Genomic DNA, 72089 nt, shown 5'->3' on the forward strand with positions numbered 1-72089 from the left:
ATTCAACAAGTTTGGATTGTTCGACAGATCATTGTAAAATTCATCAGTTTGAATATAGTACACCAATGAATGTAAAATAATAAATTAAATTAATAAAAGTATACCAATGAAACTAAAATAATAAATTAATAATAATAATAATTTACCTGTATCTGTATACATGAGCTCAATTTTATCATCATAATGTTTCTGCATTACGTTATAGTGATAGTCATACATTAAATACTTGGAAATTTCCAGCACTGCAAAACCTGATAAAAAATTTAAAATATTAATATAATAATAAAAAATTTAAAATAAATGTAATTTACCTAAAGGTTAGGTTTACCTAAAGGCTTACAAAAATCAATGATTTTGTTTTCTAATGCAACTGCATTTAGAGTTTCATTGTATGTAGTACAGTGTTTGAATGTTGACTGATTTATCAGTTTTTGTAAACGACGATCACTAGACACCAGTTCCATTTTTATTCTTTTCCGCATAGACTCCATGGTTTTCCCAAAAACCGCATTATTTAAAAGTTTGAAAAAGTCTTTCTCAAAGTCATTTGCTGCTTTTTTTCGCATCTCTGTGTTTAGTGCTATGTATGGAGCCAGCCATGGCGATTGATTAAACTGAAGTACTCTATGAACCTATAATAAAAAATAATTATATTATAAATGTAAAATAAAAACATTTATACATTTACTTTTTCAACTATGAGTCCATTGTCTATAGCTTGTTGGAGGTTTCGGTAATGAATAATATAGTTTTTTTTCGACTGAAGTATTGCCATGAGTTTTTTAACTTTTGAACCAGCTGGGATACCGTTTTGTGGTAGGAAAGGTAAGTCGTTGTGTTGATCGTGGAGTTCTTTCGGATAAGTAATGTCAACTTCATATATCCGTCCGATGGGTGATGTATCGTTCAAATCATTCAGCCCTTCTAGTTTAGGTTCAACCACTTAAAACCACCATAGGGCATGTGTTGTGACATTGCCCAACCGTACAGATTATTACCTAAAAAAAATAATTAATATTAAAAAATAATTAAAATATATGTATATGTATACTTACAATCTTGATAAATTAACCATGATTTGGGCTTTGTTGGATCATAATCTGGGATCTTTTCATTATTAGCTTTAGCATACCTCATACTTGCTTGTGTCAAACCGCCTCGAATACCTATAAAAAATGTATATATTATATATATGTACATTTTTATATATAATTATTATAATTACCCTTTTCAATCATCAACAGCATATCATACTCTGTGAGTAACTCTAATTTGACTCTGGTATATTTTAACATACAATCAAAGGAGAATCCTGGTGCTGTATAGTAAAAAGATGGGTCCAAACAGTATGTGGTTAAACATAGGTCTCTGAAGTTCTCAAACACGTAAGCCAGCAATAAAACATCAATTTTCAGATATAGATCACTGTATTCACCCAAAGTCTTGCATCCAAAGTGACTCCAAACAGTTTTTGCATGTTCATAATTTTCTTCTTGTATATTTGATTCTGTTAGTGTACTGTAGAAATCTGCTTTATCTGGTAAATTGGTTTGCTCCAGCTTGTTCCAACCATCCGTATACTCATAAGGGTAAACACCTTTACGAGTAACGAGTGGCAAGTCTGCGGTATTAAAATAAAACTTTTCGAACCCTGGTGTTAATAAATTTTCCGAGAGTGTTGATAAACTTGAAGCCATAAATCTTAATGTGTCGATGAACCGTATTGAAAAGTTGTTGGAAACGTGTTTTGAAAATGAAATGAATTTTTCTTCACTGTTTGGTATTACAGAAATTCTTTTCACATCGATACCGAGTTCAGTTACAATAAAATGTACATCATAATTCGATAAATTGTGAAAAAAACATGGTACAAAATTGGTGTTTGAAGCTTGAGGTTGCAGGTATTACACAATGTTTGTCGAATTTACCCGATAAGTGACAGTGATCAGCAACTTTATGGTTTCCCACAGAGAAACCGTTTTTACATTAATTACAAGTCTTACATAAATTATGTGCTTGTTGTTGTTCTGTAGTAAAGGTTATTGGTATGTTGGTTTGTAGTAATTTTTCAATGTTTTCAACTATTTCAACGATACTCTTCACAAAATGTTCACCCACATTCTGATTATCTTCATTGCCACAAAAAATTATAGGTGAAGTTGGAATATTAAATTGTTCAAGCAGTTCTGCGGAAACGTCGTTATTTGCTTTAACCATAAAACCATAAATCATGGCCTCGCGTTTTTGAATAGCTTTTGTATTGTTCCCACATTTTTCATCGGATTTTCTTAGTAGTGCTTCAAAATCAGCATATATAACTATCGGATGTCGTTGAGTTTTTTTCCATGCGTCGAATTCTAACATCGATCCGGGGGTAGGCATTCGAGGTAAAATTGGTTTGTGTGTTCCGCATATTAACTTGTGTTTCTCAAATCGTATGCGTTCATTTAATTCATATTTATTAATATTTAGAGGTTCGAACGATGTAAAGCACCGTTTACAAAATACAGCACGTCCATTATGTCGGGTTTTCTGTGATCGCACAAGTCGGGAAAAATTAGAGATGTAGGTAAAATGAGAATTTTCATCATCGGTTATTAGTAACAAGTCGAAATGATCTGTTTTTTCTTCATCTACCACCTTCAGTGGAAACACTTCATATTTTGGAAATTTTTGCGGTGGTTGAAAATGTTTTTCGAGTCCGTAAACATTGACAGTTACGTTAGGATTATTTTTTTCGAAAATGTTAACCTGATGTAATTTTGTCGGGAACGTGAGACCGGAAAAATTATATTTTTCTTCGTGCGTTGTATAATTTTCTATACGTTGTTTATTTGAACCTGTAACGTGTTTTGCTAATATAGCCCATTTGAAGCACTGTTGGTCTGAGTTTTGCGGGTTGATTATAGCTTTTTTCTTTTCGATGAAGTCCGGTAACGGAATATAAGATGAAGCGCTCATAGGCGTATATTGATAAACTCCTAATAATATTCCGTCAATACACTGTAGCGTATAACCACTTCCCTTGCTAGAATATTCGTCTTGTTCAGCCATTAGTTTTATAATACCTTCTTCAACAATTTCCCGTACACCAGTTTCGGAAAAAATTGGTCTAGCTGAGGTCTTAAATGAACGGTTCTCTATTGAATTATCAACATTCGGAATATTGTATGTAGCTTCCAGCTTTAAATTAAACTAATTAAAAAATTCAATATAGTTTTGAATGTTTTCGATATTTTTTGCGTAATACTATACGACTTTTCTATTTGCAGAAGACGAAATTTCTATAAAGCCGGGAGACTGTACAAGAAGTAAACGTGCTTTTTTAGCATTTGCTGCTTCGTTTGAATTTTCCTTATGATATGAGCGCTTATGACCATTGCGAGATTGAACTGAAAAAAAAATACTATTGTATTGCTAAAAACTATGGAAATGCATGTAACAGTTTGAAAATCTATAAAGTTTTTAATGAGAAAGAAAAGATAAATTGTTGTTAGAAATATAAACGTTTTTAGTAAAAATACCTGAAGAAAAATAAAGAATTTAAAAATAAAATATTGGTGATGTGTTTATCATATGGAAAATACGATTTTTAAAAATATACATAAATAAAATGAAGTAGGTAGTAATATAGGCTGGTGTTCGTAATGGTTTATTAAGATCTTTAGATAAATAGTATGCCTATTTATGTTTTTATTGGTATTATATATTAAATGTGTATATGTTTTTCATAAAAATAAGGTATTCATGTTTTATTATTATATATTATGTATAATATGATCAAATATATTTATTAAAATATCTGTTTATACTTAAAAGTATAATAAATTAAAATTATTTATGTATGTTTTAATAGCGTTATGATAATAATCGTATGGAAATATTATCAATTAATATATTACTGCATGAATTTATCAAAATTATTGAACAATTTTATGAACATTTTCAACATATATACATATATATATATATCATCTTAACGAGATTAACTATAATTATGGGATTTATCAGGATTTTATCTAAATTATTATATGTTTTCCATGATTTTATACAACTTTGTATATTTTATTAATTGTTCTATTTTTTTAAAATAAAAAATAAGAACCTATGTTATATATATTATAAAGTTATGAATAATATATTTACCATCATAATCGTAAATTTGTTCAGCTGGTTTAAAAAAAATCTTGAATTTCTCGCTTGGTTATGATTGGTTGTTGTTGGATTATAATATCTGAACCTGAAAATAGTATTATTTATTATTAATTTGATTATGAATATTTTATCTAATAAATTTGTAAATTTTTATTGTGAAAAAAAATTCTTATGATGTTTTTCTTTTTTACATATGATGAGGTTATCTCTTCGCGTGAATATTTCTGAGCAAATACTGCATACGATTTTAGTGGGTGATTCGTGTAACTTGGCATGTCTATGTAGATTTTTGATCAATGTAAAGGCTTTATCGCATACACTACACGAAATCATGATTATGTTTAAAACTGAAGAGCACTAGTCGAACTCGCGAAACAAGACTGTACCCTTCAACGAATATATGGGTAATGAATTATAGAAATTGTACTTTAAATAACAGTATGAAATAGTTAGGAACTTAGGAACTCTGAATTAACACGATTTGACACTTGAAGGGTAGTACATGGACTGATTTCATTTTGCTTCATGCACTACTTTTTTATTCACCGACAATACTCGAATATGACTGCAGGTCTGTACAGGTTTGTTTTTGGAACGGACTTGGTGACAGGGATACCACATCCTTCATTATGGGTTTGTTATGGACAATGTATGTTTGAAAAGGTTTAATGTATGTGAAGCTGTTATGTGTGTGTGAAACATTCCTATACATAACGTATGATTTAGCTAGGTGCTTATTCGTAAATGAATAAAATAGGTATCGATATGTTAACTATATATAATATGTTTGGTTGTTGTGTATGTACATATGTATGACGTATGTGTGCGTGTGTGTGTGTGATGTAAGATTACTTATGTAATATGTGTGTGTACTGCGTTTAGTATGTATGTAATGGTAAATATGTTATGTGTGTGTGTAAATAAAAGGGGAAGAAATATAATTGATTGGGAAGGGGAAAAATATTTGATGGTCAGGTGTTATATTTAGTCGAAATCAGAATATTATATATATTATTTTTCTTCAAAAGGTAGGGGGTTTGAAGGAGAAGGTATAAAATATATGCCGGTTACGTGTAGGATCTGGTGATGGTGTTGGGTTTATGCGTGTTGCAGGTTGCCTATATTGAGTAATTAATACAAGTTTGGGAGGAGCTGTGTAGTTGTTGCCTATACAGGCCATGCCTATCCTTTTACATGTAAATTTAAGGGGGAAGAGGTCTAGAACTCTCATTTTACACCTACTACTAATAATATTTAAATATAATAATAAATCACATAAGACTGAGCCCAATACACGTTCTAAATTATCAGTAGAAACAGAAGCTATAATATAGCTTTAATAAAGCATAACATTTATAGGTAATTCCTAAATTACATAGGTACAGGTTGGAGTGGCTCGCATGACAACCGGAACAATGCTTGGTGTTTAGTTCTGGTGTAATGAAAATAATTATAATATATTTTGCTAGTTTGATTGACTATAGTAATAACAAACACAAAACAAAAATGGATGGTGTGAACACGAATTATAAATAGTAAATACGCGATGTCACCATATTATTATCATATTTCTTACGTAATTTAGAGCTCTTGTACACTAGACACTTTGTCGCCGGCGACTATTGTCTGTAAAGAATTGGGCGATTAAAAATATATATAGATATTTATAGAAGCGTTCGCACGAGACACACAGATAAGGAATCAGTGTCCCGTCGTCTTTTCCCATCTAGTAACTGGACACTTAGGGCCAGTATTACAATCATGAGTTATACTCTGATCAGTGTTTAACGGTCTGTAAGATGAAATAACCAGTATTACAAATTCCGGTCCACTCTGTAATTGACCGTCAGTTACCGGTTACGCTTACCAAACGATATCGGCTGGTTACAAAATGTGATGAACCGTTAAAGTATCTGATTGGTTGTTAATTTTTGTTTTTTTGTGATTATTTTGATATCATTATCATTCTTGATTATTTTTCAAAAAAACCATCTACACTGTGCCGCGAACAAAATTATTTAATTTTGTTTTCGGTTTTCTTGTCTATGGTTTTCGATATAATATTATATATTTTACATATTACTTTTTTTTAACTATGGATGGCGGATGCACAAGACTATATGGATTTTGATGACGACTATTCCGATACCGAAGAAAGTGATGAAGCAATCGATGATTTTGAGCATTTAGCGGAACTTGTAGCTTTCCCTAGGCGTGCTAAAATTATTCGTAAGCGACCTGATCATTTTAAAGTATGGAGAGATGATGAGTTTTTGAATAGGTTTCGTTTGAACAAAGATACTGTCAAGTTTATTCTACGTATAATAGAATCAAAAATCGTATCACAAACCAGTAGGTAAGTGTGTATTAAAATAGTATATTATTTAGGTTTGATCTATTTTAAAAAAAAGTATAGTGTTGTAGGGAAAGAGTAGGGTATGCTGTTTCTATATAATTATTACTTATTAGTTATACCCTTTTTTTCTAATTATTATTATAATTTATAGGTATTACATTTATTACTCCATTACAAATAAGTGTCGATAAAATTTGTTTAACTAATACTTGAAAATGTAATACAAAGTTCCTCATAAGTTATTCTTATAGTGATTAAAAAATTATAAGAATACATAGGCACAATTTTTTTTTATTAGCATTTGAAGTTCAAATTTTGACGAAAATTCGTCAAAATTATGAATATTTGCGTAGTATTTATGAAAGTTTAAAATTCAAAATATTCTATAATGACTACGAGTTTAATGAAAAATGGTATAGCTCTATGCCATCTTGCTAAAAGCTCTGTATTCTAAATAACATATGTAACAAATAATTAAATAAGAAAATTATTATTCATAAATAAAGTTAAGATATTTTGTTTTTTTTTTTACTTAACTAAACTTTTATTTTTTAATTCAATTGATTTTTGTTGTTTGACATCTAAAGCATAACCATTATACACCCTGGTACTTAAACAGCACTTAACCATTTTTAATGTTTAGGTAAAAAAAATAAAAAATACAAATTACTCTGGTTTTATGTATAATTATTATATTTAAATAACCAAACAAATACAAAATAATAATACAAATTATTTGAAACCTTATCATTGTATATATTGTCTATTTATAAATTTAATATTTTGATGAATTCAATAATAAATAATCATATGGAAATCATCTATGTCCATGTGTTTAATAGCTAATTATAATAATACATTTGTTTTTTATTATTGAACCAATTTTAACCAATAGGATCCCCCTAATTCTGTATATATGTTTTAGATCTGATCTAAATCATAAAGTAATAAATTATTTGCAAGGAATAATAAATCATGTTTAATTCGAAAAACATACATAATTCCTATCATATATAGTATAATAATACTACATGTCTACATGCTATAATTGTAAAATGTAGCCCTCTAATCTAACGACGTGCTCCTGGTGGCAGAATAACCGTGCGACTTTTGTCGGGCCACTTTATAAACGGGCGGCTCATAGGAGTTTGGTCTCCTTATCTCTAATCTTCATGGTTTGAACATTATAATCTATACAGTGGTACCAATATGTAATTTAAAATTTTCGAAAATAATGTTATATTATTATACATTTATAGTTTATACATTATAGGTAGGTACGTGATATTTGAATATTTCACTGACAGTCGCTATGCTCAAATTATTTATATAGTGTACCTACATTGTGATTATCAAAAATCAAAAAATTTAGTTAATTGTAATGGTATAGACTTATAATATTATATTATATTTATATAATAACCTATAATACCTCTCATTTCGTCAAGGTATGTTTACTTTTTAAATTTAAATTTGTTTAATAGTGGTTTCTGGTAATCTGGTTGTGAATGGAATATTAATTGTAGCCTGCATGTGTGATTTTTTTATTTTATTATTATTATTTTTTTTTCATTGAAATTGTTTTGTCGAAATAAAATATATTTTGGCCAATAAATTATAAATGTCCAACTCCAACTGATGTGATTATGGGCAACTTTACTATGGACTAGATATTTCAATGCAATAATTGAAATAGCACAATGTATAGATAAGTATTATTAACAATGTTATACACTTTTCGGTGAGAACTTTATTGGTATACATTGAGAGTTACAATTTTTGACACATTTGTCTTTGACTTACTAATTAACATAATTCACCTACATTTTTAGGTCCTATAACCCTGAGGAAGCAGATTTAAAAAAGTGTACTTATTTATTGGTGCATGTCTGCATACGTGATGCTGGCTAACATATCTGCCTGCTTCAACCAGAAACTCATTCACAACCAACTAGTCAACGTATAATAAGAACAGGTACTATAACATTTTGTAATTTTTATAGGTAGAATTTTTTTTTTTTTTAATGATCCATGATGAATGTAGATAGATAGGTAGGATGTAAAAAAAACTAAAACGATTTTTTTTTTTTTTTTTTTATTCAAAACTTATTAGTTGACGGTCCTCCTCCACCTCCATTTGATTGTCTGCTTTGTTCTACAACAGAATTAGATAACATTTTGTATTTACTATAGTTTTATGAATAGTGTTTATATGATAGGCATATAGTCAAATCAGGCATTTTATTAAATTACATTTTTATATAATTTCACTACCATCACTAATGGTTTTTTTTTATATAAAATATAAATTAATTATAGTCGGGAGCACGAAAAATGAGCGATGGCCCCCGCGACCCGTTGTTAGTACCCACTGCTGTAGGCATTGGTTCTCAGCATTGTACTATCACGCTGCGCTGTCGGGCTAACCTAGCCGGGTTTAATAGTTTGATAACCACTTTACAAAAACTGCCGCTTGGAACATGACGGGCAGCGCTCATTTTTCGTGCTCCCGACTGTAGTACCTAATAATTAATAGAAAATATCGTTGTATTTTTTAATTTCTTAAAATAATTTAACTAAATGTCTAGACTGGTAGTGAAATTGAATAAATAAAAAAAAAAGATGGGCAAGTGGGTACCGTTCTGCTGTACATTAGGGGGTGGGGTTGATTTCGGATTAGGGTAGGTTAAATTTGAATGCAATGATAGGTATCATTGTATACGAAAAACGATTCTGAACGAAGATGATTTGACAAAGCTGACAGCCTAGGATATAATTTCCAGTGGTTAATGAAAAAGGTGGTTTATGTTTTAATGGCCTGAATACACCAAAATTTAAGTTCTTTTATAATTATTGTAAGCTTAACTTATAAAAAATCTTGTATTTAATTTTCAACTCTTAGCTACTTATACAAACATTTTTATGAATTATACCTACAAAATAATTTGCAAATATTCATAATTTTGACGAATTTTCGTCAAAATTTGAACTTCAAATGCTAATAAAAAAAAATTGTGCCTATGTATTCTTATAATTTTTTAATCACTATAAGAATAACATATGAGGAACTTTATATAAAATTTTCAAGTATTTTGATATGGCCAAAAAAATTTTATCGACACATAAAAAAACAATTTTCAGAAAACTTGAAAATTTCAGTTGTCTATAAATAGCTCAAAAAAAGTCAAAATATTTTGAAAATTAAATCACGTAAAGAAAACGCGAATCTTAATAACTGGTAAAATTTTCAAGTATCTATGACTTATACTTTTTGAATAATAACAAATATTTAAAATCGTTTGGGATAAATCGTTGTCGTTACGCTATTTCGTAAAAATTTCAAATTCAAACGCACATAAAATTTTTCCTATAATGATGTTATGAATTTTTTCTATAGCTACTTGAAGGAAAACTTATGGAAAACTTAGTGTTATAATTTTAATCCTTAGTTATGAACACAAAAAACTTTATGATTTTTCAACTTCAAAATTACTTGCAAATTTTCCCGTTTTCGACAGATTTCGTAAAAATTTGAACTTATAAAACTTATAAAAAAAATTGTAACTAACGATTTTTAATTTTTTTTAGCTACAATAAAAACAACTCATAAGGAACCTTGTATTAAATTTCAAAACTTTGGTCGTCCAACAATTTTTTATCGACACTTTAAAAAAAATTTCTCAAAAAAATCGAAAAATCCTATTTTTTTTTTTTTTTTTATGAACATCAGTGATATTCGGAATTTTTTTGGGAGAGAGGGTGGTTGTTTAGTTACATTACAAAAAAAATCCTTAATAAATACACATTTAATGTTTGGTTGCAAATATTTGAGAGTCTGAATGTAGTGGAATGTATTTTGATATTGTGTGGTTATGAAAACCAAAAGTGAGCCATTTTAGTTATTTCAATCATGGGCGTCCATAGGTAACATTTTAGGGGGGGGGGGGGTGTCAAAATAAAAAAATTCTCAAATGTCAGTTAATAAAGATAATAATAATATTATGGTAATATTTATTGAGCTACAAGTCCATAATATTTTTTGACCAGGTGGGCAAGTGCCCTATCTTGCCCCCCCAATGGGCGCCCATGATTTCAATTAAATTGCAATATCAATAATTGCACTATCATATACCTATTATTTAATTAACTATAGAGTAATTTAATATTTCCTAAAGTTTGAACTTTTCTCTTGGATATTCCACTGATAAAAAAATTAATTGAAGACATTGGTTTGATTATAATTAACAGAACTTAGTATAAATATTATTATATTTAAATATTCGATATGTGCATAGTGATATTTAAGTATTAAAAAAAAACTTACTAATTTGCTCTTGCGTTTATTGAGGACCTCTCTCAGGTCCTTTGTTGTAGTTTTCTAAAATTTAAAAAATTGTATTATTAAAATAATCATATTCAAATTGCACCTAGTCAGAAAATTGTTTTATTGAATTCAATAATTACCGGCTTGCGTATTTTGCAAATGTAGGTACACTCAGAACCGGGTTCCTCTGATTGGTCCAATTTGAATTGCCGCTATTATTATTATTATTATTAATTATTATTTTATTATCACCATTAATGATATTATTTACGAACTAACTTCCAAAACTCAGCGTTGTTCAATCAAAATGATAATATGCGTTCCAAAACACAACAATTGAAAAATGTTTTATAGTTGGATCTTGTTCCAAAATTCAGCGTTACCAACAAGATTTCAATCGGATCCAATGTAAAATTTTATTGATTTCTCTGATTGATATTTATTATCAGTAGACAGTATTATGATAACAGAATATTTTTTTTCAGTCGATCTCTTAAGGATTTGTTTTATTTTTGAATTTGTATTTTATAGTATTGTTGTCAATTAATTAAATTATTAACTAATAACTATAAATTTACTATTGATTAATAATAAACTACGTAATTAATTTTATTTATATCATATCTGAAAATGCTGAAATTCATTGGTTTCGTTCAATATGAAGGAGTTGGACGTGTGTGGTCTGCAGATAAGCTCAAAATACTGTGTAATGTAGAAAATGGCAAGTATACTTTTTCATGTTCTTACAATCTTACATCAATAAATATATTTATGAATTCAAATTTATATAGCTTTTAATATTTTATTAGATGATGGTATCCAACAAAATATTATGATGGATGTTAACATTTTAATTAGTAATGGGATCAATGTTGAAGAAAGTCCAGTAAGGTGTACTAATTCACCAAGCATTGTCCAGGACGACGAACATTCTTTTGTCGATAACACTAAAGGTAAATTAAAATCACTAATATCACTTATAAGCACTTAAAACCTCACAGTTTATTATACCATTGATTGTTTTTAGCTTTAGAATGAGATATACATAGTTGATAATAAATTATAAAAATTAAAAGACTTTCAGCTCCTTAATAAGCATAGCCTCCATAAGCGCAATTTTAAATTAGATGGGGAGGGGGGGGGGTTGAATATATTAAAGGCAAGCAGATCCTTACAAATTACAATAATATTGCATTTTAAAATTGTATGTCCTAGATTTCTGGTTGGGATAAGCCCTCCTTAGCCCCTCCCCTATTTGCCCCAATGATAGTCTGTTATGAGGGGTTGTATGTAAGTTTAGTTAAAAAACAATTTAAGAATTGAATAAATTAATGACAAAGATACTCATTATAGTATTATATGATTAATTATAAATTGATTGTTATAAAATTAACATTTTTTTATATATAATTTTAGAACATTTACATTATTTATAAATATTATAAATATTAATGTTAAGTTATCTACTTAGTTTTAATACTTAATTCCACTATGGCATTTATCTTAATATATAAACCAAAGTTGGCGTACAGATATAGCATATTATTACCTCAGAAAGGTATTAAACTTACAAAAATAAATATCCTAATTTATTTTTCAGATGCATTTATATGGAACAAAAATCTTGTGACTTTGCTCATTGAAACACGAATTGAAATGGACACTTCCTTTCAAGGGAACAAATTCAAAAAAAATGTATTATGGACGAAAGTTGCTGAAAAGTTAAATACATCTTTTCCAAACTATGCACCTGTCAGTGCCGATAAATGTGATTCCAAATGGAGAAATCTCTGGGTTACCTACAAAGCTAACGTAAAGAAATCACATTTATCAGGAAGAGACAGTGTCACCTGGGAATACTATGATGTTCTTGATGAACAATTTGGAAAAAAACCAAATGTACGGCCTCCTCCAAGTACCTTAATTAGTACACTAAATTCATCTTATACTTCTAATGAAGATGATCACCATTTAGAATCCCTTGATAATACACTTGATAAATCTCCTGGTCAATCTGATAATATAACAAATAATAATATTACAGTTAGAGAAACTAGGCAAGAAAATTATAAAAGATTAAAGACTGGGTATGGTATGGCTGATTATATAAATTTGAAGAAGAAAGAAATTGAATATCAAAACGAAATTCAAAAAAAACTATTGCACCTCAAAGAAAGAGAGGTAGATGCATTGTGCACAATGTCTCAAGCTCTCAATACTATGGCTGATAAAGCAAGCAACATATGATTTTCTTAGTTTGAACAATTACCCTATTAGTTATTGTATATATTTTATTTTTATTTAAATTTTCTAAATCATAAGTCTGATTTATAAAGTAGTAAACGTGTATTTTAATTTTTATTTAGATTATCTAAATCAAAAGTCTGATTCACAAGATCTCAATTCTATTATTATTATGTTGATTCATACTAATCTCAATTATGTTTTTAATATATATAATTTTAGAAATGATATTAATTACCCTAACAGTTATATGATGTATTTTATTTTTATTTAGTTTTTAATAAATCTAAGTCTGATTTATAAAGCAGTAAACGTTAGTTATTCTAATATTATTATATTCATTCATACTAATCTCAATTATGTTTTTAATATATATAATTTTAGAAATGATATTAATTACCCTAACAGTTATATGATGTATTTTATTTTTATTTAGTTTTTAATAAATCTAAGTCTGATTTATAAAGCAGTAAACGTTAGTTATTCTAATATTATTATATTCATTCATAAAAATCTCAATTATGTTTTTAATACTTATAATTTTAGAAATGATATTAATTACCCTATCAGTTATATTATGTATTTTATTTTTATTTAGTTTTTAATAAATCTAAGTCTGATTTATAAAGCAGTAAACGTTAGTTATTCTAATATTATTATATTCATTCATAAAAATCTCAATTATGTTTTTAATACTTATAATTTTAGAAATTTCATTTTAACATTTTATTTTATTTTTAATTTTACCCATAAACCCTTAAAAAAAAGGAATCATTGAAAAATCAATAAATACATCACTACACAGGGAATTTAAAAGGTATAATGTAAATAGTAAATCACATATGATTTTAGTTTTTACTAATATACTGCAATATAATTAATTTTATAGCTTATTTATTTAATTTGTAAATAATCAGTTTAAATTATAAAAAAACATTTTATTCAAACAATTAAAACAACAAAAATGTATAGAACAATATAAGTTTCATTATAAATTCCAAACTAAATATCTTCATATTACTACCAACAATGAGACCATTCTGTTAGTTGATTATTCATAATGTAGTTATCTTTGAACGACTACTCCACCATAAATTCTACGTTTTGACAATGTCTCAATGGTCCAAGTGTTGGTGATTGGGTTGTAGCTACAGAATACCAAACTCCATCACTTGGTCTATGAACCTCAAGACTTTTAATATGCACTGTTCCATCATAGCCGCCAATAGCATACATAACACCGTCCATGACTCCTACATCAACACCATTGCGACATACAGACATTTCTGAAACTGGTCTCCATGTGTCAAGAACAAGATCATAACATTCCACAGATTTAAACTGTAATGAACAATCCAGACCTCCTACCTATAACTCAATTAAATTATATGTATTACAAATTTCAAATGAATTAATAGTATATTTATAAATGATTATTGAGTACACCAACACCCAAACCATTAAATAATTTAGAATATTTATTTTTAACAGTGGAATTTGTTTCTTTCAAATTTACCAACTATGTAATTTCATAATAAAATAATTGAGAAAAATAATTAAAACCGATTCTTAATAATATTAAAATTAAATTGTATTATATAAACTTCTACATATATCATCACGACACGTTTCTTCTTCTATTTGATTATAATCAACAGCTTCTCGTTCATTTGAATCATAACAATCTTCGACTTCAACATATTCTTCAATATCCTCCCCTAAAAAAACCATGATTGACCAACCAAGCTGACAGTACATATAATATTTTACCTTGTTTAACGCATAAGTTGTGTAGAATACAACATGCCACTGTAGTTTTAGAAACTAATGTAATATCAGTTGATTCAATTCCTTTCAAACGTCTAAAACGTCCTTTTAAACCTCCAAATGCTTGCTCAATACAAGTTCTTGAAGAAGAAAGAACTGTATTAAAAAACTTTTGTTCTGGTGGCATTAGTATAGAACGACGATAGGGTTTCATCAAATACTTTGTAAGTGGATATGCAGAATCACCTAATATATAATGCTCATTAGGTAAAAGTAATCTAGGGTTGTCTTCTAAAGCCTGATATAATGGACTATTTGAAAACACATATGCATCATGACAGGATCCAGGGAATCCTACAAAAGCATCAATAAACATTCCTAGAACAGAAAAAAAGACTATTTAGGGACCTTCTTACAATGTCCAGTTAAAGTTAACCGACCGAATTCTGCCGGTAATAAAATTTGCAATCAGTTTGTTAGCGTTAACCGGACATTGTAAAAACAGCCCTTAAACTAAACTAAATTATAATTATTATTATTATTATTATTATAATTATAATTATATTATAATATATATCATGAATAATCCTATTATTAGATTCCAAACTTAATGAGAAATGTACTGATTTTACAATCAGTCACAGGCACTGCAATTTTTCCATAAAATATATCTTTACCTGACTTCAAATGTTGTATTCTTTTAATTAATAGTTACCTTCAAAATTACAAACTGCTTGTAGATTTACACTATGGTATCTATTCCGATTAAGATAGCTATTATCTTTTATATTACCACTGATACGAATATGAGTGCAATTAATTGCAGCAAAAGCACCAGGAAAAGGAATATTTCTCAAATTTTGAAACCCTAGGGAATTACGCACTCTTTCACCTCCTAAAAATATTAATATTATGTAGTTTGGTGAGTTATGGGAGAGTTCAATTAAAATTAGATTAGAGTGTAATTGACATAATGTACCTTGAGGCCAAACTATGTATTTGTGACGAATATTGTGAATAGCATCAACGGTTGAAGTGAAAATTCTGTGAGCGCTTGATTCACTTACCCCAAACCGTTCAGCCACTGATCTAAAAGTCTCTTTTTCATTGGCTAAAACCCATAATGTTAAGAGCAAACGACGATCATTCGCAATAGGGGTTCGCCCTAAAAATGTTTCAGCTGGTGGTAATTGCATTAGCAAAAACTAATATAATAAAAATGAATAAAAAATTAGATACATTAAGTTAGAGAGTAAATATTAGGTAGGTACTTACTTCAAATGTTGATGGTAACAAGCGAAAGTGAAACTTAAATTCTGCTGGAGTCTGTCTGTAAACAGTTGCCACATAATTTTTAATTTTTTGCCTCTCCTTAAAATCACTGAGTGCTCTAGTTTTATGAAACTTTGAGAGACATTTTAGGATAAATAGTTCATCTACTTCCGACGACTTTGTTAGTATATTCGACTCAATGTTCACTCTTCTCAAACTCATAACGCATTGTATGCTCCCACAAATAATTGAGTCATTAAAACTCATACTTTAATTATTAATTAAATAATTATAATTATGAATTGTCAAACATAAATAAATTCAATTTAAATTGACTAATGATTTATAAAGCGAAATGCCGAAATGTATTAGAATATATATATTTAAAATATTTTATCAATATTGATAAGATGATAACACGGCAAAAATGTTGCAATCACATTATCATGTTCCGTAATTCAACGCAATCTAGATATTTCGGTATCCAACTACCACCAAACAGCGTTTCCATCATTGATGAATTTTGGAAGTACCCCTAATTAACTTATACCTATTATAATAATAACAATAATAATAATAATTTTAATTATTTATAAGATATATTTAGATTACTTTTATCTACACGATTAATGATAATAAGTACGTCTTACTCACAGATATATCTGTGGTCTTACTAGGTACTTTTTAACGTTACGCTTTTTTTCTTATATATTGTAATTAATTTGTAATTAATACTTATTATTACCTATTTGTTATACAACATTACAAACTATTTTATATAGGTAGTTAGTATTTATAAATAACGAAGAATCCTACAAATTGTTAAACTAGTAATAATGGTAATTCAAATATTTTACTACCTAAATGTATAAATGTATAATTGTCATACTGTCATATTATGTATTGAATAGGACATATTATACACAAAATCATTATTAGAGTATTTTGAAGGCTCCACATTTATGTTAATTGTCTCGGAATGTCTATCTTCTAAAAATGTATTGACATTACGTACATATATGGATGATAAAGATGATGCTAAAAGTTTTATTAGGGAATTTGGAAAATTTGATGATAGTTATTGGATACAAGGTAATAGGTTGAATAAAGGAAATAAAATTCAGTAAGTATATTTTATTTATGAAATTAAAAGTATAATTTATTTCAATTCAATTGAAGTTGTTAATTTTTATTACCTAGTAATTAGTATATAGTTAAGTAAGGATATAACCAATTTGAGTGTTGAAATTAATTTATTTCCTATAAGTACCTAATACCTATAGGTAAAAAAAAAATCACTATAATATTAAATTATTCATCCTGAGTGGAATGATGAATGAATATTATTTTTAAATTATATTTTTTTTTTTGTTTGTCATCATCTTTGGAGTAGTGAAATTACTTCAAAAGTCAAATCTTTCACTTTTCTAAACTATTTTTCTTATTTTGTCTAATGGGATATGAAAATCTAATTTGAAGGGCTAAAAGTAAAAAATTCATAGTGCCTAATTTTTTTATTTTATGTCATCATACATTATACAATGTATTGACTTTTATAGGTTTGTAATGCATAACAAATGGGTGTGCAGTTTTAGTTCACATAGAAAAGTGGAAAACAGTAAAAAAAACCAAAAATGTGATGCATTTATTGATATTTTGATAAAAATTGTGACAAAAGGATCTAAGAAAAATGATAAATACTTAAAAAGAGACCCTCCTCTAAACACTGTTATTAAAATTAATCCTTTTCATAGCCATAACTGTGGTAGTACTGATGCTTTAAAGCGATTATTTATTGATCCAGAAGTAAAATCTGTTTTTCTAAAATATTTTGCTGATGGACTTTCTCCTAGTCAAGCAATGAAACAGAATATATCTAGACTTCGTACTCTTCCAAATTATGTAGTTTCATTGGCTAATGGTGCATTGAACCCAAGACCTTGGACTATATATAGACTGTGGCATAAATATTTGGAAGAAAACTATGGAAGTTTTAAGGAACCTTTTGAGAGATTAGAAGAAAAAATCCCAGATTATTTAAACCAAGGTACCTATTATTCTTGAATATATAAAAATGGCTCAGTATCATAACTAGATAGTATAATAACATTGTCTCACATTATTTATTTATAACATATTTTGAAAATGTATTTTACATATTATAATATATTTAATATTTATATACTATAATATGTAACGTGTAATAGGTTTAATCTTATTTTATTTGGTATTTAAATAAGGAATTTAAACACATGGAAATATTATTATTAGATTAATGGTTCTTTTTTAAATTATATTTTTTAAGTCAGTTTCTATGAAAAAAATTGTCCATAAATGATTTGTATACTTTTATATTTTATAAATAGTACCTGAAGAGATTATTACTCAATATTTTTTTTCAAATGCGTTGCATTTTTAATACTATCTGTAGATAATATTATTATTAATATAAAAAAATATTAATTTACAATACATGTTTAAAAAGTACCTACTAAACTACTTTGAAACATACAAATATATTGAACATTTTCATTACAAGACTAATGAAACATATTTTTTTATAATATAATGTCGACTGTTTAATATATTTAATTCATTAGTGTTGTTCAAATAATAAAAAAATAAGATAATAATACTACTTAAGGTAATATTATATACTAGGCATTTTATGAATTAATAATTCATCAAACTTAAGTAGTTTATACTTTCTAATTTCTTGTCAATATTTATAAACTTTATAGGCATACATGTTGTAATAGATAAAACAGATCCATGGGTAGTCCTTGTTGTAACACCATTAAACGAAAGAGCACAACAACTGAAAAATAGTTCTGAAATCATATTTATGGATTCAACTTCTAGCTGTGATGTGTCCATGGCATCTATTACTGTTCTCTTAACAGCTACAAAGGGAGGTGCAGTGCCAATTGGGGTTTTAGTTCATAAGCGACAAACGGCTATGGCCTATGAAAAGGGATTTAAAATGCTAATGGATAATTTTCCCTTATGTTTCAATGGATTAACGGTAATTAATTATTTATTGTATATTCTAAGCAACATTATTTATTTTATACATATTTATTCTAATATGTACATATTTATACTAAATAATACCAGTTATAGTTATTATACACTTATCTCAATTTTTTTATTCCACTTAATCATTTATTTTAATAGGCATATAAATTATAAAATATGTTTAAAAAATTAAAAAATCTTATATTTGTTGTTATAATCTAAATTTATAAATTATAAATTATAATTGAGTACATTATTCAACAATAAATAAATTGAAAATAACATATTATGTATTAATGTATAATGAATTTAATAATATATCTTCAATCAGATTTTATCATATTTAAAAACACTTATAGCATGATAACTAAAAGGTAGAGAATAAAAACTAACTCTTTAACTAGGTAGGTACAAGGTACCTATATAATATTATAACAAAAAACTTTTTTTCTCAAAATATTATTCTATGGTTTAACTTTAACTAATTCTTTAAAACTATATTAGTGAAGAAAAAAGTTATTTATATACTTAAAAGATTAGCCCTTATTGATATCACTCATGGGGTAGGTTACTAATTTTTAATTATGATTTATAGTAGGTTTAAAAAACAATGAATAAAATCATTAAATATTAAAAATGTTGTCATAATTTTTTTTTATACACACCTACTGAACATTTTATCTTCTTACATAATTTAGTTTCCAAAAATTATGATGACAGACGATTCCATGGCTGAAAAAAAGGCAATTCAAGAAATTTGGCCTCAAACCACTCAGATTCTCTGTATATTTCATTTTTTACAAGCCGAATGGCGATGGTTGATGTCTTCTAGTAGTAACTAACTTTTTAGAAAAGTATTTAATAATTATTTATAATTTATATTTATATTAAAGAATTCAATTTTTAGGCTGTATATGCTAAGAACCATGAAGATTTTCAAAATGTAGTTAATGAAATTAATCATTTAGAAGGAAATCAATTATTCAAAGATCGCTTTAATGAAAATTTAAAAGAAGTCAGGAATGGTCAATGAGTTATAGAAATGAAAATCTTATAACTCGTAATAATCAAACCAACAATTATTCAGAGGCAACAATTAGAATTCTGAAAGAAATTATTTTAGAACGTACTAAAGCATACAATGTTGTTGCGTTGGTTGAGTTTATTTCAATAATTTGGGATAAATACTTTATTAATCGTTTGTTAGATTTTGCTTACAATAGGAAGAATCAAAGAGACTATGAATTACAACTGACAAAAATGAAATCAGTTGACCCGAATCCTATATTACAGATAGATGAATTTTTATACAAAGTTCCAAGCTCTAAAGATAGCAAAAAGACTTATGATGTAAATACCATTATTGGATGGTGTAGTTGTTACAGTGGCAAACAGGGAGGGTTTATTATGATATTGAATTTCCAAATAGCCCAGTAACTGATTCAAATGAAAGGTACAAACTTGCCTTTTAGCTCTGGGAATCAAAGATTGCCCTCCAAAACAATTTTTTGAGGTACTTCATTTTATATTTTTAATTTATTTTAAATATTAATTTTTTTCAAACACTACTTTATAGGATCTGAATGAGTTGCCAACACCACAAACTTCCATTATGGAAAAAAAAAATTTGAAGACAACTACAGAAAAAATAAACTTGCAGTTATGTTACAATAATTTTTCAAATAACTTACAAGATGATGATATTGAAAACGATCCAAATATTAGACTTTCAATATCTCAAAATAATAATAATCAGTCATTAAATGACAAATTCACAGAGAAATGGGAAGATTTTACTAATTCAATTAATAGACTTGGTGAATTACTACAACAAGATGTATCTGAAACATCAATAAAATATTTATCAGCTTTTACAAAAAAAATAAAAACATTGATACAACATCTCAAGCTGTAGATTTTATAATAAATAATTCTTCAAGGTAAGATTAATGTTTTTATGAAAAAATTATATAGTATGTTAGGTAATTGTTTGGTAAAATTATTAGTTCTAAATGAGGAAGAAATATTCGAGTACAACCAACATCTGTGGCTAGAAGAAAAGTAACATATAAAGGTAATCATCGGATTGGTGCTGGTAGACCACCTACAGAAAAGAGTACTGCAGGAAGAAATTCTCTTTTGAATAAAAATAAAAAAAAAGTGGTAAACGCAAACATAACTTAGTACAAAGTATTACTAATAATCAAGCAAACGGTAAATGCCATTAGACAAACAAATTTAATAAATATTCAATATATATTACGTATGTGAAGTTAGCCCCCCCACCACCCTAAAAAACATTCAAAATAATTGTAACCTGACTTTTTCAATTTGTAACTGTTTGTAACCACCTTTTTAAAATTTGTAACTTCATTGTTCAGAAGTTATAATTGGTTTCTCAATGAGGGGCCAACTTCACGCTGGCCCCCCCAATTTAACCAAATCGATTGAAATTAATTTTAAAATTTACCTTTTAATTTGTAACTATTTGTAACCGACTTTATAAAATTTGTAACCTCACTGTATCAGAGTTATAATTAATTTCTCAAAGAGGGGCTAGCCCCCCCAATCAACTTAATCAACTCCAAAATATTTGTAACTCGTTAAGCTTAATTTGTAACTATTTGTAACCGACTTTTTTAAATTTGTAACCTCACCGTATCAGAGTTATACCCTTTCCAAAATAAGGGGCTAGCCCCCCCAATCAACTTAATCGACTCCAAAATATTTGTAACTCGTTGAGCTTAATTTGTAACCATTTGTAACCGACTTTTTTAAATTTGTAACCTCACCGTATCAGAGTTATAACTAGTTTCTCAAAGAGGGGCTAGCCCCCCCAATCAACTTAATCGACTCCAAAATATTTGTAACTCGTTAAGCTTAATTTGTAACTATTTGTAACCGACTTTTTTTAATTTGTAACCTCACCGTATCAGAGTTATACCCTTTCCAGACTTATGCCTCCTAACCATAGAAAATTGCTTTTGACCCTCGTATTAAGTTGGAAAATATCTATAATATACAACGGTATCATAAACTTATTAATTGGAAATTGTTCGAATAATATTAAATTTGATTGGACATTATTTTAGTGGGAATGACATTTTAAAGTTCTGCTATATTCAAACAGTAAAAACATTCAGGAGCAAAATTGGGGAGTGCTCCAAAAATTCCAAAAAAAAAGGATAAACTTTTATTTACAACAAACTAATAAAATACAATTTTGTCACAAACTAGTTTAGTTTTCGATGACGAACGATGTGATGGATAATTATACGTACCTCTTTCCATCCAGTAATCGATAAAGTGAAAATCTAAGAGCATTCACTTGTGAACACTGAACAGAGTTACTATATAATAGAATCATTACAATTTACAGTATTATATTATTAGTATGTACATTTAAGTTAATAATTAGTTATTTTTTTAATAATTTTAAAATAGGTAGGTAAATACTTAATAATATATACCAAGTTATAGTTGTATGAAATTGGTGTTTGTATTATTATTATTTAATTATTATTTAAATAAAAAACAGTAAAGCATATTCTCAACATTGGCAATATTGTGTGCATTAAAATTCATAACAATACCTATATTGGTATATAATTGCAACATACGCAGCTACAAAATAGTTATAATCTGTGAATCTGGAAAAAACTTTTTTTTTTAAATGGTATTCGTATGTATTATTAGCTAGAGGGTACTCATGTAATTTTTGAATAAATAGTAAAAATTGTAGTCATATCTAAATACCCAACGCCGCTGTGATATGAATTGTACCAGTAATGAATAACGATATTCTTCCAATTTATTTATCTTTGTGGTTTATTTTTATTGTTACTGGCAAACAAACAATTCGATAACGACTCTTTAGTTTTCATAAATAAATACATAAACAAAATAATTAATTATGACATAGAATTTTAATATGTATTGAACGGGTTATATAAGTAATCAATTGAGTTTTTTGTTATCAACGTTCCTACATTTTTTGATCTTCGTATACTCTCGATTAATCTGAAATGAGAGGTCCCTCATAAATTTATAATCATTTGTAACTGAATTTAAAACATATTTAACCAAATCCTATTTAATATTATGAAGTTGGAATACACTACAGTGACTACACTATTATGCACTAAAGTATTGTAAAGGTATGACTGTTAGGACGTTAGGTGATATTATAAATAAGACAAAGTGTCAAAGTTAATTATTTAATCCTTTTGTATAAACATAAAAATCCTTTTAGAACCCTTCTCTAAAAGCTAAAACAAAATTATGAGCATTTATAAAAACTAAATTTTATAAAATTCTATGTTCTGTCTAATACATAAAACAGTATATGGGGTTTTACATGTTTCGATTGGGGATTTATTCTTTGCTTGTTTTTGTATAAATTATTATGACATTCCCAATGCCTTTTAATCCTTTTGCAGAATGTGACATAATGACCGACCGAATTTATTGAGCTGCTTCCAATGTAATTAATAACTGCTACAAGCTTATATCTAAAACAAACGACAATTGATAAATGAAGATTAGTGATACTATATAATGGTAATCAATGATTAAATAATGTTATACGTTTCAGAAAAACTTAATTTTTTTCTATATTGATAAAGAAATTATTTTTATATAATTTTTAAAAATTATAGCTGATAAGAATAAGAATTATATTTATTGTGGTATAAAAAAAAATGTTGGCAAGGTAAGGTGTTAATCACTCCACCGCACATTAGGGTTCAAGAGGATCATTATAATAAATGAGTTAAATTTGAATTAAAGTATATAAAATTGTTGTATACGAAATATGATTTTTATTTGAGACTGTCATTCATCTTTTATTTTTTTTTTTTTTTTTGATATTTTAGTATGAACTACTTATGACGAACCTTATTTTAAAATTTCAATATTTAGTAATAAAATTTAAAATTGTGTACATTTTTAACTAGCAAATTAAAGTTTTACGTGTTTGACGAATTTTGTCAACCAGATGCTCATAAAAATTCATCGTGAATTTAGGTTGAACTTTTTTTAAATTATTCAAAATTATATTTTAGTTTTTCAAAAAATTAAAAATTATTTAGACAATTGTTAAAAAAAGAAGCTTTTCATGCTTTAAAATTAATAAAAATATATTTGATAAAATGTTTGTGAAAATAACCCAGGCAAATTTAATACAATAAACTTTTATGTATATAAAAAAAACACATTAAAAATAATAATAAATACCTGAAGTTCTGACTTATAATCTCCATTGGAATATCAATAAGCTTATATTCATTAATATCGTTTTCAAACCAGAAATCCGTTTCAATAAGAATGTGGTCATTTAGTTTTCTTGTAGTAACAAATGAATTTCTCTTGCATATTTTACATTTCTTTGTCTTTGTGTCAGTGTATGTTGTTATTAAATCATTTAATTTGGTCAAATCAAGTTTTTTTCCAGGTTCCATAATCACCGTTGGGTTATTAAATTGTTTTTTTACATTACATTTTACACATATTTTAGTTTGAACGCTACTTGGGACGTTTGATAGTAAATTGTTGCTTAAGCCAACTACATTTGCTATGCAATTTAGCATAGATGTTCCTTGCTGTATTTCAGTATATTCGCATACCCCACTACCCATCAATATTTCTGCTCTTGTCTTATACGTTGATACACTACTACCATGTAGAGCAACGTCTCTACACAAATTTAAAAATTTGTTATCCATAACCAAGCCATCCATATACCGTCTAAAATGATCAAAATCCACATAACCGACTGTTAGTGCTACAAGTAAACTGTCAAACGCACAAGTGTTACTCACTAACAGTCTTTGTCTTTGGACTTTTACTGCTGCAAGTAAATTACCATTCATGATGATGGCTTTATTGGTAGATCTTAATCTCGATGAGTTGAGAATTTTTTGTATATCAGCACATCCATCTTTATACTTAGTCAAACGTTTACCTTTGGCTTTTATGGTACTGTTAAAATATGGAGCTTCTCCTTTGTTTTTCCAATTTTCCGTAGCTCTTATATTCTCATTTAAATATTCACTGACTTCGCTTTCGCTACTTTCTATTTCATTTTTTTCACTACTTTCTCCAAATATATCATCATCATTATACACACTTAAATCACCATTGTTATCATACAAATCGTCATCAAATTTATCAACATCATTCAGTCCACTTAAATCACAATTATTGCTATGAAAATCATCTTCACATTTATCAACATCATTCAGTCCACTTAAATCACCATTGTTATCATACAAATCGTCATCAAATTTATCAACATCATTCAGTCCACTTAAATCACCATTATTGCTATGAAAATCATCTTCACATTTATCAACATCTTTCAGTCCACTTAAATCACCATTGTTATCATAAAAATCGTCATCAAATTTATCAACATCATTCAGTCCACTTAAATCACCATTATTGCTATGAAAATCATCTTCACATTTATCAACATCATTCAGTCCACTTAAATCACCATTATTGCTATGAAAATCATCTTCACATTTATCAACATCATTCAGTCCACTTAAATCACCATTGTTATCATACAAATCGTCATCAAATTTATCAACATCATTCAGTCCACTTAAATCACCATTGTTACTATGAAAATCATCTTCACATTGATTGACATCACCAAAACTCTTTTCACGATTACTATTGTCAAAATTACATTTATCAATGCTAAGGTTAAAAACATTATTTTTTGTCTTGATTATTCTATTGCTTTTTGCAATTTTTATTGTTCCTTCAATCGAATTCAAATGAGATGCAACAAAACGGTCCACAGACATTAAAGACTGACCTTTTCTTAACTCGTTTTTCAAATCAGCGAAATATCCTTCCACTGGGGCAGATGTTGCTGTATCAAAATCTGTATTGTAATAGTTCTTCATCACATTGCTCCAAAGAGGAAAATCCTTACAAATACGTAGAAGAGGTGTACTCAGTTGAGGAAAGTGATACGCATTCAACCTAAAAAAATAATGATTTATTAGTTTTAACTCTAGATATTTTAGAATTATAACCACCTAACCTAACCTAACCACCTATGTTAGTAATTATTTATAACTTTAAGCCGCTAAATAAAAATGCATTAAACAAATTAAAAAATAAGTTAAATATACGTTTTTTATAAATCTAAAAAATAATATTTTAGTATACGATTATTTTTGTAAAATAATGAACACCACAATTTATCATCAAAATAATAATACGAGAAATCAATAATAATATATTTAAAAATTACATGAAACAACAAAAGCTTTATTTTGTAGTGAAATATTAATTAAGCTATAACAGTAAATATAAAATTAAATTTTATTCTGAGTATATTTGCTTGTTGCGAGGCTTCGTAATAAAAACAAATTTTAAAAAGCGAACTTAAGATCTTTAAATTACATATTATGTATTTAATCAGAATTATCCCCGCACTTCAATGTTACAATCAGCAATTCCTAAAGTGTTAATCCGACTAACTAGCAATCTCTACTCGCGGACCACCACAGTTTATAAAACGTTGCTACAAGATGTTAAAATGAAATATATAATTATTACGAAAATTACCTGTCTCCTTGAGAAATGTGATCTTCTGCCTTATTTTTTATTTCGTTGATAAACATATCTATTTCACTCAAAAATTCAGATTGGGACATTACATCATACTCTTCTTCATTTGTATTTTCACTGTAGTCGTTGAATTCAATAGATTGTCTGTTATAATCTAGATCGTTCTCTATAATACAACATAAATCATTTCTGAATATTTCAGCGTTAGTGTTTGTAGATGTCCCTCTTATGTTTCCATCTGTTTCTGATGTAGAAATGACAATAATTTTCATTAAAATTTGAGCAAACTGTTCTAAGGTCTGTGCTTTAGTGAGAAGAACAATTCCTCTGACATACAATTCTTTAACCTTATTATTTCTGTTTTCTTTAAAACATTTCCACTGGCAAATCATTTTTATAAAATGTGCTATGTCTAAACGCACATAAACAGAAAAACCTGAATCATTAGCATTGTTTTTAAGTATACGAAGACTTTTTTCACAATATTCACTTTTTGTAAGATTGGTGAATGTACGAGTTACTGCTCCAATAAGAGCATTTGAATAGTCAACTACAACTTCACTGGGGTAAGGAGCCCCAGCCCTAACCCATTGACTTAACCAATACGAAATTGAAGGGATATCTTGTATTTCAGAAAGCATCTGACATACTGGCACTTGAATGATTCCATCATGTAGTACGATTGCATACAAAAAAATGTGTGCGGACGTAACATCTTGCGTGGTTCTTTTTATTTTTTTAACCAAACCACCCGTAGCATCTATACACAATCTTAATCTATTTTTTGATAGTTTTAAGGTTTCCTTATACACCGCCATTTGGTAAGGAGACCAGCATAGGCGCAACTAGAGGCCAAACACTGGGGGTGCTAAAATTATGCAGAGGACACAGGCCCGTGGGGGCAAGCCCCCACACCCCCAAACACCTACCATACAACAATTTTATAATTATTATAATCATTCCAATCCACACTATAAAACTATAAGCACACTAATATTTAAGTATAAAAGCTATAATATACCTTATAAATACATAAGTTATAGTATATAATTTGTTTAAGTGATAAAAATAATAATTAAGTTTAAATGGAATTTATACAATATACATATTTATTATACATAATAATATTATTTTATATTAATAATAATTTTCTATTCTTAGTAGAATACTTTTCTAGTATTTCTGAAGAACTAATTTTGTTAACAATGTCTCTTTCGATGTTTAAAATTGATAAATTTGTGAACCGCTGTTGTTCCATACTTTTTTTATTATTTTTATTTTTATTACTAGTTTTATTATTTTTTAAATTAATATTATATTACCTTGATTTAAAGAATCACATTTCTCAGAGTGTCCCCGAAATGCTACACCTTGTTTACCAAGATATAAAACAATTTCAATTATTTGGGCCATATAAGCTCTATTTTCTACAATTTGATTGTGATGAGTATCTGATAATTTGGCTATAATGGAACCTGATTGCTTTCACTTGTTTTATATGCAACCATCTTTGTTAAATTAGTTTTATGAACATCAGAGTTTTGATGTTTTCCTATTTTAACAATAAACTGAAAAAGACAGTTAATTTAAAATTTAATTAGGTAATAATAATGAAGTTTATTTGTTAACAGACTAAATAGTATATTTTATTATATTTTATCATGTATTTTTTTTATTTTTATACTGATTAAATTGCTTAGTTAAAAAATAAAATAATAATTATACTAGATATATAGATATAACTATAATCATCACAACCAATTTGTGTTTGTCCTAATAAACGTCAAATACAAAAAAAAAACATTTTTTTCATGATTTTTAAATTTTTGGTGGTTTTGGTATGGGGGTGCTAAATAAAAAGCTGGGGGTGCTGAAGCACCCCCAAGCACCCCCCTAGTTGCGCCTATGGAGACCAGTAATGAATCATGAACGGATCGGCACTTATTAGATGTATAGATCCAGCATATGGAGTCATATGTTTTAATTCAATCAACGATAGTATGGGGTCATTAATTTCAATTCCTAATTTATTATCTCGTATCTCTTGTTTGACTTTTCTTAAGACAGGACCATTATAAATGTTCGGAGGACAAATATCCCCAAATTCGCATTTTTTTCTCATTTCATTTCTTCTCCAGACATTTGATGTAGATTTTTGTAGTTCATCTCCAACTTCAATCCTTTTTTTACCATTTAAATGTCTTTTTACTTTATAATCATGGGGAATTCCTCTTGTATCTTTCGTTGTTATTATGATTTTAAGAGGTTGACCTTCCAAAGGTTTTTTCTCAGCTACTCCTTTTAAATATGATTTACAAGCCTCATCTTTGCAAATAGCATTAAAAGTTAAAAAATATCTAGCAGAAAAACTATCATAAATCTTACATCTCTTAAACGAATAGCAACAAGGGACACCATAAGTACTAAAAAAATAATCATAAATTATATTTGACCATACTCCTTGTTCTAACACACTATATTTTCTTTTTTTATTGCCACTGCCATATTCCATTGTCACAGGTTTCATTTTTCTGTAAACATCGTACGGAATGTCCAAATTAAATTGTTGATCATTATCAGAACATTTAGAATCACATATTGAATCATCATCCTCAGTTGACGAATTTCCTTCTTCATTCAATATCGGAGTTATGATTTTTTTTTCCAAAAGGCCAATTCCAAGAGTTTTTTTTAAATTTGTGAGTAAACCATATCTGTCTTGGCTGACAATGAGGTATATACTTTTTTTTTTAATTTTGAAACCCAAATCTCTTTCAATGTCTAACCAAACGGAACTGCTGAAGTCTAGCTTACCATTTTTAAATAGCCTATTTTTGTAAGCAATTAATATCGACAACAGCTCATCTTTATCAATTTTTGGCTTTCTACCAGTTCGTGGCTGTAAATTAAAAAAAAAAAAAAGTAGAAATTTTGAGTACTATTTTTAACATTAATTTCATAACTTCTATTAAATACACCCATTCATTATTTTTAAATGTTTTAATTCAAACCAGAAATAAAATACAATACTAGGTACAATCAATTATATTGTACTTATAATTATTGTTTGATTATATATTTTACAATAATGTGAGATTTTTTTCACGAATTGTTTTTATGTCGATAGTCACGTTCTTCTAGTTACATACAAAGGTGGGTTATAGAGATTCAACTACACCTCACCCACTTACCATCCTTTGAGTCAATCCATAGGAAGGATTTGAGGACCTCGATGTCAACAAAAAAGTATCAGAAAAACAAATTGTATTTTAAAAAAAAGCGGGGAAGTCGTGGATGTCGCTCTGCTGTAAGGTAGGTTTAAGGTTACTGTAATGGATGGGATTAAATTTGAATGCAATGATAGGTATCATTGTATATGAAAAACGATTCTGAACGGAGATGATTTGTTTGACTCGTTTAAATCGTTATTGTTACACGATTTAAAAAAAATTTAAAACTCAAATGCTCAAAACATTTTTCCTATAATAACGCTTCAAATTTTCTCTATAGTTATTTGAAGCAAAACTTATGGAATACTTACTGTTGAATTTTTTAACCTTAGATATAAATACAAACAATTTTATGAATTTTGAACTACAAAATAATTTGCAAATATTCATGGTTTTGACGAATTTTTGTCAATATTTGAACTTTAAATGCTAATTAAAAAAAATTGTGCCTATGTATTCTTATAATTTTTTAATCACTATAAGAATAACTTATGAGCAACTTTGTATTAAATTTTCAAGTATTTTGATTGGGCCAAAAAAATTTTATCGACAATTCAAAATAAATTTTTCAGAAAAATTGAAAATTTCAGTTGTCTATAAATATCTCAAAAATAGTCAAAATATTTTGAAAATTAAATCATGTAAAGAAAATACCAATTTTAATAACTGGTGAAATTTTCAAGTATCTACGACTTTTTAAATACTTTTTAAATAATAACAAATATTTAAAATCGTTTGAGCACAAGTCGTCATCGTTACGTGATTTCGTAAACATTTTAAATTCATAACATTTTTTCTAAAATGATGCATCGAGTTTTCTCTATAGCTACATGAAGGAAAACTTATTGTTAAATTTTTTATTCTTAGATATAAACACAAAAAATTTTATGATTTTGTAACTTCAAAATTACTTGCAAATTTTGGCGATTTTGGCATATTTAGTAAAAATTTTAACTATTAACGCTTATAAAAAAAATTTATGACTAACGATTTTCGATTTTTTTTAATTACCCTAAGAACCACTCATAAGGAACCTTGTATTAAATTTTCAAGTTTTTTTGGCCATCCAAATTTTTTTTATCGACATTTCAAAAAAAAGTTCTCAGAAAAATCGAAAATTTCAGTGGTCTATAAATAGCTAAAAAAAAATCGAAATATTTCGAAAAGTTAACTGTATATAGATAACACTGACATAAACATTTGGTGAAAATTTCAAGTATTTACAGTGATTAGTATTTGAATTAAAATGATATAAAAAATCGATTTGGTCGAAAACTGGTTTTGCGTAAAAATTCCCGTTTTTCCGTCATTTTTTTTTTTGTTTTTCTCGATTTTTTTGAAAACTGTCGGAAAATGTTCACTTTTGACCTGTATAATGCACCAAGGATATTCACTTTTACATCGGAAACCCCCACCGAAGTTTGAAATTGAAGCATTATTTCGACTAGTTATGCTGTACACAGACACAAAAAAAAAAAAAAAAAAACACACATCATTGTAAAATCATACATTTTTTTTTCCAAATGGAGTTTTTATTAAAAAAATAAATTTTTAAAATGTTGATTTTTATCAACATGAGTTAAAAAATAAATTTTTAGAATTTTGATTTTTAGCAAAATAGATTTCTTATTTTTTTAACGTGTTTCTTTTTATCAACTTGAGTTAAAAAATAGATTTTTAAAATGTTGATTTTTAGCAAAATAGATTTTTTTATTTTTTAACTAGTTTTTTTATCAAATGGAACTATAACTTTTTATCCAAAAAAAGCTTGAAAGTTTAATGGAAGGCTCCTAACAGTAGTTGAAAAATATTAATAATGCAGTCACATTTTTTTTATAAACATTTTACGTTTAAATTTCCAAAATATGAAATACGTAAAAATACGGCACCTAATGTACAGCAGAGCGATACCCACTCACCCGCTTTTTTTTTTATAAGTAAAATTTGTCAAAAATATATATTATAATATATAATAGACTGACGCCGTTTTCGCTAAGATTTGTTTTTCTTATACAATGATATTATATCATTGAATTCAAATGTAACACAATCCTTTAGGTTTAGTGACTCACTTGTAACCTACTGTACAGAACGACACCCACTTGCTTAACTTTTTTTACTTATACAGTTATATTAATTTAAATTTAAAAAATTTCATCTTGAATTCCAAATCGTGAATTTTATGGAAGAATTGTTTATAATTGAAAAAAAAAAATTGTACGCTGATTTGTGACAATTTAACGATATTATATTATTAAAATAAGAAAATATACGGTAAGTCCAGTATATTTTATGTTTTCTAAGCGAAAACACGGTAAATCCAAAAACTCGGTATATCACATGAAAAACGATGGAGTTACCGTGTTTTGTCTTATGTTCATACATTAGAAAAAAAAGGGTATGTACGTGACACAAAGTTTAGTTACATTTTATAAATTAAAAACAATGATTATTTTCAATATTATTTTGTGATTTACCAAACTGATATTGTTAAGAATATATTATGGTCTCTAAAAGGGTTATAAAATTTAATGAAAGTTTTGTTCCAATTGGACCTAGAAGTTCAATTAAACCCCTAGCTGTAATATGACACGAAGGAATAAGTGGTAGAAAACAAGAAGACCTAACAAGTTGTTACTATGCTTTTTATTTTATTTTATAAAGACATGAAAAAAATAACTATTTGGTTAGACAACTGCTCTGCCCAAAATAAGAATTGATGCTTCTTTACATTTTTAATTTTTATAATGAATTCTCAAAAACTTAAAACTATGGTGATCGATATTTTCTATTTTCAAAAAGGCCATAGCTTTATGTCTGCGGATTCATTCCACCATCAGGTTGAACTTTCCATGAAACATATGGGTAAAATATATGACTTTTGTGATTATGAAAAATCAATAAAGAATTCAAATAAAGGCCATGTTGAAGTTAAGGTATTAGATAGCGAAGATTTTTATGATTGGAAGTCACAATGCTCTTTGAATAAACTTAACAAGCAAATTAATCGCCCAATGTTGAATAGTATAGTTCATATGAGGGCCGAAAGAGGACTGAAATATTTATTATACAAATATTCATATGATGAGTATACTCCGTACCAAATGCTCGAATTCTTATAAAACTATCATACATGAAAAAAGATATTGAAAAACCTCAGCAAAAGAAAGAATCAAGGGGAATTCAACTAGAAAAAAAACAAAGTATTATAAAAACACTAGGCCCGCTAATGCCTAAGAGTAGACACCAATTTATTTTGGTTTGATATTCCTACATCAGATACAGTTAATGATTTATACTAAGAACTTGAAAATTAGAAACTGCTAAAGTAATTTGATTTATAATATTGTGATAGGAACCAATATTGTTACCATAAATTTAAATTTTGTTTCGTTTTATTTTTAACAGTTAAGTTTATACTAAAATTAATTATTTTGTTATTTAAGATTTCATTTATTTTAATTGTTTTTGGTGATGACCAGCTAAAAGGTATTGTTTTATTTTGTTTTTTAAATATTTAATAAACTAAAATAAAAGTCTAATTGTTTTGTAATACATTTTTTATAATAAACAATTTTTAAATTACTTGTTTAATAAAATTGGAGTTACACATTTTTTTTACATATAAACCATGTTGTATGATCATTGACTTAAATATGGTATGTCCAAAAAAGTCTAAGCAATAACCCAGTAAGTCCATTATTATGGAGTTATTAATTTTTTGCTTAGTACTCCGATATTGATTTTATGATAAGTCCATTTTCTCCTTAAAAAATTCAATTAAGTTAAAATAAAAAGTATTCAACCAAATCTAGATGTAAAATTAGATATATCTGCATAAGGTTTGACCAATTTTTTGAATAAACACTCTTTCTAGGCTTGATTTACTGTTTAAAAAGTCATTTGGTGTTTCTCAATAATCATGTTAACTGGAGTTATCCTGTTTTCACTTAGCACGGCAGGATTACAGGGACGGATTGGGATAAAAATTCGACCCGGGAAATCTGTACCTATGCCGGCCCTTTATGAAAAAAATATACTCAAATTTAGTTACACAAATATATTTATAACTAATTAATACATTAATTCTTTAGTTAATGTTTTAGAGGTACTGACTACTTAATTAATTATATCATCCGTGTCTATAGTATAAAGTACTTCTTTTTCGACGGACATTAACATAAACGCCTCTAGTTTTGATTCCGATAATTTGCTCCCTAATCTGTTTTTAATAAATTTTAATGTCGAAAATGTTCGCTCACATGCTACCTACCTACGAAAAACTCAAATGGTACGAATCAATATTTATAGTGTATTTAAATAATTTATAAAATATATATACCTGAGTTGATGGCAGTGTTAGAAGATAATTGTACGCCAAGGCTAAATTACTATAAACACTGCTATACATATTATACTTAACTAAAACATGAAGACAGCACACAGTACAATTAATGCAAAACCTACAACTTGTTTTCATTATATTTTGGTAGTCATATTCTTCAACTTCATCACTAGATTCGTCATTTTCAAGTGTTGTTTGTATTTTTGTTTTCTAAGTAAAATTCTGGTAATGTTTTCTTAAGGTTGTCAGTAGTATACATTTGCCGATCCTAGGACCGCCACCGCCACCGCCACCGCCACCGCCACCGCCACCGCCACCGCCACCCCCGCGACCTACCACTCGCCCAAGGTACCGCCACCCGTACCACCACTACTCCCCAACCAAAGATCGTGCAGTCGTCACAACACTACAACACCTCTGATCCATAATTATACGTATGTACTATATACACTACGAGCACACTAAACACACATATATTACCTTTATAATTTATATATATGCAACATGGTGGTCAAAGATTCTGCATGGAATTGTTTATTAAGCATTACCGTTACCACTTATATATATATATATACATAATTTTTTTTTTTTTTTTTTGTTATCCAGCATTTCCCATACTTAAAATCCCTTCCATTTCAATATGAATTAAAATAATGATACATTACCTTATTAAATCAGTATGCACATACGTTTTTACAAAAAAAGGTACACGAGTTATTTACAATGTATTCCTTAACAGCGATGTTTTTTTATTGTTTTATTAATACTCTGGGATTCGAACGACGTAATTCAGAAAATGAATTTGATATACCATTTTTATTTATGCCGTAAGTTTATTGTAATTTAAATAATCATTATTATTATTTACCATATTTGTTGTTTAGTTTTAATATACAACCATTACCACAAGTTAGACCTCCACCAACGGATTTGAATGAAGTTTTCAGGATGATAGATGAAATAATGTAAGTTTAATATTATAATGAATAATATTGTTATTTTCTAACATTAAAAATATTAGTTATATTAGTGACGAAAACGACGAAGAAATGTCTGAAATATATTCACCTGAAGTATCATCTGATGAAGATTTTTAATAATGTAAATAGATATTATGTAAATAGATCAATAAACAATGTCAATAGTTTTTTTTTTTAATTATTATGAATTTTTATTTTACAAGTATATATTAGGTACAATATTCAATACAAACTTCTAACAGCATTTTGTCATCTTCTACAAAGTCTTCGCCCCAAATATATTTTCTATTGCTTCAAGACATACATCGTTGGTTTCTTCACCGCCCCAAAAGTCGACTTGATTTGGTTTATCTATAATAGTAAATATTTTTATACAAAATGAATAAAACAATAATAAAATGAACATACCAATTGTTCGGTGTTGATGAACACAATCTTCAGATATATGGTTAACATCGTTCCTAGTCTATAACAGCATAATATAACGTCGGTAAGGTAAGTGCTACAATATTAAACAATATTATGACATACTAACTTCATCTACTGAAATATTTTCTTCTGGGCTGAATAAATTACTGTAATAAACCCGTCTTGGTGTATTTGATAGCTACAAAATTTATTTTTTTTTTAATTATATATATATATATAATATGATATATACGTAATTAAACTGACCATTATATCCAACTCGCCATTTGCTATAAAATCAATAAATCCTGTTGAAATGTCCTGTGTATTGATGGTAGATTCTTTGCTGTTGTTGTACGACATTTGAAAAAAAGAAATGATAAAACGATTTTTAAAAAAGATAAAATAATTGTTTTAAGCAAGAGCGTTCAGAAATGCACTAACAGTGCACTATAGCTTAGGTATCATGTTTAAGAGAAAGAAATTACATCGTCATACGAGGGGGGTATAAAATTGCTAAGACAGCATTTAAGCAAAAATCTTGGAAACGTTGAATTTTGAAATGTGTACAAAAATTATTATTATTTGGCTTGATCATTGTTAAATGCGGTAGTAACGATTTGACAGTCATTGTCTCAGGTTAGCTATCTCTTTATCTGTATATTTTGTTCATATTCAAAATGTTTAAGTGCGAACAGTGTGAATATACTTTTTCGCGGAAAGACATTTTAACCAGGCATTTAAAGCGGCATAATAAAATTGAGCAATTTAAGTGTATTATTTGTGGCAATTTATTTTGCAGAAAGGACGCTCTCAGAAGACTTGAGAAAAGTATTCATGGTGAGTAAATTTCATAGTCATACAATAGAATATTAGGATTCTATAGATGAAAATTATTGTTTTTATCATTATACAAAGATAAGATTAGTACGTACATGATATATTCAATACCGCGGATCCGATGAACATGTAGCTGTCAGTTTTGTTTACATTATTTGACCGGTGTACCGTGACAGTCGTCATCAACGGATGATAATCTTTTTTTTTTTTTTACTTAATATACGGTATCCGATTACTTGTTTGATAATCAATGCAATCTGTGCGTTTTAAGGGGTTTAGTATATACAACTATACGTACATGCTTGTAGTATAAAAACAATATAACGCATTTAATTCGAGTTTGAAATAATAAAATATTGTTCCATTTTAGGTTTGTTAAACAGTAATGCACATCCAGTTACACGTACAGCGGCAATTGCAAGTAAGAATTATATACATCTATGTATTATATTTTATATATTATGATATCACTTTTATAGATATCGATGGTGTAGCAGTATTGGATACGGTTGCAAAAAGTGGATTGCGTGAAAGTATGTATTTATATAGTAAATATATCGTGTTTAATTAAAAATTTTATTATAGGTGATAACAACGCGTTTGATGATAATTTAATGTATGAAGACAGTAGTGATGGCTATTGTATTGATGTGTTGGATAAGGTCGAACATAATGAAATGTGTAAAAGTATGTTATATTAAATATGTATATCTTGAATCACCAATTTATTTATTTTTTTTTTTTTTTTTTTTTTTTAGGCAATAACAATATTACATTTGAAGACGACAATGATTGTTATTGTATTGATGTATTAGATAAAGCGGAATATAATGGATTATGCAAAAGTATTATATATTTATATAATATCATAAATATATATTGATTTTATTTATTTTTTTTTTAGCTGATAATGATGAAATGATTGAAATAGCCCCAAATATTTTAGTCGAGAATAAACAAGCTGAATGTTCAAAACAAAGTACATATACATATATAATATGAATAGATCTTTTTTTTTTTTTTATAAAACTTATAAATTATTTAGGTAAACGTGTACATAACGAAAATTCAAATGGAGTCGCTAAAAAGAAACGTATGGAAACGATTACATCATCGACATTTGTTGAAACAAAGTCAGCGTTTGACGGATTGTGCAAAGAATATTTTAAAAAAAACCCTGATTGTATTAAAAAAGTTAGAGATTTTTTAGACAATTCAAAGCCAGAGATATATGCTATACTAATCAATTCAATTAAAAACTCTCCTGTAAAGTATAATATTAAATTAGAGGCCACATATATTATACCTAATACAGATACGAAAGAAAATAGAGCATTTAAAACAAGATCAAGATCATTATTTCAATCAGACGATGTCAACAATGTTTTAGAATCAGATTTTATTGAGATCTTACAAGAACAAGAAGATATGGAACTTAAGGGCAGTGGCTTTTCATTAGAGAGTATAGACGGTATTATATTAAACGTAAATGTATATAAACCATTAGGAGGTTCGTCTTATATACCACTTCCGGCATTTATAGAGAGGAAAAAGGCAACAATTAACGTTTTAAACTTTGACGAAAAATGCTTTAAATATAGCATTTTAGCCAAACTAGTAAATCCTGTTCATGCTGAAAGAATAGGATCTAATTATGTTGAAGTAGAGAACAGGTATAATTTTAAAAATGTAAATTTCCCGGCTTCATTAAACGATGTTGTAAAATTTGAAAAAACAAATAAAGTTTCAGTTAATATATATAGTTTAAAAAACGGAGAGCTCAAATATAAAAATAACGTAAAAAAAAAAAATTCAAAAAGAATAAATTATACCACAACAAAACCTGAACAAACTATAGTTTATCCAGTAAAAGTATGCGAGGAAGAACTTGATGATCATCATGATTTATTATTATTTGGCGATGGGACGGGAAAACAGCATTATTGTCGTATAACAAATTTAGCAAAGTTAATCGGAGCGCAACTAACAAAAAACGGACACGCTATGTCATTATGTAAACGGTGTTTTAAGACCTACTTTGGTGTTAACCGTTGCGGGGTTACCGCAGAACAACGCCTTAATAACCACAAATTAAATTGTAATAAAAATAAGCCACTAATACCATTATTACCACGTCCTAATACGTACATGAAGTTTGAAAATTGGGAACGTACACGCAAACATCCATTTTCAATTTATGCAGACTTTGAATCAATATTAGAAAAAAATAGTAATAATGATTCAAATAATACAAACATTATTCACCATCATGATGTCATGAGTTATTGCTATTATGTCAAGCCGAGTGATGATATACCAAAAGAATTGTTAGACAAATATGATATAGAGATGGGACCAGTTGTGTTCAGAGGAGATTCGAGTTTTAACAGAGGTGATGTTGCAAAGAAATTTATGGAAGAAATTGTTAAAGTTGCCCTTAAAATAGAAAAAATATTTAACGTCAATGTGCCGATTGTAATGACTGATGAAAATAAAAAAAATCATCAAAATGTCGTCGCTCAAGGATCATGTCCATTATGTAAATCGAAATTTATCAAAACTCAAAATAATGCTGTTAAAGATCATGATCATTTGACTGGAAAGTACAGAGGGACTGTATGCAGTAAATGTAATTTATTAATGGAAAAGCCTAGTTTCGTTCCGGTTATGATTCACATTTTATTGTCACGCAGCTAGGTTTTAATACAAAATCGATTACCGTTATACCAAATCCCGAAGAGAAATTAATATCCTTTACAAAATACATATCAAATACTTTTCAAATTCGTTTTGTTGACACTTTTCGTTTTATGTCAACTAGTTTGGAGAAACTGGTAAATAATTTAGCTAAAGGAGATACATTAAAATTTAGAGATACCAGAAGAGTGTTTAATAATAATGATATTGAACTGGTAACCAGGAAAGGTGTATATTGTTATGAGTATACGGATAGTTGGGAGAAATTAAGTGAAACGGCACTACCATCAAAAGAACACTTTTACAGTACATTACACGAATCGCATATTGACGATGCAGATTATGAACATGCAATACGGGTATGGGAACACTTTAATTTAAAAACCCTTGGTGAATACAGTGACTTGTATATCAAAGTTGATGTGATGCTTCTCTGCGATGTTTTCGAAAACTTTCGAGACTTATGTTTGGTTACGTATGGTTTGGATCCTAATTACTATTATACTGCACCTGGGATGTCGTTTGACTGTTGTTTGAAGATAACTGAAGTACAGTTAGAACTTTTGTCGGATTATGATCAATTATTAATGACTGAAGCCGCAATTCGAGGGGGTCTCACACAAGCAAGTATGCGATATGCTCAGGCGAACAACAACAAGGTTCCCGATTATGACTCCACAAAGCCAGATTCGTGGATTGCATACCTGGACGCAACAAATCTGTTTGTACTGTTTTTTTTTTTTTTTTTTTACATAAAACATTGTTACAACATTGTTTTTTTTTTTTTTTTTTTAGCTACGGTTGGGCTATGAGTAAATATATGCCAAAGGACGGATTTTCATGGTATGAGGGCAATCTAGATGTTGAAAATATTTTAAAATTGTTGGAAAGTTCAAACGAAAAATCAAACATTGGATTCTCGTTAGAAGTTGACATATTATATCCTCAATCGTTGCATGACGAGCATAACGAGTTACCGTATCTTCCAGAGAGGATGGTTCCCCCTGGATCAAAAATAAAAAAACTCATTGCCAATTTACAACATAAAAAAAAATATGTTGTTCATTATATGGCATTGAAACAAGCTCTCAAAGCGGGATTAATACTGGAAAAGGTAATAATTGTTTACAGTTATTTATTATTAAAAATTGTTTGAATTAATTTTTTTTTGTTTAGGTGCATCGAGTTTTAAAATTTAATCAATCACCATGGCTTCAAAAATATATTGAGTTGAATACTAAAATGAGAATGAACGCATTAAATGATTTTGAGAGAGATTTTTTTAAATTAATGAACAATGCAGTATTTGGTATGTTTTTTTTTTTTTTTTTTTTTTTTTTTATCATACCTTTTTCTTAAATTTGTCTTAACTTTACAGGGAAGACTATGGAAAATGTAAGAAATAGATTAAAAATGAAACTCGTTTCGGATGAAAAACGTGTTCTAAGTTAATTAACCGAAATACGTTTAAGGACATTACAATTTATAACGAAAACCTAGCGGTAATACATTTGGATATAGATGAATTGAAATTTGATAAACCAATATACGTAGGGATGGCGATTTTGGATATATCAAAGACATTAATTTATGATTTTCATTATAACTCTATGGTTAAAAGTTATAGTTCAAATATTCAACTGATGTATACGGATACAGGTACATATTATATACATATATTGCATAAATGTTTATTAACTAATAAATAAATTTTTTTTTTTTTTTTTTTTTTTTCAGATTCATTGATATATATAAAAGACATCTGATTTCTACGCTGATTTGTTGAATAACCCTGATCTTTTAAATCGTATGGATACTTCAAACTTACCGATCAATCATCCATGCTATTGTATCGACAGGAAGAAATTACCTGGGACTTTCACTGACGAAGCGAATGGAAAAGCTATCACAGAGTTTGTTGCACTACGATCTAAATCATATGCATATAATCTATCGGGTGTAGAAAAAATTAAAGCGAAAGGTGTCAGAGGTCATGTCGTTAAAAATCATATGAGTTTAGCAGATCATAAACAATGTTTATTTTTCAACGGCACAACGGTTGATAGTGATACTGGTAGAGGCATAGCTATAAAACAATTCGAGTTGTTTAAATCTACAGGTCACACGCCTTCAACAAAACAGTATACACCGTTTCGAGTAAACATATCACTAAGATCTTTTAAACATCAGATGAAATCAATTTCAACAGTTAAATTAGCTTTAAACCGATCGGACGATAAGAGGATAGTCCTAGAAAACCAAATTAATACCTTGGCTCATGGACATTACAGTTTAGAGTGAGTTGAGATAAATAGATATTATCATTCTTTATATAATAATAATCTAATTATATCTATGTTGCAGTCAAGAAGAGGAGCATTTATTTAACTAACACACAATCATGAAGTCTTCATTATAATTGATTTTTTGTGCGTCATTAAAACAGTATATAATGTATATCAATTATAAAAAAAAAAAAAAACTGTATATAATGTAAAAATATAATTTAAACTATATGTAAACTGTATATATATATAATGTAAAATATAATATATACATAATGGAAAAAAAAAAAAAATTATAATCTTAAATTATCAATATACCATTTTTTTAAGGCAAATGCTTTATTCAATGTACATTTTAATGGATTGAAATCTTTATGAAAACTACAGCATGGTAGTGATTGTCCAATCAATGAACAAATCCGAGGACATTCGAAGAGTTCCAAGTCGTAGACGGTGGCGTGCGACATAAGGTCGATGATTAACCGTTGTTTTTGCAAACCTTTAACGTAAATTCTTTCGAATTTGATCGATTCTAATATTTTATGTATTTCTTCATAATCCACATCACCATAATCCGGAGACAAACCGTGATGCAGCCGTTGCAACCAACTGTTTACACTTCGACTTTTTGCATCTTGTTTTAAAGATGTATTTTTAAATATCCAGTGTTGATTGTACAATGTCTCAGTGTCTACTATAGACATTTCTTTAATAAACCACTTGTTGTTGACTCCGACAACGCACTGAACGTCCAAGATAGCCGACATGATTGCAGATGAATTAATAATTTTATGTACCGAACAGATTCACTTCTGAGCTAGCACTGGAACTATTTTTTAATATCTCTCTTATTTATCCATGAATTATGAGAATCGTCAAATCCCACCCACTTGACATATATCTGATTCCCCTTCTTTCGTACAATTTTTCGATTAAATAATCATTAGGATAATTTGTTTTAGATATCTCTTCGTTATAAAAACAACCGGCTATTGGATCATCATTATAATCATGTAACTGATAAGTTGGCGGTATTGTTTTGTTTATTTTTACTATTGTGAATATTTCTGTTGACCAATTGGGTAAAAATCCTTTTGAAAAAACTCCTTTGTGAGTGCTTATTCGAACTTTATCGCCAACACAAAATTTTACTTTTTTATTTGTGATTGCGCGTTGTTTCAAATTCACTAGTGAAGGATTTTCTTCTGCCTGCAATGGTGTCATACCGATCGTTCTATGCCTTGTATTGTTGTAATTATCTATCAGCATGGGTAAAATAGATATCCATTTATGTGAACCTCGAGCAGTAAACTCTCTATACATGTTTGTTTTCAGAGTGCGATTAAACCTTTCAACAAAGCAGGCTTTTGTTGTAGAATAGGTGCTATACTTTTTTATATTGTACTTTGTCATTAACGTATCGAATTTTAAATTATAAAATTCTTTTCCATTGTCCACCTGCAGCAGTTTTGGTGATCTATCAATAAGTATTTTTGACATGGCACCGGTCACTTCACAAGCCGTTTTTGTTTTTAATGGAATAGCCCAGGCGAATTTCGTGAAGCAGTCAATCACACAGAGAATATACTTGTATCCATTGTTTTTCTTTGAAAGTGGTATCATCTCGACCAAGTCTGCCTGCCATAAATCGTTTTTTCCGTACACATTTACTGTTCGTCTTGTATAATTTTTCCTAGCCGGTCTGTGAAGTTCGATTGCTATATCACGTTTAGACATTAGGTATTTTCTTTGTTATACCGGATTCATAGAGTTCTTCAAAAATAGATAATATTTCGTTTGAAACTCCGGTGTTTCCCGCAGATTGAGAGGCTAAAAGAAGTCTTAATCTATCAACCAACTCATTCGGATCATTCCAATATACTAAATTATGCGTTTGTAATTGCACACCGGTCCCCGAGGAAAATAGCTTACAAATAATTTGTTTATACTTTGCACCACCTTGCTTAATTTTTGTACCGTCCAGCGTTAAATGTGCCGATGTTTGAATAAGTATTGATTTATATGTATTTAAATCACTATCAGTATATTGCATTGGATATCTAGAAAACAATAACTCAACAAGCCCCGGTGTTAGCTGATAAGATGAATCATTGATAATTATTTCATTGTTTTTAAATTTTACTTCTTCATGACCTAATTTAATAACACCATCAGATTTTTTTCTTGGACCATATATTTTATCTTTCTCACATTCTTCTAATGACCGGTAAGTTCCCGTCCGATTATCGGTAGCTAAATCTTCAACTGCATTAGAAATGTCATTATCATTACCTGCTTCGGAAGTTTGTGGTGTTGGCGATTGGTTATGTAATTTGTTCAGAGGCTCGATTATTGGTTTAAATGTTTGTGATACATAAGATTGAATATCGGCATCACCTCTTTTTAATGCTTCAAATTTACGTTTAATGTTTTCCTTAGCAATAACTAATTCGTTCAACACTGTACTATCGTCTCCCATGGTTAATGACGTACTATAGTGTTTTATACAACGACAAACGTGTCAAAACCGTGTCGATATCGTCCGTTGTCACGTTCACAGTCCTTACTTATTACGACGAAATTGAATCTCCCCTTACTCCAACACAAAGTACAAAACTCTTTAAACTCGGGATAATTCATATCACCAGAGCAGTGTTCCATGTAAACGTGTTTTAAATTAGTCTCATCTTGCTTGAATAATATTATCATGTTGCTATTATCTCGAATAAGTTGTTTTGGTATGCGTGCGAATGATTGCGCCAGATAGAACACATCAATGTTGTTATGTCTACAGCGTGTGTAGTAAGAACGTACAATATTCTGATTTTCACATAAAATATCGTCAAATATAAAAACAGAATCTGGTAATGCTTTTTCTGGAGGGATAACCTCATCGTTTTCATGAAAAGTGAATAACTGTACTCCCTCCACATCTTTTAAAATGTCACAAAGCATTTTATATTTAGGCTGTTCGAGTGTTTTAGAGTATATATAAACGTTATGAAATCGTATACCATTGATATTAGTCAATAAAGCATAAATTAAATTTGTTTTACCACATCCAGAAGGACCAACAACTAAAGCACGACAGGTATTTGGTAAAAGCGCTCCATGTCTTGATTCACGAGTCGTAGGTGGGTCGATATTTTCCACTGTAAGTTTTATTTGTTGATCGACAAACTTCATTATAATATAATGATTATGTATAAATAGCTGTGTAATCTTTGTAATCTGACCATTACACGATGTCACCCGTTCGAAGAAGAAACAACAAGAATAAAGGCGGAGGTATAATTAACACTCTTATAAACAAATTACCGTTTGAACTTCATTTACCAGGTAATTATAAATTCTACCACACACACACACAACATAACCTAACCATATCACTTTACAAGTTTATAGTTTTTATTTATCATTTTAGGTTATCAGTACTGCGGTCCGGGGACAAAATTGAGAAAACGGTTGGATCGTGGTGATAAAGGTATCAATCCTTTAGATTCGGCGTGTAAAGAACATGATATCGCTTATGATCACAGCAAATCTTTGACAGATCGTCAAAAAGCAGATTATATATTAGAAAATAGGGCTTGGAATAGATTCAAGTCAAAAGACTCAAATTTAAAAGAAAAGGCTGCAGCGTGGTTAGTCACAACGGGCATGAAGGCAAAACGTAAAATTGGGGCAGGATGTGGATTCAAAGCTGCTATAAAGGCGGCTAAAAATGTACTCAAAAAAAATATTAATGAAAAAACATGATGAAATTAACAAAAAAATGTGTTGCGGCAGCTAAAAAAATATTTCGTAAAAACGGCAAGAAACTCGAGTACCTCGTGTCATACCTATACCGAAAACTGGTGGTATGTTACCGTTGATACCAATTTTTGCTGGCTTATCTGCGCTCGGAGCGCTAACGGGTGGCATTGCTAACGTTGTAAAAACCGTTAGTGAATTTATAGAAATGAACCTTCACATTTGGGCAGAGGATTATATCTCGCACCTAATAAAGGCGGTTCGTATAAAATAGAGAAAGAAAGGAAAGGACTATATCTCGCTCCACACGGAGGTGGTTCGTATAAAAGAAAGGGCACCCGTAAATCTTTAAAGAAAACTCCAAAACGGCAAAAAAAACTAATTTCTACGTTACCCAAAAGAGCGCTGTATGATTACGAGATTATAAAACATGCGTGCATAATGAAAATACCTCATTTCATCGGAGTGTTTTCTAGAGATAGGTTACCTTCACGACCAAAGCATAAAGAATCAGCGGTTATCAATTTGGACATTGAAAAAAGTACAGGAACTCATTGGGTAGCGTATAAAAAAATTGGAAAACAAGTTACATACTACGACAGTTTTGGTAATCTACCACCTCCACTAGAACTACAGTCGTACCTCAGTGGATGTAACATACAGTATAATTACACTAGGCATCAACGTTATAACACATATAATTGCGGGCATTTGTGTTTGAAATTTTTATCATGTACACGATAACATTAAATGGTAATTCCAGCGAAATGTCATGTGATATTTTTCCACCGTTAGAAGTAAAAAATACATCGCAGCTGTGTCTTTTAAGCCTGCAAACACATAATTCTATACCAAACGTAGAACCGGATTGTAATACGATAGGATTTCGCAATTCGCTAGGAAAATGTATAAATGTAACTATACCAACGGGATCATATGAAATAATTAATTTGGAGTCAACGATTCAAAAACTCTTACCAAATCATGTTACTTTGTTTCAACTCAAGGCTGATAGCAGCACATTAAAATGTTCAATGACGTGTAGTCATGATATTGATTTCACGATTGAACATAATATATCCAAAATATTAGGTTTTGAAAATAAAGTTTACTCTGAAAACACAAAGCATGAATCTGAACGGATAGTTAACATAATGAAAGTTAACTGTATAAAAATAGATTGCAATCTAATTTCTGGTTCATTCAGTAATGGTATACCGAGCCAGACGATACACGAGTTTTTCCCTTCTTCGCCGCCTGGACATAAAATCATTGAAGTTCCAAAACATTTAGTTTTCTACCGGCTTAATTCCACGTCTATAAGTAAAGTAAATATAGTGCTAAGAGATCAAGATAATAACTTAATCAATTAAGAGGGGAGCCAATCACAATTCGTTTACAAATTAAACATAAAGATGGCTATTAAGTTCAACAGTTTATAAAAAGAAATGTTATCAAGAAAATCAATAGTTCTACTAGCAAGATTAATACGTCAAGACGTACACCGATTGTAAAGAAACTAACCAAAAACAATCTATCATTTCTACGCTCTTTAAAAGTTCTATAATCATGGATGAAATGTATTTGGACGTAGCTGGCGGATATGAAGAAGATTGCAAAATAACTCAAATGCAGTACCACTCTTTCCTTCCGTATTCGACTACAGCTTTATCCAATAACGATGAAATTAGAATATCTATTCAAAATATGGACGCTTACACTTTGCCTTGCGAGAGCTATCTTTACATTGAAGGTAAATTAAATATACCTGCAGATATTACAGCAGAGAAGGGTGAATTCAACTTTACAAATAATGGCTTAGCGTTTTATTTTCTGAAATCCGATATGAAATTAACGGAGTGGAAATACAAAAATTAAAATCTCCTGGAATATCTTCGAGTCTTAAAGGTTTTTGCTCGCACACTCCGAGTGAATTGAACAATCTACAAAATGCTGCTTGGGACGTAGATATGGATGCCAGTGAAAATAAACATTTCATGTTAAATAACAAATTCGCTGGTTGTATCCCGCTCAAACACTTGTTTGGATTTTGTGAAGATTATAAAAAAATACTACTCAACTGTAATCAACAAATAATTTTAAACAGATCATCTACAGATTTTGATGCGTTGTATGTTTTGACGACAACTCCTAATGAAAAACTTAAAAAAGTAGCCATTGAATTAAATAAAATTATCTGGAAGATGCCCATCATCAGAGTTAGTGATAAAGAAAAAATAAAACTGTTAAAAGTATTAGACTCTCGTAAACCAGTTGCGTGTGCGTTCAGAAATTGGGACTTGTGCGAGTATCCAGTTCTCCCTCAGAACACTTCTCATTCGTGGACGGTAAAATCAAGCAGTTTGTTGGAGAAACCTAGATTTGCATTAATCGGACTTCAAACCGATCGAAAAAATAATTATTTAATCCATCAGGACGATTCGATCACTGCTATTTGAAAAACCTAAAAGTACATTAAACTCTGAAGTATATCCATATGAAGATTTTCGTGCAGATTTCACAAACAATGTTACGGCTATATTGTACAAGGCATATGCTGAATTCCAGAAATCGTACTACGAGAGAGAGTATAGTGACCCTTTACTTCCTAAAAATATTTTTCAACAATTTGTACCAATCGTAGTCGTGGATTTATCACGACAGAATGACAACGTAAAATCATCGACTGTAGATTTACGAATTGAATTCGAAACAGACAAGGCCATTCCAGCAAAAACCGCAGCTTATTGTCTCATTTTACACGATCAAATTATAACTTATAACCCTTTTAATGGTGATGTAAGGAAATTGTAAATAGTTTGTAAAAATAAAAAACTTTTTTTTTAAAAAAAAAATTATGATGTTTTATTTAATTATTCGCCATATTAAAATATAATTATAAACATTTTTTTTTTTTCTGATTGTATTACAATAAAATATTACATAATAAATTATTTCAAATAACTTAATCTACGGCTTGCCTTTGCCTTTTCACGCGCTACAAATGCTCTTGTCCTCGGTCTGTTGACTTCAGACTAAACAAAAAAAAATGTTGTTTAAGTATACAACATTATGTAAAATATATTAGTATTACCTCAGTTTCGGGTGAAGAAGATAACCAGCCCCTTGCCAATTGTTTGAGTGCTTTAATCTTTAAATCTGCTATTAAGCAAGTACCTTGGACTGAAATACGTTCTTTCAATTTCTTGACCTCAATGTGCTCCAGATAATCCTCAACATCGCTATTTTTGTATCTTTGGGTAACGGCATTTCTTTCCCCAGAAACATTGAAATCTTACAGGCCTGAAGCAATGAAGCGGACCGAACATACATATTTTTCATCTGAATAACTTCTTCCATGGCATCGCTCAATTGTAAAATCTTTTTAACATTCTCCTTAGTCAACTGCACATTCTGGTCTTGCTGCAAGCATTTGATTGACAGAATATTGACACCGTTGAATTCCTCTATTGACATCAATTTAAACTCCTTTAACAGTAAGTGCGATGGAAGTCTAAAGTTTACGTTGTTAAGAAGTGTATTTATGGATTGAAACAATTCAACACTCATTTTCACGCACTGAGAGTTACTTGTAATACAAACAACACAATTAAACAAAAGTTCCGGATCTAAGCCAATATGTAAATAAACATTGCTATCAATAAAGAATGTGTTACAATCGATCAGATTATTAGCCATTATGTAACACTGAAGGTTAAACGCAGAAATTGTTACTTAATGTTACTTGTTAACTTGAAGAGCGGGTTACGACTGACTTGTCATATGGTCGTGTCATCCTTTTTATGCAGTGCTATCGAGCGCTTGTTTAGAGCGGGGACGAATCCCTACTCTTAAGTCAGGGTGGGAGTAAAAACTCATATGATATAAAACATGATTATGGAAGGAAACATAGTCTGGGTATTGATAACGTATTGAATAACAAATATTATGATATAAGAAAATTTATTATTATTATTATCATTAACAAGATTTTATTAATAATTATAAAAAGACTTTTGTATTGGAGTGAGTAGATTGTTCTGCTGACTTGCCATCTATGAAGTCGGAAAGAGATGGTGGGGGATTATGGTCTGTTAAAATACGTAGGACCATCATTTTCATCGACAGCCTATAAAATTAATAATAATAATTTTTTTCTCATAAAAAATTATATATATATATATATACGACATACGTGTATCGTCCTTGGTATAGTTTTCCGAATCGGAGCCCATGCTGCCTCTAATGGATTCATCGAATTTGTTACTAAATATTCTCTGAATCCCCTTTCCTCGTCAGCACCCTAAGAATAAAATAAAATTTAGTACTTGAATATTTTATTGGTTTCATTTATAGTTACTCGTGACTGTGAAGGATCGTCTTCATTATATTTCATCAACGGAGACATACTTGAGTATCTTGGTGGTGAAGGTTGTAGCATTTCCACATCAAAGGTTTCAGAATAAAACTAAAATTAACAAAAATCAGTAATCGTAATAAAAATATGTACAATATGTTTCACCTTTAATTCCTCAGCATCGTGCATCTCATTTCTCTTGGTTGGTGAAATAAATTCTGCCGGTGCATCAACTGTCTAATTTAATGCATATGTTAAATATTTTTTATTAATAATTTCAAAATATATTCTTACTTTTAACGAATTTCTCGATTTTGTCATCCAATTGATTGCAAGCTGTTCAGTTGCGAATAATATTATTTGGGTTAAAAAAACTCTGTTTGTTCTTTTGTATATGTTTCGCGATTAATTCAATATGAATTCCTCTGATTATTGATATAACTTCATCGAGTGTAGCGGATTTATCAATATTAAAATCTGTTTTAAAGTATTCGGATATTTGTTCGAGTTGATTTAAAATATTAGGTCTTACGATATTGATTTTTCTTGATACGGTTTCAAAAATCATCCACTCTAAATCTTGAATTGTCATAAGATCTCTTCTATTCAATAAAATTCTACATCCGCTTGTTTCTTTAGACTCTACGACTAATACATGCTCTCCCCTATATACCATACTTGTGATCAAAACCGATTCACATTCAAAAAAAGTGAATTTTTTATATTTCACAGCAGGATCGAGAATGTGGGATAAAATATTACCCATGAATGAATAAATACGCTTCAAGAAGTCTGGAGAAATATTTACATACCGTGACGGTGTAATTATTCGCAGTACAATATTAAATTTATCTTTTGGATCGAATCCGATGTTTAAAAACTTGCGATTTTCAAAGTCAATTGTGAAATTACTACAATCGATGAGTTCGGATGGTGATGAAGTGCAACATATTTATACAAACGGTTCATTTCACTTATTGGCCCTGCCATATTAATACTGATAAAGTTAAACAGAGATTTACAACTTGACACTGTTAAAACAAAACTATGACTGAATATTAGTGCTTAATTATTAATCGTCATTAATATTATTAATATTATTATTATTATTATTATGAATGGTGGGGGAGTTCTGGAAGTTAGGTGTGAACTGGTAGTGGGGATTAGTGGTGGGGCATTATTTTGTACGTATATAGATGTATAGATATAGGTAATAGATATAGTTAAGTATATAATATGGTATAAAGATAATGTGTACTACGAGATAACGGCTGAGCAGTGTACCGGTTGCAGAATCTATGACGGGGTGGGAGGTGGTGTGACGGCGGCGCTAACCATGGCTGGGCAGCGAGTGGTGGTACGGGTGGCGGTACCTTGGGTGAGTGGAGGGTCGCGGGGGTGGCGGTGGCGGTGGCGGTGGCGGTGGCCTGATCTATGGCTGAGCGGTGTGTAGAGGGGGTGGCGGTGGCGGTGGCGGTGGTGGCGGTGGCGGTGGCGGTGGCGGTGGCGGTGGCGGTCCTAGGATCGGCAAATGTATACTACTGTTGTCCAAATTTTTTGCAAAATTTAACAGTTCGTTTTTTAATGCATTGGCGTTAAAACGATTGTCAAATATTACAAACTTTTTACAGAGTTCATTTAATGCTGTATTAGGTAAACCATTAGCTGTTATATCAACAAAGTTGATAGGAGATAGATAAGATAAGTCACTATATAACATTTAATTTCCAGTAAATCTTTCTTTAATTTTGCACACAATTTTATCTAAAATTACATTGTGTACTTCCACAGTAAATCTTTGATAAGCATTTAAAATTGGTTGATCATGTGATACCTCACCAGGTAGTAATTTTCTTTTCCTACTTCTAATTTCAGGTAAATGGTCTTCAACAATTAAATCATCAACATCTACCTCGTGAAAATTTATTTTTCAACTGTTGACGTCCACTTAACAAATTTCTTTGCTACCATTTCTATGCCATCACAATCTCTATGTATAATTGTTAAACATTTTAATGCATCATTTACAAGTTCTTGAGATTTTATTAAATCAATACAGCTTGTTTGCATATATTTTGATAGTGGCCCTGTTATTTCAAATATTTTTTGGTAGATAAATGCAGTTAATATAGTAGAATATTTCAAGAGCTCAGTTTTTAAACATTTTGCTTTTAGCCTAATATCTGAACTGAATTTATCAGATATTTCTATTTTATACAATGCACTGACAACACAAACATACATAGCACTATTAAAACCATCAATGGGTGGTCCAAAAATATTATTAAGAGCACTTTCCTTAGCCCACCATCTAGTATCTCCAGCTTTCTGTAATCTTCGCTGTTCTTTCTCACCTACAACATTTTTCCAGAGAGACATTCTTTTATGTGACTCTTTAAACAATACAGCTGCATTATTTAGAAGAGTAATTAATAAAGATGCTGCTTCTAATGAACACTTTGTTACATCAGTTATGGCTAAATTTAATATATGTGTTTAGCACCAAACATGATCTTGTCCTGGAAAAAACTTTTCTAACCAAGCTGTAAAGCCATTGTAGATACCCTGCACGTTGGCTGCACCGTCTGTTGCATTACCTATGCACATTTCTAAATTCAAATTGTTATTTTTTAATACAGTTTGAAGCAATTCAAACATACGATGGCCAGATGAATTTGAACATTCTACAATTGCAATTAATTTTTCATTTACTTTAACGCAGTTTTTGTCAACATATCTTATTATAACAGCACATTGGTCCATAATAGTTATATTCTGAGTAGTATCAATTTCTACTGAATACATTCCTGCTTCACAAACCGCATCAGATATTTTGTTTTTAATAATGCAACTAATGGAATCAATAATGACATTCAGTGTAGTCTTAGAAATAAATGTAATGAGTCCACTTCTTCCCTTACTTTCTGATTCATGAGCTTTTTTACTCTTTTCTATAATAGTTTTCAAATGGTCATTCAAATGAATATCATATTTACCTAGTAACAGAAGAATATCTAAGAAATTTCCATGATCAGTTGATAAACTATCCAACATATATGCTGATTCACTTTGATTCCCTCTATAACTTAGACCCCTTTTTACGATAAGTTTTATAACATCAATGATACGTTCTAAAATTTATCTGTTATGTTTAATATGTTCTTTTCTTAGAGATTTTTGTTTTGAAAATAAAAGGAAATCAATATTTTTTTTAGTTGAATTTAAAAAATATGCTTAAGCAGCATCAGTGTGATCTTTACTATTCTCATGTTCATGTAATCTTTAATATGTATGTGACCACGTGACCATACCTTCAGTAAAAGAATTTGAATGCGGGCAAAATACTAAACAAACTGAGCAATACAATGCTTTTTTAATAGAATTATACGATAGCCACTGTCATTGAGTATTATCAGGACGATAATAAGCTTTTTTCGGTTTGAATGGTACTTCTTCATAGGGGCTGTTTTGGATGGTAGTCAAAAAACAGATCTAAGTTACAAGCTTTTGAAAAGAAAAATAAGTTGGTATTTTTTTCTACTGCAAAAATCTGACTACTTTCTGTTTCAACCAACACCAAGCTCTCTATAATACGAGTAATATTAAGCCAAAGCATAATTAATATCATACTTACATTTACAACAAAATTAAATAATATAAAAATAAAAAATATATTACATTAATTAGGTTACCTAGGTAAATCTCATAAATTATTTGATCTATCAATTTGAGGAAATAAAATTGTGTTTGCTTTCCAAATAAAAATAAAAATAATAATAATTTGATGAAAAATAACAAAAGTATTACCTATATCACTCATCACTCATATTTAAAAATTTTAAATAAAAAATAAATATTTACGATTACGAATAATGAAATACTGTTGACTGTTGACTGTTATTATAAAATGTATATTAGATTCGTGACAAGTATAATATAATTAGATGATCGTGACGTTATCGTGTTATCTTTCGGGATATTTTACATAAACTATTATAGTCAAACTATTTTTAACTTATACGGTATAATATTACCGTAAAAAATCTATGTTCAAACTGCGATTAAAGATAGTATTATCCATAGCCATGGATTCACTGTAACAGTTTAATCGTGCTTACAAGTTATAACTGATAAAATTCAAATCAGTCAACGAATAAACAATAAAATATGATAATAATATAGTCTAGAAGTCTCATAGAGTAATATACTTTATGTACTAGTCTACACATCACGGAATATATACTGTGTATCTTAGTCCGTGCTACACATGGTTTAAATTTATAATTATTATAATTAAAATCAATAAAATCTGTTATTCTAAAAAAAAAAAAAAAGTACGACACAGAGACCGGTCCACTGGGAAAACTCCCGGCGTCCCGCCTGCCCAATCCGTGCCTGGCAGGATAGTACTTATAGGTACCTAAAAACGTCACAGAAATAGTTTTTAGAAAAACATTATAGTATAGTGTATGCTTATACTATAGTGTTTCTAAAATACTATTTACGTAACACATTTATATCTAATAACAGTTACGTTATGTTTTATACGATCTTACAATTAACACAGCATATACCTAAGGTATTATACTGTGATGTTTTTGGAACTTCTACGTAAGTTCCATAGAATTATAGAAACGTTTCTATGTTTTTTAGGAACGTTATTTTTAATACATAACTGCAATTTTATTTTGACAGCGTTTGATAAAATAAATTTTAAAATTTGTTTTACGTCAAAATCAAAATACTGTAGATACTTTAAATTTTCAGTAAATATTTATTGGCATTATCTTTAAATAGTATGATTTTCAAAATTTAGTCATTAATAAATTTTATATTTTTGTTAAAATTAAAAAATTATAACTTGAGAGTTTACCATGTGTTTAAATTGGCATTTTATTTGAGTAATATGATTTTCAAAATATTACGCATTTTAATTTGATGAAAAATGTATGATGAGAAAATAAATAACATGCGTAAAAAAATTTGATACCGATTGGTTGAAACCTTGAAGCTTTCAGTCATTCGAATTACTACATTAAACACAAACAAACTGATAGAATTAATTATAAATATAAGTACATATAGGTAGTTAGGTTATTATATATCATTTTTATACATTATAAACTAAACTAAGTTTATATTTTATTTATTTATTTTTTTTTATTGAAACAAAAGTAGATATATTTACAATTTACATGCTATACAATAAGTAAATTCATGGGTGTTCCTAGACATAATAGGTAATCTGAAAAAAAAAAATGTAGACTTTTTAATAAAAAAAACTTCTTAATTTCTACATATTATAGTTTTTATTACATATTTAAAAGTGTACACAATACACATATTATATAGGTACATTCTTTTTCGTAAAATATTTTTGGCAATACATTTATTACATTACAATATTACAATTAGCATTAAAATAGTTAAGTACCTATCTAAATTTTGTTAATTAAATTATTCTTTATCATCAAACACAAATTGTATTCTAGGTAGACATTTTCTACCAAATCATGTCAGAACTTTTTCAATAAAATATTATTTATCTGAATTTATACTACGGGTACCTATACTAAATTAGTTTGATCGTGTACCCATTATAAATTATAAAGTATAGACTACAGATAAAATGACTAAATTATCAGCTTTCTAGTACCTACGTTAGTGTCCAACATTATACTAATAATATTGGATTATGTAACATAATCGACAATCGTGTAGCAGCTAGTAATTTATTGTCAATAAGTGAAAATTCCTGGTATTGTTCCTTGCTACAATAAAATTTGTTTTGTGTAAAACAAATTATTTTAAAATTTGTTATACATATAATGCGAACAATGGACATAGTAGATAATAATATGTTTGGGCGAGGTAAATTTAAAATTTCAGGAGGGAAGCAATTGTCCCGTCTTGTCTTGCCTTGGGGACATCCATGGGTAAATTGAATGAGGTTTGATTGGGGAAAGGGGAAGTCTCCCAATAGTGCGCCCGAAAATTTGTATTACAAGAGTTATATAACTTTATATCAAGTTATAAAAAATTTTTAAGAAACATATACAATTTTTTTACATCAAACCTACGAGTGTGTTATATTATATTTTATGTATTTAAATTTAAAAATATAACTTTTCAATCGAACTTATTCCTATAAAAAGCCTTTATAAACTAGATTAAAATACCTATATATTAAAAAATAATAATATATTATTTTAAATTATAATTACAACCTATTGATTTATTTACTTATATTTTTTTGTTAATTTTTAATATTTTGTCGTTTAATTACTTTAATTTTCCATTGTTATTTTTAATGTTTATATTATTTTAATTATTTAGGATTCTTATTAGTATCTACTCCAATTTCACCAATAAGAGGTTTTTCTCAGTGGTGAGTTGGGCCATTATACTCGATATTTTTTTATCATAACTATATATTTTATATTATGTAACTACATAAGTAATGGCCAATAAATTTATTATTATTATTTAATTAATATTTAATATTATAAACTATTAGCTATAATATATATTATATTCAAAATAAATTTTTAATACTTTATATTATGTAGACTTTTGAGTAATAATTTTACTACCTATGTAGTATGTACCTCTATAACAGTTTCTTAAATTTAATAGGTATTTAATATATAATTTTTGGATAAAATAAATAGATTGTAACCAATACTGCAGCTGTAGACCGTAAATAATTAGCGAATAATTTGGTACAATTATACACTTTTTTCAATTTTTTGAAAGTAACATTCAGCAATTTTTTGCTGGTAGTGGTATTTATAATTTCTGCCAATGAAAAAATATGTTTAACAAGTACTGAAGAGCACATAAAAATTAAAATAATAGAAATCGAATAAAAATGAATTTAACAATAATATGTATAATAATTATTTAATATAATATTTAAAGATTTATTTTTATTAAATACGATTAAATACATCCTATACATCAGTGTCCATAGGAGGTTGACCATTATATTGTAACGAGACAGACTAAAACGACACTAAATTCCGGTGAATAGTGTATCGATGTTACCCGCGATCGACATGCCACCAGTAGACCGGTTGCCAACCAATCTCACATACGCCGTGTATGATTTTGGTTCACCCATGTCTCGTCTAAATAGACAACTGGTCGAACATCATTGTTTTTACGAAGGTTAACCATTTGTCTCAAAAACCGTACACGCATAGCGACAATATCGTTTCTCTCCATCAGAAATCGACGGCCGTCATTGCATTTTTTGTACCTAAATTTTAATGACTTCAAAATTCTCCACATCGACGTTTTAGAACCTTTGTAGTCAGTTTTTTCTTGGAATTTAGATAAAATTTTTATGGATGTAGGAAACTCACCTTTATCATAATACTCGTGGACCGTCCGTCGTACAACCTCTTGGTCAAAGTCATCAATATCTGTAGCAAATTTAATTCGTTTGAATGTTTTACGAGGAGAGGTAAATTTCGGTCATTCAGTTTCTGGATCTAAAGGGGCTTTAGAACCTTCTGATGTTATTCTTTTAACACTGCCGATGCTGATACCACATGCTTCAGAAGTCTTTTGTTGCGCTTGTAGAAAAAAAATTGCTACTTCAGGATTCGACGAGTCATTAGATAATTTTTTTAAATACGAATATACACTAAAAACCATTTTTTTAGTTTGAGAATGAATATCTACTGAATGGTTAGACATTTTTAAATAAATAATTAACTATATTAAAAAATATATATAAATCGCACAGACGTAATACGTAAGTAATGCGTAAGGAATAGTCAACAACGAACAACAGTACAACAGTACTCACTACACACTGGAGTCTGGATGGCACAATAACTATAGCTGCAACAGGGGTTGTTGTTTGACCACAATCCTACGCATGGGGTCGGTAGGGAGTATCAACCTACTCATACACAACAGCAGTACATAAAATAAACACCCATAACCCAGCTGCTCTTACCATTTGTTTAGAAAAAACGCACGCTATTTATTTCCTATCCTAGATTGAGAACCCCTGGTTTGAGACAAAACCACCACGAGGCGCGTTAGCGTCGAGTCGCAGTTGTTGTGAAACGCACTATAGTAGATTTAAATCTGATTTTCCAGGAGTTTTCATACAAAAGTGCATTTGTCACTCTTAACATTTATGTGCGAGTGAATCATGTAAAGTTTTACCTCGAAGGTAAATTTAATATTGTATTATTATTAAAACATTATTATTTATTAAGATTTAATTTATATTTAATTAGGTGTGAGGATCTTGCTCGTGAAGTATACAACTATTTTAAATCCAGTTGTAAAAGGATTTCACAATTTAAAGAATTCCAATCATTCTGTCATGTTGAGCCTCATAAAATTTTAAGACCATCTCAAACAAGATAGCAAGGTATTTTATTTTTACTTCCAACATTACTGAATATCATAAAAAATTAAAACTTAGTAGATATAGGTTAATAAATAAATGTTTACAGATATGAGGAAAAACTGACTTCAGTTGAAAAAATATATGATTATTTGAATGATCCTTTGATTTTATTGTTTTATCATTTCCTAAAATGGGTGTTACCTAAATTTACTACATTAAACAAATTATTTCAAAGTGAAAAAGTCATCTTAACATTTCGAGTGTTCTATTTTGAAGAATATGCAACATTTATCCCCACAAAATGCGTTAAGTAAAAATCGACCTATATCATTATTTTTATTTTTTGATGAAGTTCCTAGAATAATCAACAGTTATCAAGAGATAGATCTTAAAAATATTGATAATGAATTGAGAAAGTTAATAACTACCGAAATAGATCCTTCTATAAAAGAGATGTATGTTGAAGACTTTTGGGTATATTTATATAATTGGAAAATTGAGGAAGAATATAAATTTAAAAATTTAGCAAAATTTGTTTTACAAGTTCTAAGCTTACCACATTCTTCAGCTGAGTGTGAGCGATTGTTTTCTAGGGTTGACTTAATTAAAACAAAAATCTGGAATAAACTTCAAACAGAAACATTGAATGGTTTGTTACTGTCTAGTCAACATGTTAAACAGACAATATATGTAAAATTTCAACCCACTAAAACTATGGTAGATTTAATGAACATAACAATGTATCAAAACGCTGACCAAGAAATTGAAAATTTAGATGTTGAAATTGAAAATTTATAATTATATAATATAATTTTATGTATTTATTTTAAACGTTATTTTATCATAATGAAAAAGTTCTCATTAACTGTTTAAGTATATAATTGGAACATTTATAGTTATTTTATATTTTGTTTAGCATATGTCTTTATTTTTTACGTTATTTTATTATAATGAAAAGTTCTCATTAATCGTTTAAGTATGGTTGCATTTTTTCCTATCTTTTTTTAATTTTTTTACTCAATAAAATTGCATTGAAAATTAATATGGCTTTAAGTCCAATTGTAATTACAAAAAAATCCTGTATTTTAACACTGGTAATTTTTAATAGAACAAGGCAAATTATTATCTATTGGTAATAAGTATATTTATGGAGATTAGAGATACCTATAGAGCCGGTACACACGACCGATATTTCATCGTACGATTTATTTATCGTATTAAAATATTATCGTACGATATTATAAATAACATGGTTATAAATTAAGCTGTTCACACGATTACGATAAATTGTCATACGATAAGATAATCGTACGACGCCTTGAAAACTGTCGGTGACGTTTTGAACTTCTGTCCGATAAAAATATCGTACGACCAAAATATTTCAATCAAAATGTACATAAATAAACTGATTAGAACACACGAACGATAATATTTATCGGCTCAAAACATAGAAAGTGTTTAGTATCCATCATGTCTTCGGAGGACGAATGTGATTTTTCTAGTGGAGTCAACTCTCCAAAATCAATTGAATTTGTGGAAGACGATTTAAATATTGATATCGAGATTCTTATCAGCGAAGTCCAAGCAAGGTCTTTACTTTAGGACAAAAGTTTAAATAATTATTCTGATAGGTATTTAAAAAGAGCTGCTTGGAAAGAAATTTTTATTTTGTTATACCCAGATTACGAAAAAGTATCAAGTCAACATCAAAAATTAATAGGCAAGTACTAATAAAACATTATAATACAAATAATATAATAATGTATGATATAAAATGATATATTTTAAAATATAATTAATGTATTTATGTAGGTAAGTAATAGGTAGGTACCTAAGTAGGTACATATTATAATAATGACGAAAATATTAAATAGTATAATTACATAATAATAATTATTTTATATAACATGTAACCTACATAATATTATTATTATATATTATAATAATGATAAAATAATTAATAAAAACTTTTTAGTTTGTATTTTAATTTAAAAATTTATTATTTATTTATCATTTTGCCATGCCACAGCTCCTACAGTATAGAAGTAATCGGCAAAAGTATTTCTTATATCATTTGCCATTCTTCCTCCACGATTGATGTTATTAGTTGTGAATAGAGATTCATCAAATCCTTCAATGATTAACGTGTCTTGTAATTTGTACCCATTTTTTTCTCGAACGTAATTATGTAATACACAACAAGCTTTTGTTATGTCTACAGCTAAATCCGTAGTGACATTCAATGGCCTATGAAAAATTCTCCATTTATTTGACAGAATCCCGAATGCACATTCAACATACCTCCGTGCACGTGATAAACGGTAGTTGAATATTCTTTTTTTTTGTGATAAGTTTCGTCCTCCATAGGGCCGTAGTACATTTGTAGACAAACTGAAGGCTTCATCACCCACAAACAAATATGGAACATTTGTATCTGTGTTAGGCAATACCGAAGGTTCGGGAATATTTAATGAATTATTAGCCAATAGAGTCCAAAATGTGGAATTTTTAAAAATGGTAGAGTCGGAATCCTTTCCAAAGGATCCAACATCGACATATATAAATTTATAATCTGAGTCTACTACTGCTAATAATACGATAGAAAAAAAATTTTTATAATTATAATGTTGACTACCCGTTCCAGTTGGTTTAATAATACGTATATGTTTTCCGTCTACCGCTCCAATGCAGTGAGGAAAATTTGCTTGTTTCTCAAAACCAGTTGAAATATCTTTCCAGTATTGTTCAGTAAAAGTGGGCATATAAACTCCAACAAGTTCATTCCATATAACTGAACAAACTTCTCGAACTATCATAGCTATTGATGAGACTCCTAATTTGTACGAATAGTGTAAATCATTAAATGTACATCCAGAACCAAGATATCTAAAACCAATAATAATAATTACAGTTATTTTTAGTTGTGATATAATTCATGAGTACCTACTTATAATCTATAATTTTACAATATTAAATAATATATCATTGAATACGAAAAACGATTCTGAGCGGAGACGGTTTGTCGGCGTAGAGTATTGAAACTACTAAAAAATTTGTGCATTTTCGAGATATTGATAAGTGATAACTGTCAAAATTTGGCAAAATTTTAACTTACAATGCTTATAAAAAATAAATAAAAAACACACATCATTGTAAAACCAATACATTCATCGCTTCGCTCAGAATCTAAAAAAAAATCCAATATTTCAAAAACCTATATTTACGTATTACATTTGTAGGAAATAATATAGAGAAGAAATGGAGAAATGTTCGAGATGCATTTATTAGAAGTTTAAAGGAAAATAAGCCAAAATCAGGCGATGGCGCCAGGAAAAAATCCAAAAAAACATACTTATATCATGATGAATTAAGATTCCTCATTAAAACAATAACCCCACGAAAGACTTCAAGCTCTATTAATTTGAATAATACTGCATATGGCAATATTGAGAATGATACTATAAATGACAATGATATTGCGAATAATACTATAAATGCTAATATTGAACATAACTTACAAACATCCGAAATAGTGACAGAACAATGTTCAACTTTAAACAACTCTGGACCAAACAAAAAAAAAACAGAGCAAACAAAAAGAATCAATTGTCGAAAAGAAGTTTTTAGAATATTTAGAAGTACAAACACAGAAAGGGATTAATGATGATAAACAAGATCAGCATCAAGATTTTTTTAACTCCTTGTTACCGATAGTTAGAAAATTTAACGACGACCAGACACTACTTTTCAGATCAGAGGTGATCAAAATTGCACAAACTATTAAGAGAGGCCAATCTTCTAGTTTACCGGAGACAATAAAACCAAATGTATCATCCACATCTTTTCAGCATCAGCCATACTTCCATCAACTTCCATATAGTCCGTATAGAATGTACAACCCGAACAATCAGCAATATATACATCCACAACAAACATCATCACAGTATGCAAATGCTCAATACGACATATTACCTGCAAGGAATACCAGTCTTTATGTCCAATCTCAAAATGTTCAAAATGTTCATAGTCTACAACCCCCAGATCAAACTTATGCTTCGTCTCAACATATTAATGTCGTTTCCCCAGAATCTCCACAAAAATCAATTGCCAGTTCTCCTTCTCCATATTCAACATCAACACTTTCACATCACTCGGATATTGTGCCTGGGAGAGATGTGATATATTCTGATTCTGATATAATGGATGAGTTTTTAATAACAAAATAAATTAATTTACTAATTAAACAAAGAAATTAGTAACTAGTATCTGGTAAATTTTTTTTTAATTAAAACATTAGTTATTATTTTTATTTTTAGTAATGAATTTCTAATGTAAATTGTTAAATAAACTGACTTATAAAGTATAAATAAAAACAGGACTATTATTAATACAATATATTAAAATATAATATTAATATGTAATACCTATGTACTACTAGTATTAATTATACCTTAGAGTGACTGCCAATTTTTCAGCTGGAGTAGTATGGCTTTACGCATATTTGTATCCATTTTTATCAGGTTGTGACCAACAAATGTTGTAAGTAACTCATCAAAAGCAGATGCTGACATACGAAAATAATTAAAAAATTTACCGGATCTTTTTCTAAGACCTTCAAAATTAATTGAAAACGCACCTTCGGATAAACGAGTAGATAATAATGGATGGACCCACATTTTCGATTTTTTTCTTTTTTTTTCTTTAGTAATATTTTATAACCCATATATAAATTATCATATCATTCATCGTTTTTTTTTTGGATAAAACTAGGAATTAATTGTTAAAATGCACTTAAAGTGAGAACTGTAAAAATACACAACACTCAAATAACACTTCACAGTTCATACTGAATACGTAATTTTGATGATATATTATAATTTATAATATATGATATAGATCGTACGATAAAATGTCGATCGTGTGTACCTAACAACACCTTATCGTACGATAATATTTTAATACGATAAATAAATCGTACAATGAAATATCGGTCGTGTGTACCGGCCCATAGTCTTCATGGATATATCACAGAATAGATGAATATTGTTCTTTTTTAGAAAAGATATTGTTAAATATAAATATTGTTCTTTTTTTTTTTTTTTAGTCTTTTAGTCGTTTCTCAAAAAATTAGTGAAATACGGTTTTTTACTGTAATTTTAAATACTTTTCTCGGATATATGAGTTTTAGATACTGGCAACACTGCATACGCGCTCGAGAGCGCGTGACAACCACGCGCACTAGATGGCGCAGAATGACAAAACCACTATCTGATGTGTATATCAACAGCATTTTTCTACACATTTAATGATATTAAATGTTAATCGCAACAAAATATAAATGTTACATCAATTATTAATCGAGTCAAGGAGAACACAAATGACCACTAGTAAATGATATTATACACTATTACGAAAACAACACATGAAGTAATTATGCTTCTACTAATCGACTAATCGATCAATACACTATAAATATGCCCTGTGAAATAGCCTGCATTATCAGTAGCGAGCATTTGACTCGAGACCGTATCTGGTATTTAGCGACGAGGAAATACAAACAGTGCGGCCGAGTCAAATAATTGCATCACCGTATGCCCGCTATACTTGTTACCGTGTCTGGTGCTTATATAATAAGTACAAACAGCACGGACAAGTCTCGTTCTTTTGCGCCGTCGAGTCCAGCAATCGCCGTTATACACTCGCCGCCGTAAATCGCGTATTCGCCGCTACACTGGCCGACGTTAAAACGCGTATTCGTCACTACCCTTGTTACCGTATCTGGTGTTTATGTATTAAGTACAAACAGCACGGACAAGCCACGTTTTTCTTTACTACCACCGTCCATACAGATACTACTACGGAAAGCTGCCAAACCACGATCAACTAAAGCTGTGAGTTCAAGTTCAATATTATATATATACTATTTAATCCTTGTTATATGTATTTTTAAATGTACATCACCTCGAGTGAGTAATCAATAGGCAATAAAGAAAAGAAAATAATGTAATTATAATAAATATTATAATGTGAAGAAGAAGAATAATAAAAATCAATAAACTAAAAAAGAAAGACAAAGTGTTTATTCATTTTATATTACAATATGCATCTCACTATAGCAGTATAGCCGTAGGTGGTAGGTACCTATACGGCTATACATGTATAAGTATAATACTACATTAATACCTACTAGTAGAGTCGTTCTCTGTTCTTAAAAAAAAAAAATTGTTTGCGTGCATGAGCATAAACCAAATACTATCAAACAATAATTCAAGACACTCGATACTATAACATGTAGGCATATAAAAAAAGTGGCAAACAAATTATTATCATACATCCACGTACTTTTGTATGGTTAAGCCTCTAACCCCTCTTATTTCTGCTTAAATAGACTACCACCGCCACCACCACCATTTTAATGGACTACATGCCTACATACACCCTTGTCTTATTTAACTAATTTCCTATATAATCCAACGTAATCACTAATCAATGTATATAAATTGAATGTATTGTGTATACTAGCAGGGGTAATTACGGCCGTAAAGCTATTTTATGCGGCTCGCGAGTACAATTTATAATTAGGTAGTAAAAATATGAAATACCACATTATGTTAAGTAGTTAATAAAAAAATTTAAACTGTAAATAAAATAAATTATATGGCTCAAGAAAAATTTTTTTTAGGTTTTGGCCCTTGACATTAAAAAGATTTTGAGTGTTGCGACCTCTACTGTATAGTAGGTATAGTATTATATAATTTGATTAATTTTATATTTTAATATTTTATTTTGTTGACAAAAACTAATAATTGAATTTAATAATAATAACAACACATATTTTGATTTGGACGTCTGATGTTGCTTATATATATCCAGATCCGTCTATGGCTATGCGGGGACCTTTGGATACACAAAATGTTTCACATATGCATTTGAAATTTACTATTTTACTCAAATTTGTTTTCTAACTTTCTAAGTATCAAAAGCAAAAATTAGTGCTACAATAATCTTGTTGACACCACTTTAAAACCGTCTTATAAGTTACATTTTAATTTTGTATTTAATAATTTATATTTTCTATTATATACTCTAAAGTTTACTCCAATTTGAAAGGTGAGAGGACAAGTGCTCTATCTTGCCCCCTCCAATGGGCGCCCGTGGTTATTAGTTATTATTTCTGTAATTCAACTAACTAAAACTTTAATATTAACTGAAAGTGATGAGCAGTTCACTACAATTTTTGAAAGCATGTAGTTCTTACGAATAAGCAATTAATAATAACGAATTATTATCGATATCATTATCACTAATATTTTATATTATGCAGGTATATATATTTTAGTAATTATACACATACAAAAACATAATAACATCATGAGCATGATCATATAACTTTGCTTATCCAGGAATTATTATACTTAATTTACCTTAGATAGGTAACTAAATTGACAAAATATATCAAATCGCATTTTATTCTGACCCTTCATAGTTCATTTTTCATTTAGACGTCTCAGCTTTCGTACGCTTTCTAGTAGACCTGTGTAGAACCAATTCTTCTAGATAAAGTGTGATTTTTTTATTCGATTTTAAATTTTAAATCAATGGAAAGACGCGGTATTATTCAGGGTATGTACTTAAAAATTATTAATAATATATTTTAGATTCTGAACCGAGTGATGAATGTATTGATTTTGTGTGTGTGTGTACACCATACTTGTCGAAAAATAGAGGTAAAAAATAAGAAGTTCCCAGTAGTTTTACATATTATAGTTGTAACTCAAAAACGAACCACTAGTAAATACTTGAAATTTTCACAAAATGTTTATATTAGTATTATCTATATACAGTAAAATTTTCAAAATATTTTTACTTTTTTTGAGCTTTTTATAGACAACTGAAATTGTCTATTTTTTTGAAGTTTTGAAAAAATAATTTTGGGTGTACCCAAAAACACTTTAAAATTTAATAAAGGTTCCTTATAAGTTGTTCTTATTGTACTTAAAAAAAATCAAAAATCATCGGTCACAATTTTTTTTTATAAGCGTTCAAAGTTCAAATTTTTACGAAATATGTCATATCCGCGATAATTTGCAATTAAATTTATAGTTGAAAATTCAGAAAATTCAAAACCAAGTTTTCTATGACCTTTCTTTCAAATAGCTATAGAGAAAAATCTCAGCGTCATTATACGAAAAAATGTTTTTGAGTTTTAAATTTTTACGAAATCGCGTAACGATAACGATTTTAATATTTGTTATTATTAAATATATAAAAATTAAAAAATAATATTTATAAAATAATTTTGATTGTAAATATTTATTATATTATTATTATTAAATAAGTTACTTTTCTTACTTTACTATTAGGTACTTCTATACTTTATATTAATTTTTCTTTAATAAACTTTCATATTATAATATTGTTTTACATCATATTATCAACTAATAAAGTTTTTTTTTTTTTATATTATTTTTTTTATCATAAATATTTTATAATAATTCAAATTGTTAGATTAATACCTACCTATTTTATGCAATTTATTATTAGGTATAATGTATACATTATATTTTTTGTAAATATTTAAGTATTACTTATATTATATAGTAGATATATACATCTATTGTTTTAATATTATTCTAATACAAGTCTAGAGGAAATATCTTATTGAAATTAAATAAATTATTTATTAAATGATACAATTTCTAAAAAATAACTATTTGTAATTACTTCCATTATCTCTAGGAATATTAGTTATCAGATGCCTCGTACTGTACCTATACAAATTTCTGCTGTCTACTAAATTTTTAAAATTTAAAATTATTAGGCATGCAGTATAATATAAATACATACTATTCATTGGAACAGTTTCAATTTTTTTTGAGTTTGTTTTTATAAACTCTTGTACCTATGTATTTTAACAAGTTAAGAAAAGTGGTGAAGTCACAAAATAGGTTATTTTGTGGTGTGGTAATGAAATATGCAAATTATAGATTTTTAAAACTTGAAATTTTCCATTATTATATTATAGTTTTTTACAAAAGCTGAATGCTCAAATATAATTACAATTGTTGACTTATTAAGTTATTAGATGTGTGATTGAGGCAGGACGTCATTCGAAAGAAAACGGTGGTGTAACAACCAACCGGCATCTCAAAATAATATTTTAATTCAGATATCAGATGTGGTCTTAATAGCTATAATTAACTAGTTGAGAGATTTTTATAATTACGATCTTAATAATATTTTGTTAGTTTGTTTGATCACTATTATTCACGTACCAGTTTTGTTTATTAGTCTTAATAAAATTTTGTGTTTTCAACATTTTCGTAGACCTTAAGATCTGTAGCGTAGCGTCATGGTTTGATGACTCGATCACAGAATACTGAATAGTACAATTTAGATTTCACTATGCTAAACATAAAATCAATTGTGGTTAAATAATTAATTTTGAAGACATTAGACAATGAATAAGGGGTTTTCAAAAATTTAGAGGGAAATAAAATAATTTATAGGTTAATGCATGGCTAAATTTAACCATGGTTTAATGAAAATAGTAGCATGAAAAAATATTCCACTTTTTCCAATATACATTTTTTCTAAAAACCACTATAACCAATATTAATTTTCTCCAATTGGTAAAAACTGAACATTGGGTAATCTAGTTATTAGGAAAATTTAAACATTGGAAAAAGTTTTTGTTAGTAAAATAAAAATGTGGTTAAAGTGGTACAGCCCCATAGTCAAGACTTCGTACGATTAATCGCCGGACCCCTCAGACAATCAATTCCGTGATAACAGATTGTATTATCGTCAGCGCTATCGCCGTCGTATTATTATTATTATTATTATTGTCGCTAGTTTTGCGTATGAGCTTAACTATTATTTTTTTTATTTATTGTATATGTGGAGACGTCCACCATTTTATTATTCTTTAAATTTATTATACTCTAATTACTATATTACTCATATACATCTGTCTTGATTTTATTATTGGGCAATCGGTTATAGATCTGGTTATAGGTACTTATTAGATATATTATATTATTTTATTTTTTTTATACTATTCACATCTTATAGTGCAAGCCATTGGGACTAACTAATTATTAAGAGCCCTCTCGGCAAACATTAGTTAGTGCTTGGTGACTAGTAGTGTTATAATATTATTTGATAAATCATAATTTATCGGGAAAAAAAAATCAATTATGAAAATAAAACGTTGGATAAATAATACCATTGGTTAAAGGTAGAAGGTAAACATAATTATAATAGGTAGTTAAAAAAATCTATTCCAGGTAACCAAATTACTATTACAAGTTAAATATTAGCTATTTTGTTGCATAGTTTTGGCAAGCACTTTGACTTGCTAATTTTGAAAACAAACTTGCTATTACTTGCTAAGTATTCGCTATTTTTTGGCATACCTTTGTAGTGAATTGCGTAAAGTGTGTGAACCAAGTTCATGCACGTGTTATATATTAATTATTAAAATAATATTTTATAAGTCATTAATATTGATGTTATAACCATCTACCTATAACAATACCGATTTCACCAGACATGCTTAAAAATAACGTACATGAACTTGGAACACCGAAATCTGTTTGATTGTTGTGGACGTAAATCAATGTTGCGAATTATATAATTTACCTATGTTTCAAATTGTTGCAAGAAATCTATAACGCCTTGGTACAAATTTGAATTTGATTAACCATTCTCAAGTTGTCAACTTCAGGACGTAAAAAAGTTATATATAACAGATAAATGATTTCAGTTTAAAATATTGAATGTCCTAAATGTTTGTTTAGGATACTAAATACTCGGGAATTCAAATTTTGTATTCAATTAGTAGGTATTTATGTTGAAACTAAACAATACATAAAAATATGTATACTTAGGTGTATGAAATGTGTTTATATTAAGAAATAAAAATTTAATTTATTAATTTAGATTTTTAATTAAATTTGAAATTTTTTATTTAAATTTTTTTCCAGATATATTCAGTTTTTTTTATTCTAATTAGATAAATATCTATCTTGATAAATTATTCTTAATTGATAAATAAAAAAAAAAAACTGGGATAAAAAACGATAATCATGAATTGAAAATCTTATTTGGTTAAAAAAAAGTCAAGTCGAGGACTAAATTCTATGTGTTAATTATAAAAATGTAATTTGAATAAAAGTTAGAAGCAATTTTTCTAAAGAAGTTTGAAGTTCCTGGGTTAAAGTGGGGGGGGGGTAACTTCACGCACGTCCAAACTTGTTAAGAATCAATTAAATTATGCCATAGCAAATCAATTAAATTTTATTGCAATTTTTTAAAATGTTCAACCAATTTTTCTCCACATAAATAATCAATATTTACAAAATCCATTTTCAAATTTTTTCCAAACTCCGTCAAATAACAACGCACAAAATATAACTTTATCGTCAATAGCCTCAACATCCGTATCCGATTTGGATTACACAATTATCAATTTTTTTATTCATAATTCCGTTCCATCTACTGATGTGTAAGTATAAAAATATTAATTATATATTGAAATATATATTTTAATTATTATACAGTGATCTATTCAAACAAATTATAGAAAATAAAACAAAATTGATACAATTATCCATTATTAAAAATAATATTCAGATATTTACTAATCAAACCCAGTTATTCATTAGAGAGGATAAATTTGTAATTAATATGAGAGTTATTAAATTTCAATGTATTAAAATCTCTCGATTTCCAATTTTTAAAATGTATCAATGTTATGGACGAATGGTGGCGTTATTATGCTACCATTAATGATGACCATATACCCATGTTGTAAGTATAACGTCTATTTTAAAACAATAATTAATTAAAATCTTAAATTTAAAATAGTAAAAAATAAAAAAAATAAATAAATAACGTAAAATGTAAAATTTAACAGATATCCACAAATTAATGACGATTACCAACGCTTTGACGTGGTAACCGACGAAGAGTCTGTCGTTCAATTTTGTATTTATCCGGAAGACATCGTTGAGTTATATGTTGTTTGTGCATTATACATTCTACCGTCCCACAACACTACAATACGGTAGGGTAAAGTGTACAGTTATTGGCACTAAAAATTTGTTTTATTTGTAATTAATGTTCATTTTGAGTGCCTTATGACTTTTTTTTATTATCTGGCCAAACTGTTGATGTTTTGTTATCAGTTATAGTTGATTACCACTTTTTTTTCGTTATTTATAAATTACACCGGTTTCGAGCACTCCAGAGGATTTCCAAAAACGGGTACAATATTATCCATTTTTGTAATTAACTACACTTAGCAATTAAGCTCGTATTTAGTTTGTAGCTATTTTATTTAATTATAAATGACATATACTAGTTTCTAAGAACATTTTTAATATAAAAATACAGTTTTCAACACATTTTTTTTTTGTTATTATTTATTATAAATGGTATGCCAATAACTGATTATCATAATTGTCAAATTTTAGTTATTGGTATGGGGTGCCAATAATTGATTTTTTCAATAATATTGGTATTACATTTATTGACACATATATTAAAATGTTATTTAGTTAGGTATTATTTTATTAAAATTTAAATGAATATTAATTTTTAAAAACCATTTTAAATAATAATACATTTTTTAAAATTTAAAATTGTTTATTTAATATTATTTAACTTTTTTTCCTAGTAAAAATGCTAAGAAAAAGAGATAATTTTTCAAATGCTAATTTTAAAAGTGCAAAAAATGCAGTTCTTAATGAAGGGCTGTCTAAAAAATCTGCTGCAACAAAGTTTAAAGTATCTAGGTCAACATTGCAGCACAGGCTTAAAAATCCTAATTGTAAAATTACTTGTGGACCTTCAACCATACTGTCTAATGAAGAAGAAACGGTACTTGAAAAGTGGATACTACACAAAGCTGTAGAAAAGGATTTCCCCAACGAAAAGAGGATCTTCAACTAAGTGTAAAACAATTTTTATACAAGAATCAACGTTTAAGTTCCTTCTTAAATAATTATCCAGGTAATTTATTTCAATCTAATATTATAAGATAATAAAATTATGACCCTAAGAAAACAATTTATAATAAAATAATTAATTGTGGATTTAAATACTTACCTATTAGGTAATTTGAATTTGTTGTATCTTAAATTATTATTTACTGGTGTTTATTTTATAATTGTTAATAATTGCATATTATTATAGGTTTAGGTTAGGGTAGTACCTACCAACAAAAATAGTTTTAAATTATTTTATACAAAATTAATTCTATCATAGGTATTGGTTGGTATAAAGCAATTATGCGCCGTCATCCAAAATTATCTACCCGAACAAGTGAACATGTAACTGCAGCAAGTGCTTGTATAAGCGAAAAGGATATCAGAAAATGGTTTGATGACATTTACCAATATTTGGAAGAAGAAAACTTATGTGACATTTTAAATGACCCTTAAAGAATATTTAACGGTGATGAAACCGGGTTTTCTTTATGTCCAAAAACAAAAACAGTATTGGCTCCCAAGGGTTTTAAGGATGTGTACGAAGTTTCTCTGGGAAATGCAAAAGAAAATTTAACTGTAATGTTCACTTTTAGTGCTGCAGGAGTTATGTGCCATCCAATGGTTGTATTCAATTATAAAAGAATACCTCAGGATATTGTAAATTCAGTACCTCCTAACTGGGGCATTGGACATTCTGAAAGTGGTTGGATGAAGTCTGAAACTTTTTACGAATTTGTTGCAAATATATTTCATTCATTTTAGTTAGTAAATAATATAAAATTACCAGTGATTTTATTTGTCGATGGCCACAAAAGTCATCTTACTTATAAGCTTAGTAAACTATGTACAGACTTAAAAATAATATTAATTGCCCTATATCCAAATTCAACAAGAATTCTACAACCAGCCGATCTTGCTGCATTCCATCCTCTAAAAGAGGGTTGGAAAAGAGGAGTTTTTGAATGGCGAAAAAAAAAATTCTATAACTACTGCAGTAACTAAAAAAGATTTTGCTCCAATACTAGAAAAAGTAATTAACGAAACTATAAATCCAGATATTTTAAAAAATGGGTTTAAAACATGTGGGCTTTATCCGTAG

The 72089-nt window shown here is 28.6% G+C and overlaps 5 protein-coding genes and 4 pseudogenes across 5 annotated transcripts; 5 read left to right on the forward strand and 4 right to left on the reverse strand.

Moving 5' to 3' along the window:
• Positions 1-676: 676 nt before the first annotated feature.
• LOC126554365 (uncharacterized) lies at positions 677-1137 on the reverse strand (annotated as a pseudogene).
• A 10328-nt stretch (positions 1138-11465) lies between these two features.
• LOC126554371 (uncharacterized) lies at positions 11466-13082 on the forward strand. Its single transcript, XM_050209447.1, has 3 exons — positions 11466-11556; positions 11645-11788; positions 12436-13082. Exons 1-3 carry the CDS (start codon positions 11466-11468, stop codon positions 13080-13082), a joined length of 882 nt encoding a protein of 293 aa, XP_050065404.1.
• A 1077-nt stretch (positions 13083-14159) lies between these two features.
• Positions 14160-16340, reverse strand: LOC114126701 (putative nuclease HARBI1). The gene is made up of 6 exons (XM_050209449.1): positions 16122-16340; positions 15826-16051; positions 15562-15741; positions 14850-15224; positions 14736-14797; positions 14160-14447 (listed from the first exon to the last, which is right to left on the reverse strand). Exons 1-6 carry the CDS (start codon positions 16338-16340, stop codon positions 14160-14162), a joined length of 1350 nt encoding a protein of 449 aa, XP_050065406.1.
• A 3825-nt stretch (positions 16341-20165) lies between these two features.
• Positions 20166-21320, forward strand: LOC126554375 (uncharacterized; annotated as a pseudogene).
• A 15948-nt stretch (positions 21321-37268) lies between these two features.
• On the forward strand, positions 37269-39226 carry LOC126554376 (uncharacterized). Its single transcript, XM_050209450.1, has one exon. It carries the CDS (start codon positions 37625-37627, stop codon positions 39224-39226), a length of 1602 nt encoding a protein of 533 aa, XP_050065407.1. The 5' UTR covers positions 37269-37624.
• Positions 39227-41004: 1778 nt separating this feature from the next.
• On the forward strand, positions 41005-41528 carry LOC126554372 (uncharacterized). Its single transcript, XM_050209448.1, has one exon. It carries the CDS (start codon positions 41036-41038, stop codon positions 41525-41527), a length of 492 nt encoding a protein of 163 aa, XP_050065405.1. The 5' UTR covers positions 41005-41035; the 3' UTR covers position 41528.
• Positions 41529-46833: 5305 nt separating this feature from the next.
• Positions 46834-47723, forward strand: LOC126554377 (uncharacterized). The gene is made up of 2 exons (XM_050209452.1): positions 46834-47017; positions 47125-47723. Exons 1-2 carry the CDS (start codon positions 46834-46836, stop codon positions 47721-47723), a joined length of 783 nt encoding a protein of 260 aa, XP_050065409.1.
• A 492-nt stretch (positions 47724-48215) lies between these two features.
• LOC126554378 (uncharacterized) lies at positions 48216-49166 on the reverse strand (annotated as a pseudogene).
• Positions 49167-49283: 117 nt separating this feature from the next.
• On the reverse strand, positions 49284-50611 carry LOC126554367 (uncharacterized; annotated as a pseudogene).
• Between the last annotated feature and the right edge of the window lie 21478 nt (positions 50612-72089).

Source organism: Aphis gossypii, unplaced genomic scaffold (genome assembly GCF_020184175.1).
Source record: "Aphis gossypii isolate Hap1 unplaced genomic scaffold, ASM2018417v2 Contig00478, whole genome shotgun sequence".
Lineage (NCBI taxonomy): Eukaryota > Metazoa > Arthropoda > Insecta > Hemiptera > Aphididae > Aphis > Aphis gossypii.

What these genes read in the sequence shown, in the direction of transcription:
- LOC126554371 (XM_050209447.1), top strand. Translation starts at nt 11,466, where the DNA reads ATGCTGAAATTCATTGGTTTCGTTCAATATGAAGGAGTTGGACGTGTG. An exon ending in ACTGTGTAATGTAGAAAATG is followed by an intron (nt 11,557 to 11,644) that starts GCAAGTATACTT and finishes ATATTTTATTAG; the next exon opens with ATGATGGTATCCAACAAAAT. An exon ending in TTTTGTCGATAACACTAAAG is followed by an intron (nt 11,789 to 12,435) that starts GTAAATTAAAAT and finishes TTTATTTTTCAG; the next exon opens with ATGCATTTATATGGAACAAA.
- LOC114126701 (XM_050209449.1), bottom strand. Translation starts at nt 16,340, where the DNA reads ATGAGTTTGAGAAGAGTGAACATTGAGTCGAATATACTAACAAAGTCG. An exon ending in ATACATAGTTTGGCCTCAAG is followed by an intron (nt 15,742 to 15,825) that starts GTACATTATGTC and finishes TAATATTTTTAG; the next exon opens with GAGGTGAAAGAGTGCGTAAT. An exon ending in CAACTTATGCGTTAAACAAG is followed by an intron (nt 14,798 to 14,849) that starts GTAAAATATTAT and finishes TGGTTTTTTTAG; the next exon opens with GGGAGGATATTGAAGAATAT.
- LOC126554376 (XM_050209450.1), top strand. Translation starts at nt 37,625, where the DNA reads ATGGAAACGATTACATCATCGACATTTGTTGAAACAAAGTCAGCGTTT.
- LOC126554372 (XM_050209448.1), top strand. Translation starts at nt 41,036, where the DNA reads ATGGATACTTCAAACTTACCGATCAATCATCCATGCTATTGTATCGAC.
- LOC126554377 (XM_050209452.1), top strand. Translation starts at nt 46,834, where the DNA reads ATGGATGAAATGTATTTGGACGTAGCTGGCGGATATGAAGAAGATTGC. An exon ending in GAGCTATCTTTACATTGAAG is followed by an intron (nt 47,018 to 47,124) that starts GTAAATTAAATA and finishes AAATTAACGGAG; the next exon opens with TGGAAATACAAAAATTAAAA.